We start from the raw sequence: 71,888 nt of genomic DNA on the forward strand, positions 1-71,888 counted from the left end.
AATTAGTTTTTCCAACTTTAACCCATTCATTCACCGAAAATGATTAATTAACTAAAAACACTTTTTGTTTAACAGAATATCCATGCACAAAATTAAGAAAGTGAATTCCTAAATCTAAAGATGTGAAAACACTTTTCAAAATTGATCATCTTAATTTTTTAATTTTTAGTTTTTTAATATTTTATAGTTTATATTTATTTTAATTTATTTTTTTCTTTTTTCTTTTTAAAATTTTTTCTTTTCCTTACACCGGTCAGCTAGCAAGATCGAGTTCATCGGTGGCCGTCACCGGCCGACTATAGTGGAGGAAGGACAGAAAAAAATAAAATAAAGAAATAAAAGAAATATAAAATTATCAAATATTCATTTTTTTTAGATGAATTGATGAGATTGAAATGATTTTCAAATGAGATCCAATCACCAGAAAACATTTCTATTAGTTTTAAATTATGTTTTATATTTTATATTTTTCGTTTCTTTCTTCCTTCTTCCTCCATTCCAACGTACTCAATCATGACCGGCCGATGGGAAAAATAGACGAGGTCGGGCTTGCTGGGATCTAGTGAGCCGGTGTAGGTAAAAATAAAAAAGAAAAAGAAAAAGAATAAAAAATAGAATAAATAAAAAATAAAATTCCTTACCAAAAAAAAAATAAATAAATAAAATCAGAATAAAAAAAATTTACCTTACCAAAAAAAATCAGAATAAAATAGAAATATAAATAAAAAATAGAAAATATGAAATATTAAAAAAATAGAAATTGAAAAATTCGAGATGAGCAATTCCAGAATGTGTTTTCAGCTCTTTAGATTTAGGAATTCACTTTCTTAATTTTATGCATAAATTTTCCGTTAATCGGAAAGTGTTTTCCGTTGACTAAGTCATTTTCGACGAACCAAACAGGTGAAAGTTCGGAAAACACTTTCATTCAAATAAACGGCCCCAAGATCTTAATCTAGACTCTAGAATATTTGAATCAACATGTATTTTTCATTTGAAGAACGCTTCTATGACGGTTTGACAGTACTGTCGGTTATTTCTGATCATAAATCTATACACCATCACCGCATGTTTTGCATAAAGTACTCATTAATTAGAATATCGTAAGGCCAAAAATAATGACAATACTATTAGATTGTCATGTCAGTGGCTACCTTTCCATTTCCACCTGCCACTCCTCTATTCCCCCACAAGTGTCATTACCACCCTTCCTCTCTCTCACACACGCACACACATGAATGTTGCATGTTCTGATTTTCAATGTTTCATAACAACCTGACGAGCTAATTTACTGTTAAAGCAACGCTGGATGTAATCATCAGTACCCGCACAGACATCACAGATGAAGCACTCGTCTGTTGCTTACCTCCCAAGTGAACCATCACTTGAAACTCTTCTTCCTTGTTCACACCAAGTTTCCTCATAAATAAACACATTTCTAGCCCAACTCATGATCAAATAAAAAGCCAACACAAGTTTGCTTTAACATGCGACTAAATCTCCCACAACCATGAGAAGCAGAGCAACCTTCTTTTGGCTCTCCGCTTTCGCCATTGCTCTCTTCTCGTTCCTCTATGCTCCCACCCCGCGTTCATCTGTCCTGGCTCCCGACCTCCATCCTATTGCTATCGCCAGTCGAATTGGATTTGAATTTCATGTGGAAGCGATTCTCTCTGTCGTCACCTCCCTGATTATGCCAAGACACCATAATCATCATCTCACAACGCCGGTCAAGTGCGATGGGAGTTTATGGAAGTCCAAGATCATAAACGGTTATCGAGTAGGACTTGTATTCACGGTCGACTTGAAGGGCTGCGCGAATTTCAGCAGCGTGCAGAGGGCAGTGGACGCTGTTCCTGACTTTAGTCCCTCCAGGACACTCATTTTACTGGATTCCGGTATTTACAGGTCACTGTCTATCAGAACTCCTCGGTTTATTGTCTATTAACTCATGGTTTAGCACAACACGATTAGCCGGCCATCCTTCTGTCAATGAACATGCACTCAGACTTTCCTAATTTAATAGTTACAGGACGATCCGCGACAGTCTTGTAACATAATCACTTTTAGGGACTTTAGGTAGTTAAAAAATAATAATAATAATAGTACTGAGGAGCTTCTATGAAGGCAGGTTAAACCTATAAGACCGTGCCCGATCATGTATAGATATGTCTCTGGTTGCAGGGAAAAGGTGGTGGTGAATGCTAGCAAGACAAACATAATATTTGAAGGTCAGGGTTATCTCAACACAGCCATTGCCTGGAACGACACAGCCAATTCTACTGGTGGCACAATCTACAGTTCTTCAGTGACCGTATTCGCTCCCAACTTCACAGCTTACAACATCAGTTTTCAGGTAGTTCCCACTCGACATATCACTGGACCTGATAATGCTAATGATCTTATTCCACTTTGAAGAGCTAATATACCACTGACATACCTGTTCATCCTTTAACTCGATCGCTTTCTCAATTTCGTTTGTTTCTTGCATGGGAATTGGTTTCTTGAAATTGAAGAATACAGCTCCATCGCCGTCGCCGGGTGATTTAGGAGGGCAGGCCGTTGCACTAAGAATAGCGGGGGATGAGGCTGCGTTTTTTGGGTGCGGATTTTATGGAGCTCAAGACACGCTTCATGACGACTCGGGAAGACATTATTTTGGGGATTGTTTCATCGAGGGATCCATCGACTTCATCTTCGGGAATGCTAGATCTCTTTACGAGGTAGAACAAGAAGAAGCTTACATGAACAATTGCATCGTGCGTGTTAACCAACGAAAGCTTTTCATATTATGAATAATAATAATATAGGTTGAGGAATTATTTCTCCCAATCACATTCAGTACAGTTAATTCCTGTCCCCAAAATGAACATTCTCTTGCATTGTTAACCGCAGATTAGCCAATTTTCCTATGATGTACCAATACTCGAATCTATGGCAGGGATGCACCATTAACTCGATTGCAAAGGACGTGTCGGGGGGGATTAGTGGAGCCATCACAGCTAACGGGAGGGACTCAGCAAGTGAGCATACCGGGTTTTCATTCGTGAATTGTAGGATCGGAGGGAGCGGCAGAGTGTGGCTGGGCCGGGCGTGGGGTGCGTATGCGACCGTCGTGTTCTCAAAGACTTACATGTCGGACATTGTTGACCCCGAGGGATGGAACGACTGGAGAGACCCCTCTAGAGATGAGTCCGTGGTTTGATCCTCCCTTTTTCTTCGAATCTGCGCAACACTATTTTCACCTTATTTTTAGTTCTCTGCCCTGATCTAGAATAAACCTGCCTTAGTACAATTTACTAGTGCGATTTCAGTTGTGCTACGAGTTCACAATTCATAAGGAAAGAGGGGGTTAAAACTAGTGCATCAGAGAACTTCCACTTCTTTGTGCAATAATTTTGAGTAACAAACTGTCGTTGCAGGACGGTGTTCTTTGGGGAATATGACTGCTGGGGACCTGGAGCGAACTATACAATGAGAGTCGAATACGGGAAGCAGTTAAAACCATCAGAAGCTGGCCTCTTCCTCGACATTTCCTACATTGATGGCCATGATTGGCTTCCTGAGCATCCCAGCTTTCTTGCGCGAGCGGTTATGTAGCAAGTTATGCTCGATCAGAGTATTTGGATCTCTTAGGTAATGAGCTAAGACAGCCAAATCAGGGAACGAAACAGGAGAAGTTCTCGTCCAATCATTATGCAGAAGCATATCTGCTGAACAGGTGTCTTAATTTGTTTTTTCAGATGCTGAAATAGCCTCCTAATTTCTCTTTTCCATTCACACGTTTGAGGTAACTCATTATAATGGAGAGGCATTTCGAATGAAATTCCCAATTGAGCTCCTGAAGGAACGAACACGCCTCCTTGAGATGAGAAATGCCATCCCTTTCATTCTACACGAAACACGAACAGAAAATTTCAGTCAAACAATTAAGCGGAAAATTGCGTATTGTAAGTCCTTAATCAAGTTGTTCTCCATGTACGTACAAATTGGCCTAACAACAAAGACGTAGATATGACGTCAAAACTATCCTGTCTTCCCACGTTGAAGCTAGACACGAACAGAACTGTCCTATATGCTGGCAGATACAATTATGGTGAAAGTTGCCATTTATGATACACGTCATTCATGTCAATCGAGTTGGAAAATCATCCTTGGACCGATTAACCTCACATTCTAAGGGCATTGTTGGTACAAACAGATACAAACTACCAACCTAAATAGCCTAAACCAACAGGAATTATGGAGCTGACACAGAAAAGGAAAAGTATAGTTCAATTACATGCTTTACAGTAGCTGCTCTACTAAATTACAAGGAGGGGCAACTGCACAGGCTTCATTCCTCAACCATCTATTGGCTTCTAAAACTGTCCAAAATGCTTCACTCAGCAGAGGTTGGGTAATCAGTGATCCCCAGTACTCTTAACTCTTTCAAGTTTGGTGGGCAGCGATTAAGCAACTTTAACTAGTGATGTCCAAATTTGGGAATTGGGGTGCTGTATGCACTAGTAAGTTTTGCCTTCTCGCTTACTTCCTCGGAGACTCTGAACCATGACCCCTCCGGATTGAATCAACCCGATCTAGTCGAACTTCTCTCCATGATGGTGAATTAGCAGATTTTAGTAACAATCCCAGTGCCGAGAAGCATGTTGCTCTAACAACAGCTTCTGAAGACCGACTCATCTTTCCCACCAACATTGAAAACACCTAGAACAAGATAACAACGTTGTTAATGCAGGTTCCTTTCTGCTTGACATTCTAATGGTTGAAATTGAATGATCACCTGAGTATAATATACTGTTAAAATGTGCTGATCATCTGAAAGTGACAGAAGGCTGCAAGCAAAATAAATAGCATTTGCCTGTATAATAGGCCAAGGTGCATCAAAAGCCTGCAGCATCAGCAAGCAAAAAACTTAATTAATTGTGCTTCCCCGAGATTGGGAAGCATGTCATACATACTTGAGTGCACCTGAATGTATTTGTCTACATGTACAACTACTAAGGCACCTGCGCTAGGGATGAATCCAGAAATATGAAGGTGGGGGCACCAAGAATTCATGCTAGTTCAATCATGTTAATTTTGTTCCTTGAATATATTTATGCTACATTAACCTAGATTATTATATGGCATTAAAAAAATTGGAACTTATTTCACCAAAATAATAAATCTAAGGTAAATATTATTGTCGTACTAGAAAACCATTAAGGAATGTAGAACCAATGTGCACATAGTGCGCCACACGTATTTTATAGGTAGATTCAAGTAGTTTTCATATTTATTTAAGTTAATATATAGCTTTTGAATTTGAAAAGCTAGTGGTGGTTTCTTATTCTCGATGGTTTTACAATTTCACCCAATCAAAAGTTACCGCTAGGCATCTTACTTGAATTTTGATGTAAATAAAAGTGGAGACCAAAAGGGATAAACCCTTCTATAGGAGAATATAGAGGCAGATGTAAATGAGTTGCCTTAGGCTGTACCATAATAAATATACTCACAGTTAAAAAGAGAATATGATTGAGAAATAGAGAAAAACAAAGAAGATCCCAAAATTACAAGTAAGAAAGTAGTTTAAGGGGGGTGGGGCAACTGCGCAAATCTTCTCTAAAAAGTCTACAACTTCCTGACCGGGCTTCTCTCACAGTAGAAGGCCCATGGACATCTGCCCCAAAGATCCATCCATGCTTGCACATGGAACGTGCATCTATGCATGCAAAATTGTATCACATACAGCATAAAATACATAATTGGGAGTGCATCAAAGGGTATGTGGTAGTGAATTATGGGATAAGAAAGTCTGCACCAAAGGGACAGGCAGTCATATGCTAGTATTAAGATCGGTCAAGTGGAGACAATGGCAGAGTCTTCTTAAGGTACTTCTAACACCAACAGGTATATATACCAATACAAACCTGTATTGTTGAAGCCATATATGTATCGACTCTGGAGGAAAGATGTTGAGTGAATTGTTTTGCAAGGTTTCTCACAAAGTCCTCGTAGTCACTTCTGAAAGAAGACAAGTTGGTCAGAAACCTTTTCTCCTATGCTGGGTCACATTCAGTAAAATTGCACAAAGATGAGCATCTTTATTCTAGTGATTACCGGTGGTCAGAATTAGAGTTTTGCACATTGAATGGCACAGAAAATCCCTCTGTTTCAAATATTGGGGCAAGTCGCTTCAGAGTACTCTGTAAATTAAGCAACATAAGGTTAAAAACTTTCTCTGAGATAGCTCCATTGAAACTATAGAAGATAAGAAAACTACCCGACAAGCCTGTCTGATGCCATGATTGTCATCATACAAATGCAAAACCAAGCGGGGAAGCACAGCATGTACCTAGTACACCAGATGAGAATTACCATTAAAATCATTGTTAGCTCATGTCAAGTCCTATTTGACTGCCTGCTGTATATACTGCCTGTCATGCACCAATTTCAGTCTTAATCTCACGTCAGGTTACTAACTCTTGAAAAAAAAACAGCATGGTCAGATCATTAATCAAGTCCTTAAATCTAGACACAGATAGTAAAACATCCAGCAAAGAAAAGCTTCAATAGTTGCTTGAGCATTTTACTACATGAAAAGCCACTTGGCAGAAGAAAACTGCCACAGATTGCTTCTCCTCAAGTTATAGAATGAGAACCCAAGTCCAAGTAGTAATTAATACGAGGGGTAAAGCTAATGTGTGGTTCAACCACAAGAGTCAATCGCATGCGAGTTTTATCAATTTAAGTTCTTTCTATTGTCACTCTACATATTCTATTTTACCAATGAATATGCAATTGATAAATGGTAGAATTTACGAACTCATATTCAAAAAGTTGCAGTTATTATTAAAACCATCATGGATAGCCATAAAAAGTAGTTCATGTGCTTATGATTGAGCAAGTGTAACATTAACTTATGTATACAACGATTTTAGGAAGTTGAAAGTATAATACAGTATCAATATACTAAACTACTTAAAGGATTCAACGTTAAGGTAACAGTTATTGTCATACAAATATTTTCACGTCTAACAATTGAACAATTTGGAATCATACTTTATATGGGGAAATCAGAAGAGCATTAGAGTAGAAAGAAGGATGGATTAATAAAAGAAAGTTCAGATTTACCCTTAGAGTGTGCTTGTTTCTATGGAACATCTTCATTAAATGGTTTTCCGAACTTTCTTGTGTTTGGTTCGCTAAAGGTGAATAATCAACAAAAAGAATTTACAGTCAAGGAAAACAACTGTAGTAAAAATTGAGGAAAATGATTGATAAAAAGAAGAATTCGTTTTCTCAAGCTCCTTTTCCACACTCTCCCACAGAATGGAGAACCATTCTAACGTGAGTATTATGAGAAAGTATGGAGAGTAGTTGCGTTTTCTGCTGGTAATTTTTTAGGTTGCTTTATTTTTATAATAAAAAAAAAAAAGCTTAAGATTTATACTTTGTTCATTAGTAATATCTTACATAAAGATTTTTGTATCTTGGTATCTTATATTAGGAACCAAATATAATTATAGTGGAGAGAATTTTACAATAAGATCTAAATATCAAAAAGATTTTTCCGTACATCACCAAACAACTGAAAACCTGCCATTCGTTGGAAATGATTTTCAGGGAAAACATTTTCCTCCAGCAAGAATTTTTTTGTGAAACAAACACTTTCTATAATATTAGTTTGTGATGATTTAATTTATCTCTTGTAGCCATTGTGAAGAGAATAAGTGTTATGTGGTATTAGTCTTATGTCCCACTCTGCAAGTCTACTAATCCTTTGCAGCATTGTATAGTGATGTACAGCTGGCTGGCGACTCATGTTGGGAACAATGCATTACTTACATCTCTCTCTCTCTCTCTCTCTACATGGTATCGGAGTAAGTTTCCTAAAAAAAACCTGCACTGAATGTCTTGTCCTTTTCTTCTGATCTTTTCAGTTTTGCTTTCTCTTTCTTTCCTTCTTTTATAGAGTAATAAAAAGCTGATCATCCGAGTGGCTGTTTCAAAGAGGATTTTGAGACCCAATCAAATTGGGAGATTCCACTCAAGAAAAGGGTCCACAGAACCCAAGCAGTCCCCCAGTAAAAAGGAGATTTCCAGCAAACCCTAGTGGCTGGCCAAGCCAGGGTGACTACCTCGAAAGCATCCAGTTAAAGTTGCAAATTCCTTTATCTTATAATAATATCTGAATAATTTATTCAATGATATGACTATGAAGAGAGTAAATGTGCTACTCCCCTCGTTCACCATGGGATCTTTAGGTGAAATAATTGCCTATCCAGCTAATTGTCTTCTATTCTGTTGAATGGCACAGATTACTCGAGATGGCAACAGTTACATCACAGGTATGGAGACAAAGGCTTACCTCACAGAAGATCCTCCAGAAGCAGTTTAACAAGTACGGATACAGGCTGATGCTAGGTTGTATGGTCAAATCATAGGTTCCTTAGAACCTCCAATAATGCCATTGCGAGACAAATGAAGGCTGTTAGAGCATTGTGGTCATAGCAAGAGGAATTGTACTCAGGACAACACGACTTGTCGTACTTACATGACAAGCTATATATGGGCCAGAGCGAAAAGATTGCACTGTCAAATTATTATGCAGATTTTAAGAAGGTGTATGAGGCGGGACTATGTTGATGCCAATTTGTACCAACTTAAAGACAACGAAAAACCAAAGGGAAAATTGCCAGTAATGTCATTTCCATCTGGACTAGGAATGAATTCTCCATGGTAAGGTCACAGTTCTTATCTGATGCTCGCATTGGCTCCCTTGCAGAAGCACATCAACGAGTTGTTCGGGGTTCAATTGACTCATTAGAGGGGCGGACAGAGTGACACCTCAGCTTTGTGAGTCAGATCACTTGAAGTGTTAGAGGACAGGATGATGGAGGCAGACATGGTGGATGTGGAGTTCGAGAAAAGAGGGAGGGGAAAAGTTACTTGCTTTCACTGTGGTCAGACGGGACATACCCAGCGCACTTGCTGGAAATTACATGGCAAGCCACCAATCAGGTTCATCACTATTGTTTCTAATAGTGATGTATCTGGACGAACTCAACTATCCTCAGAATCATCAGGAAAGGCGATCAAGCTGACTGATTTCTCCTTTTTGGGCCATCCGTCTCGCTCCAGTTTGAAGATGTACTAGCTTAGAGTCCATGTCCGTCTTAGATTGTCAGTCACGTCCATGTGCCAAGCATCATCATTTCTCTTAGGTTTTAGCTAGAGTTAGTAAAAGAGCTTCAGCTCCTTTTGCCTTTTTTCATATGTCTGGGGTCCTTGTCGTAGGGTCAGAATTGGGATATTGATATCCTGTTTCATTAAGGATGATTATTCTCACATGACTTGGCAGAGATCCGAGTTGTTCTCCACCTTTCGTGCCTTTTTTGCTGAAATTAAGACTTGATTCGACACTTCTATATTCCGACATAACAATGCGAAAGAATATTCTTCTACTCCATTCTATACTTAAATGGCCAAAATAGAGTTATTCATCGGTCAAAATGCCCTGACACTCCACAACAAAGTGGAGCTGCTGAGCGTAAAGTCGCCACTTGCTTGAAGTGACTAGGGCACTACTATTTCACACAAATTTGCCTAGAAATTTCTAGGAAGATGCTGTTTGGTTAATCGGCTGCCCTCGTCTTTCCTTCATGAAGATATTCCTTATAACAATCTATTTCCAGATCAACAGTTGTTTACTTAATCTCCATGCCCATTCGGTTTCCCTCATCTTGTTCGGGATATTCGTCTTAACTGTCTTTGTTGGGTACCCAAACTTCCAAAAGGGGTACCGGTGTTTCCATCCAGACTTGAATCAGTACCTAGTGTCTTCTGATGTCACCTTTTTCTGAGTCATCACCCTTATATAATGGTTGAGGAGATTCAGTAAATATGTTTGATGATGAAGAATTTCTATTATGCTATCTCTCTACTCCCCATGGTGTCTCACTCATCTTCACCAGCACCTCAATCTCCAGCTCATCATCGACCCTTCATCAAATTTACTCACGAAGGCCTCAAACTATAGCAGACGGTCAGGCAAATAGTACCTAGAAAGCACGCACATTCTTCGAGGGCCTCCGTGTCATGTCACTCCGACACTTTTTGACATGCGACCGACATGTGATCATCTCTAGACACGCCGGAGACATGTCAGCGACACGTGAATCCAGCATCCCAACACGCCATTTCGACATGCGGGTGGTCAATTTTAAGCATTTTCAATAAATTAAGAGTCAAAATGTAAGTTTATCAAAAATACATATATTTCGGTCATATACTTAGCCACCCCAAAATTAATCTACCCAGCTAGCAAAAATAAAAAGCCAATCGTGAATCCCTAACGGAAGAAAAAGAAGAAACTCACGGCCAATATTTTTATATATACATGATAACTAATCATGTATATACAAAACTATATATTTAATATATTACGTGTCCCAACAAGTTGGAATTCTCTATTTTTGATAAGTAAGCGTGTCGGTGTGTCGTGTCGTGTCGTGTCGTGTCTCGTGCTAAGTGTCCGCGTCGGTGCTACTTAGAATAGGACTCTAGTGCCTTCCCCTACAGAGCCATTTTATTATTGGAAGATCACGTGGAAATAGAAACCGAGACTCCTAATGGCAAACCTTCCTATTGCTATTCTCCAAGGTAAAACGTAGTCCATAACAACATCAGTTCCTTCAGCTATATGCTCTCTTGATTCTTATACTATTCCTAAGACCATTAGTGAGGCAGTGGGTCACCCTGGTTGGAGACAAGCAATGGAATAAGAAATGCAGGCTCTCGAACTTAATCAGACATTGGTCATTGTTTCTTTACCTCCAGGTAAACATGCCACTGGATGCAAGTAGGTGCTTTCAGTAGCCAAGGGACACGCACAGATTTATGGTGTTGACTACTGAATAATATTTCACCAGTTGCTAACTTTGCATCTATCAGGTTGCTTGCTTCTCTTGCAGCCACTCATCAGTGGACATTGATTGGACGTGAAGAATGCTTTTTTGCATGGTGCTTTACAAGAAGAGGTGTCTATGAAGCAACCACCTGGGTCTATCCCTCAAGGCGAGTTTGGCCTTGTGTGCAAATTGAAAAAAACAAATATGGCTTAACACAGTCTCTGAGAGTGTGGTCTGCCAAGATCAGTGAAGTACTACTAAATTTGGTCTCACTTGTCACATTCTGTCTTCTTCAGGAATTCTAGGATGGGGAGTCCTTTTCTTCTTGTGTATGTGGATGATATTGTGATAACAGGCAGTGACTCTATGGGAATAGAGGCTTTGAAGCATTTTCTTCTAGAGTACTTTCAGACCAAAGATCTAGGAAAGCTGAAGTTTTAGCTTGGAACTGAGGCAGCAAGGTCCAAGCATGGTAAAATTCTGTCTCAACAAAAGTATGTACTGGACTTATCAGCTGAGGCAGGTGTGTTAGGGGCTAAACAGGCACATACTCCTATGGAACCTAGTGAAATTTGTAGCTGAAGATGGAGAGCTTTTCGAGCACCAAGACAGATATAGACGGGCAGTTGGGAAGGTCAACTATCCTCTAGTCACCAGACCAGACATTGCCTATCCAGTTACTGTAGTAAGTCAGTTCATGTCATCTCCTCGGGTTTCCTCATTGGAATGAAGTTGTCCAAATATTGAAATATTTAAAGAAGGTACCTGGTAGAGTTAACTGGGACCATGATGATAGACATACCACGGTGACGGGTTTCTCTGATGCAGATTGGGCAGTATGTCCTCTTGACAGAAACTCTACTACTGGTTATTGTGACTCAGTTGGAGGCAATCTGGTTACATGGAAGTCAAAGAACAGCCTATGTTGTCAAGATGTGGATCATCAGATTCATAAGGGGTTGGGAATCGAGGTGATTCAGCCGATGAAGTTGTGCAGTGATAATCAGGCTGCTATCCATATTACGTCAGATCAAGTGTTTCATATCAATTGATCGAGGTTGACTATCATTTTAGAACAACTGAATAACTTGCTAATGGGCTAACCCTTACATGGATTAGGAACAACCTGGGCATGCATGATGTCCAAGCTCCAACATCAGGGGGGATGTAAAGAGAATAAGTGTTATGAAATACGTCCCTCATTGCAAGTCTACTAATCCTATGTAGCATTGTACAGTAATATATAGATGGCTGGTGACTCATGTTGGGGGTAGACCACATTGCTTCTCTCTCTCTCTCTCTCTCTCTCTCGCGCTCGCATGCGATCGAGGTCGACTATCATTTTGGAACAACTGAACAACTTGCTAACGGGCTAACCCACACATGGATTAGGAACAAGCTGGGCATGCATGATGTCTGTGCTCCAACTTTCAGGGGGGATGTTAAGAGAGTAAGTGTTATGTAATACGTCCCTCATTGCAAGTCTACTAATCATTTGTAGCATTGTACAGTAATACATGGATGACTAGTGACTCATGTTAGGGGACACCGCATTGCCTCCCTCCCTCCCTCTACAGCCATGACCCTAGGTTGATATAATCATATAACAAAAGAATCTTCATAAAGTAATGAAGTATGTCGAATAGAAAAGTTTTGGGTGGAAGAAAATACTTACGCCAAATAATCTATATATGCAGACAAACCTGACATTTAATTTTTTTAGATAGAATAAAAGAAACATATTTAGCTTCTGTGCATCGCACGTCTTGTACTAGATATGAAAGTAACAATAACTAATAGAATGACAGTTTTGTAGATAAAAGCCTAATGTAGGTATTAATTGTCCATGCCTTGAAGTTGCTTAAAGCCTTAAAGTTGCTATACGGACAATGAGGCATACAAATTGAGGATAAGTACGCTTAGTAATCTATATGCAAATTACGAAGTATGACACATGTTACTAAGAATCAATCAATTCCAGCTACCAACATTATTTCACTTTAGGTACCAAACATTGATATTCTTCATAAACTTAACTGTGAGACTGCATATACCACAATTATTTAAAAGAATATACGAAGCACCTACAAAGCTTGAGATTTTAACCTGTTCGACAAATGCCTCACGTTGTGGTCCAACTGCATAGTTGCTTAGAGCTCCAAATGCAGCAAAAGCATCAGCTCTCATCTTCACATCAATGGAAATCTGTTGCACACAACAGCAATATCAATCAATGTTGTCAGCGACCAAATTTCCATTCAGAGACATGCGGCATTCGCAAGATCAGAAGCCTTTTGACTGATAAGGAAAAGCAGGCAACTCCTTTGTGAGTGCTATTTCCAATGGGGCCTTGCATTTATGGAACCAACCATAGAAAGGAAAAACCATAAAACAATTTTCACTTCTCACTCTCAGCAGAAACAAAATCGGATCCTTGATTGCAAAAAAGAGAGGGCATTTTAGATATCGATGCAGCCGACAAGACTGGAAAAATTACTTCCATTGGGATTTTACTAAATTTCTTTTGTCCTTCTTAGTAGAATATTATGTTTTGCTTTTACAGAGGTTTTTCATTTTAATTATGTTTTCCATTAAGAGTTTGTTTTTTGACAAATATGATCTTTAGAAGAGAGTCATAGTCGGCCACAAAAAATTAGGCTTTACAAAGAAGGGGACAAGTGACAAGCATGTGGAGAGCGGTTTATGGAGATTGGACAAATTGGAGTGGCAAATATGGCAAGGTTCACTACAGACTTGGTCCCATCTGCAGATTCATGGACCACAAAAAGGGAACATCAGATGCATCACATAAATACAATCAGTCAGATTCAATTTCTCCACGTTTTCCAGTAGTTTCAACTTTCATCCCTCATGGGTGTACTTTCAGTTCCTAGTTTCTTTGTTTATTTGAGGCAATGTAATCCCAATTTCCTTCTTGTAATTCCATTCCCACTTCAATTATTCATTTCCAGCAGTCTATTTGTTTTTCTCTGCACTCAGGAGTAGATTAACATAACCATATTGTAGTGTGTGCGGGTGTGGAGTGGGAGCAATATCAGTTGATCTCCTGGTCTGAATCACCAGAGCACCTCTACACGTAATCCGTGCAAGAACATTGTGTAATACTATAGATATTGTTAAAATAACGGGAGAAGTACACTACAAGTGCCATAAATTGTGTACGGCGCTCACTTTAGTGTCAAAAGTTTCAAAACCATCACTTAAGTGCCAAATCAGAGAAATTCTGGCCAAATTAATTACGTGGCCTTTATACTAAAATTTTTCTCGAACGTGGCATACTTTTTATAAAAATCTGGCCACGTAGACTTTTAAGCTAAAAAATTAAATAGAAGAAAAATAGGCTGAAAAATAAAAAAAAGGGTGTGTGCTTGTTTAGGCAAGGTCTGGCACAGCCCTTGCCACCGCCGCTTCACCACTGCCGGTAAGGGTGGGGGATGGCCGAAGACACCACGACCACAAGCGAGGCCTCGCCCAGCCACGGCGAGGCTTGACCTCGCTCAGCGACGCCGGAAAGGTATATGATTGCAGATCCAATCCAAGCAGGCTAGAGAGCTCGAAGTGTCGGAAATGGCTCCACTTGTGCGCTTCAGCTGTAGAAGGGTCACTCTTCTTCTCCTCTGTTTTGCTGTTGTTTCCGTGGGTTCCTTCGTTTTCCTCTGTCCTAGCACTAGCTCTGAGTCTCAGGTTTGGAGCAAGCAGTTTTTTTCTGGGCGCTGTGACAAGAAGATTGAAGGAGGTTCAAGAAGTAGAGGCTGATGATGACCAGATCATCATACCCAAAAAGAAACCCAAGCCAACCATGCTGGCTGCCTCAGAGAAGTCCAAGAACCAAACCAAGCTCACTCAATCCGCTCTCTCCGCCAAAAACCGGACCAAGCTGATGAAACCCAAATCGAACCTTTCCTTCATGAACCAAGCCTCTCAAACCCACAAATTCTACCAAAAAAGCATCGCCCGCATCCACCATTGTCGATAAATCCGAGCTCAAGCAGTTCAGCTCCACCTTGAAGCTCAAGAAGCTGAGCACGACCTTGTAAGCCTCCAATTCTACCAAAGGGGTCTTGTCTTCGCCCAAGAAAAGCTCAAATCTGGGGAAACTAGCTCCACCCAAGTCTTCTAGCGAGGCATGCTGGCCTTTGCCAGGGATGGTGGGGCAGCAGTGGTGAGGGCTGTGCAAGCCCTCGCCGCTTGAACAAGCCCAACCTTTTTTTTTTTAGTTTTCAGCTTATTTCTCTTCTATTTAATTTATTTTTTAAAATTTTTTTAGTTAATTTTTAAATTTAAGTCTAGGTGTACTTCTAGTGAGCCACGTCAGCTCGGATATTATTAAAAAAAGGCCACATAGGATTTTCCAGCAAGCAAATTGGAGTTGGCACATAAATGATCGTTTTTTAAAAAATTTGGCACTTAAGTAATTGTTTTGAAACTTTTGGCACTAAAGTGAGTATCGCACACAATTTATAGCACTTGTAGTGTACTTATCCCTTAAAATAACAGATAGTGCCTAATTTATAAAGGCTCATACTCATTGTCATTACAAAGATGATTAATGGAGATCTTATTGTATTAATTTATAGGACCTCAAGAAAGTTACAGACCTCCAACAGAAAAGTGTGGTTAGAGAGTACATAATAAACGGGCATACATGATATTTGCACGAAGAGACTACATAAAGATGTTAAAATAATAAACTCTAAAAAAAAATAGAAGAAGAAGAACGGAGGACACATTTTCCACTTGTGTAAGTCAAAATATACTCTCCATGAAATGCCTAAAAAAGACTTCACTTTACTATATTTTTTTTCTCCTCTCATATATTATAGGAAAAGATTACTTGGATTAGGACTCATATGAACAGATGCATTAAGGCTTCTTCAAGAACAAGAACTATTAGAAGTTTCTGAGCAAGAATAAACAATAGCACCTGTAGATTACGAAGCCGCATAGAAAGATTAAGCAAAATGGGCTCCACAGCTTCTTTTTGGGCTGAGTCCAGAATCTGAGGATAAAAACAGAAATCAGGAGGGAAATATTTCACTGTACAATATCCTTATTTGAATTCAGGAAAGAGGAGGGGGGGGGGTGGGCGCGCAAGGGAGGGAGAGAGAGAGTTGCACAACCAACCGTTAGTAAACATGAGACTGCAGTTAATTGCACTGATTCATCCGTGTCATCAAGTAAAGCCAAAATTACACCAAGAACCTGAGCTGTGTACTGAACGATGTGGACAGAAGGAATCTGCAAAATCCTGGACAAGTAAAACTTCTATATAAAAGAAACAGAGGGTAGTGAACAAGCTTCTTCTCAGATTCTTAGACTCGCATGCACATGAATCATTTTAACAGGAAATAGTCCATTGGTCAAGAGGGAACACCTGCACTAGCCCTCTAAGGCAAAGGCGTCTAACAGTCGGAGACTCATCTGAGACATGCCTGCACATTGCTTCAACCATTTGCTCCAAAACTGAATCAAACCCGCCACTGCATATTGAAAAAGGACTTAAATGAAACAATGAGACTGATCCATAGGTAAGTGAATGCCAAGACAAAGAGAAAGCCTTGTTAGATCAGTTTGTAACAAATTAACGGGTCTCCGAAATATGGCAGGGATTGGGAGACCACAGATCATGTTGGTTCTAGATAAAACTAAATTTGATGTGCCTCTCCTTGAATCAGCCAACCAGTACCTAGAGTTGAAAAAAATTCCTTACGGATGACAAGCTAATCAGCCAATTAGCACTTCAATTGTTACTTAACATACATGAATGATCCACTGAGGTTCATGCACTTAACTTCTTGGGTCGTGAGTCCAAAATTACTATAGAAGCAAGAATTGGAGAATACACAAGTTTAGTTTTGGGGTCATTTATTTGGTGTATCTATCGTAATCAGTGACAGCCCTCGAAAGATTTACGCAAATAAACATACTTTTATTCTACGTCTTTGAGCTATATATCCTTGTCAAGTCCTTGTAATTGAAAATTAAACTCACACTCATGCAGAGGGCTTGGATCCAATTTTACTAACTGTTTCCAGGCTAACCATGCCAAATCTTTAGGCAATGTTAATGAACTTTTCTTCCATAAGGAATCTTCTCACCAAGCAGAAGTAGTCTTTGACCCGGAAATGAGAAATGTATGATGAGATGCAAGAAAAATACGTTCACTTCTAAAGATGGAATAAGCCATTTCTAGACTATGTACATTTCCTCTATCCAGCATTATATGGCTGGCGGAGATCATCCAATGACCAAGAATGCAGGATCTTCTAGACAACTATGAGACTACAAACATTTCCTCTATTCCAGCATTATATGGGTGGTAAGGATAGCCCTAACGTGCTAGATTTCTTATTTGCTATTGCAATGACAAAAACTCTGTTAGTCAGATCAACTGTCCAGAAGGAATTGAACGTGTTCCCCCCTAAGTCAGCATTTAAAAAGTTGATTGAGATGGAGTGATCCACTGTATGCACCTGAACCTCTCTGTACCACAGTAACTGTTAAAGGATCCAACCCATGAGCTTGAACTATTATGTAGAGAAGGATAAACGTATAGAAGGCTAGGTAAATCCGAAAACAAGCAGAGGGGAACCAAGTTTAGTATGTACTATATTCATGGTGCCATCATCTCTCAACATAAGATAGCATGATAAAGTGGAAATAAACTGTACTTTGAACATGTTAAATCAATTGGATAGTACAGGACATGTACTATGGATCTCTCTACTAGTGTGTCTGTGATCCCGTAATATTCGAGCTTTGCCCATGCCTCACATTCATACTCACCAAATCACATCATCCGCATGTTTGAGTCCATTGTGATATAGATGAGACAATAAAGACCATAGAAAGAGGATGCAACATATACCTGTAACGAATAAACTCTGACAATGCAGCTGCGGCAGCTTCTCTTTGGTATCTATGATTCCGATTCAATGAGCTGCTCAAAATTACACATATACTTTGTACCTGTGAAGTTCAGAAACAATCTTAAATGTCACTTTGAGCGTGGAAACAATGGGACTAAAGAATTAACTTCATTAACTAATGCCTGGCAACAGAAACTTTAGCATCTATTAAGCAATTCAACCCACAGGTGATGGTAACAACATACTTTACCAAATTGGAGGAGGGAAGCTACTAAGCAAGGAATTGATAGAGGATTTTGAAGAAATATTGACAAAGTATACAGAGATTAGCAAATCATACGGATAACACTGATTTCGGAGGTACATCAGATTGTAAACTACGGATCCGTTTGATAACATTTCTGTTCCCAGGAACAATTTCTGTTCAGAAATAGTTTTTTCTATTCCTATTCCCTAGACAAGTTTCTAAGAGGAAGAATGTGTATGGTAACTGCACAAAATTCTTATTCCTGAAATAAAAACAGAATAGATATGTGATTGGTACGACCCTAAAAATTTCTATTCTGAATATTGTTCATTTAATTATAAAAATGTCAGTGGAGACTTAACAATTCATGTTCGGATAAAACTGGACTTTTGTAAGGACTTAACTGATCAATATACTTTAAGATGGCCTCAAAATCCAACGTAATAGATAGTAGGATGCCGAAAATACCCTACCCAGCCCGAAATTTTCAGGGTTTTCGGGTCAGATCGGGCCGGGTTCTGATTTTGGGTAGTTTGATTGTTCGGGTTGAGTCGGGCCAGGTTTTGGTTTTTTTTTTCTTTCCACTTCTTCTTCTTCCCTTCCCACCTGCATTCCCAAGAATTCTAAAAAAGCACTATAACTACTCAAAAGATGATATTTAAAGACTCAATCCAAAAGTTGATAATATATAACTCGCCCTCCTTGTCGACTCCCACCACACCCACCTCCGATAAACGAAAAATAGGACTTACTGACACTTAGGTGTTAACATAATTCATATATGGAGATACAAAGGATTTGAATACATATAAAAAATGTTCTTCCGTTGTTGTCAATTAGTTCATTTTGCGCACGAATTTTTCAGTGCATCTTCTTTAAAATGTATCCAAGGGTACTGAAAGAAAAATCTAAACGTAGAAATTAAAAAGAAATCAAATCGATTATTTCGATTTTATCTTGATGTTATTTTGATGACCAGTATACTAAGGAAGTCAAAAGTATGGATTGCCTTCTGCAATAGAAGTAAAGTAAATAAGCACCCCACAAAATCGGCCTGACCCAACCCAACCCAACAACTTATGTATATGCAGGTCAGGTCGGGTTACGCTAAGCTTGTTTCTCTTTTTTGTAGATCTATTCCAAGAAATAGAAAATTAACTGACATACACAAACAGATTTCTGTTCTTTTTCTGTTTTGGGGAACAAAAAAACAGAAAACAGATGAATAGAAATGTTACCAAATGCACCCTACACATACATTGACTGACTGCTAAATGGATCACTTGGAAAGAAAGCAGATAAAGTAGCTCACCCTGGAACTCAGCATGTTCAGTGAAGCACGTTTAGAAAGGTCTGAACTGAAAACTGAATACCCAAATAGACAATGTAGCATAAAATGTGTGTTTTTCAGCCCCAAAGAAAATTACCCGCGTATAATTTTGTTTGCTATTCTTAGTCTTTAGGCTGAAGCTACTTTAACAACATCCAATATAATTCCTAAGTTGTGGACTGTGGACTACAACCAGCTGACAATGCAAATCCACAGAAAACCAGCATCAAACGGGGAAACTGTCACTAATAATAGATTTCTCAAAGCTTCTTGTTGGAATCAACAAACTAAATCGTTTGGGAGATGTCTCCCCTAAAATAACAAAACAAATTCATTGATCAAATTTGCAGAATTTTTCTCTCTAGTTCATCATCTTTGAAGCTATACATTATTCATATCTTCATGAGATTTCATTTCAATTCCAAGTTTCCAACATTGATCATATTCCTTCTAGACCCGCAGAAAATTACATCTTTCCTCAATTTCACTGGTGGATCTAGAAATCCAATTTCAATAAACCCATGGCAGAAGGCACCTTCTTTATCTTCATTCAGTTTATCAAAGACCACAACCAGCAATGAGAAGATTGAATGATTATTTGTCAGACCAGATATTCTGAATAATTATTTTTCACATTCCACATCACAATTCTCAAGCTGGTCTCAGTGCTCCAGATGACAAATAGTAGCCTGTTATCATTCATGCCCACTCGGTAAAACTAGATTGTTCATAATTCAATGATTGGCATGATGTAGTTTTAGTCTACAAATTGTTAGAAAAGATGATTAAAGTACCAGTAGTCCCTTTAGATCCAATAAGGAGGAAAGATTTGCATCTTATATTGAGACGGTACAAAGAAGTAAGCAGATAATAAGTGAGGCTCACCTCTTTTGGTCTCTTTATGGATATGCTGCCTGCTAGATCTCCAATAAGATTAACCCACTTCTCATCTTCATTTTGCTCCCCATCCCTAGCCAAAATCTAGAGGAAAGAAGAATATGTTTTCTCCCTACATCTCATATTAAATGAGAACTTCAACACAACTGCAAAAAGCGAATTTAAGTTATACCTTGCCCATTTCAAGGTCTCCAACACATTCACAGAATGCATGGAATGCAGCAAGAAGAGCCCTGCAAAAAGATGGAAGATGTCCAATAGTTCATCAAATTTAAAAACTCTACAAATGCATTAAAGCACTCGTCACTCAAACCATTTAGTAAGAATACTATGTCTTTTATGGCTATTACCCTGTGTTATTTAATCCACTTACTGTAGTGGTTCAAGCTGACCAGCCCCAGCTAGGCCATGAGAACTTCCCAATTGGATAATAAGTTCTGTGAGGATGTGAGAATAGCTCTGTTCAACGGCTTTTCTTCCAACTTTACCACCACCCCTGTCAGTGGTCATGAAATATCAGAACTCTGCATACTTAATCGTGAAGCAAAAACCTGATGGTAGTAATAGGAACCTGAAAAATGCCGTAAGCGCAACAATAGCGGCTCGCAGAAACTCGTTGTCTAACTGACCTCCCAAGCCATGGCTGGGTACCTCCACTTTGGATGAATCATCCTTATTGCCAGGGTTCAGGTTGATAATAGATATGATGTGGTCAAGAAAACTATAAGCAAGTACGGTGTGCTGCGAAAATGCCTAAAATAAAAGAGGAAAAAGAAAACATGGCATTACAATTCAGAGGAAAAGCAAATAGCGCCACGATACAAAAGTCTAAAGCATGGAAATAATCATGCAAATGCATGTCCCTTCAAAAATAAAGAAATGAATGTTCCTTCAAGTACAGAGAAAGTAGAATTCATTCAAAAGATGAAAAGGTTTCCACAGCATTTGCTAAAGCTTTTCAATATTAAATCCCACCTTCACCTATTAGATAATGCTTTTAGATTGGACATTCTATAGTGAATGCAAAAGAGGAGGTCCTGAGTTCACATCTTCAGGCCCCTGTTTGCCTCCTCATTTATATAGATATTCTAGAGCCAAAATCCAGCCTGTGTGTGAAAGGGGGCATCTGGGTTTTTAAATATTATACCACAACCAACTTAAGCTTTTAGGTGGGACATTTATAACAACATCTAGTCATTACTTTGCACTCTTTGTCAAAAGATGAAACCTAGTATCCATCTCTTAATATTAACATGAGTACATTGAACTGAAATTCGGCCCTTGGACTCGCCCTCCGAGGATTGACTTGGTAAGAGAAGCATGGTATATCCACCATATGAGATGCATTCCACAACCCAGTGGCTATTACATTAAACAAAAACCATAAGAGATGCATTCAATATGGATAAGGTGATGATTCCTATTACAATGAAATGTAGCTCACATAAAAAGCATCCTGCATCGGCCAACCACCACGTAACCTTGATATATCCTTTGTGACTATGTCCCTCCCTGCAGCAGCCAATACTTCATTGAAAACGGCCTTCGAACTAGTATTTTCAGCAAGAGAACAGATCTTTGGACAGTTAAGGGTCCAATGTTGAGGACACCAAGTGACAAAGGGTAGCACATACAATACTAAAATTAACAATATAACTATGTCTCATCTCCATCTAATTATCCTGCCTATAAATTATCCTGCCTATAAATAGCAAAAGATACGGCACTGAGTGTTTCCAGGCGTAACTGCTTCTCAGCTACGTGATTTGCAGCAGACAGCAACGATTGGGTTGTCCTGCATATGTGAATCACAAATTACAATTGTCTAGATCTACATTCATTAAAAGAAAATACTATCTCATCTTCCTTCTCCTAGTGGTTACCTTGAAACATCACTTTCATTCAGCTCAGCCCCCCTCTTGGAGACAAATTCAATGACTGCCTGAATAGCCCCTTCAGCTGCTTGCTTTATCTTATCACAAATAGCTGCTGTGCAACCATAAAGAGTAGACAGCAGCTACAATAATCATCAATAATAGTCTTTAGTCCAATAATGATTGAGTATACTTCAGTAAGTATCATGAATAATCATGTAAGATTAAAATTTTACCTCATCCTTCGTCAGTAACCCACAAACAGAGGAAACTATTCTATTAAATACTTCAGAGGGATCAATAGAAGCATCCTGTAGACAAATAAAACCAATATGAAAACTTAAAACAACTGATTCACACTGTCTGATCGTTGCCCCTAACCACCAAATCTTTCCCCGAAGACAACCTCAAGTGGAGAAATATGGAATGTGAAGAAAATGAACAGAGGAGATCTGAATGGACTTACGCTTCGCAATATAGCTATGACATCCTCAAGGGATGACAAGGCAGTATAAGATGATTCCACATCCATGACACTGGCATTCACAGGCCGTGGAAGAGAGAGGGAGATACTGAAAAGCTGATCAAGAATCTGGGAGTGGAGACAAGACATTGACAGTATCACATGCAGTGAAAAGTAAAGAAGAATTCTTGATAGGACATGATTACCCATTCATAATTGTTCGTACTAACTAATTACTAACCTCAGCTGAAATCTTCCTGACTTCAGATTCTGTGTCTGCACAACGTGGCAGATAAGCTATAATCCTATCTCCCAGTGATAACCCTTCACGACTCGGCAACACATATGCCGCTGGTGACAAGAACTAACAGATTAAGGTCAGCGAAAGATAAGCCAATTCAAGAAGCTTTAGCAACTAATATTATTACTTGGTAAGCTGGAGAAATTTCCGAGCAGGCTGCGGTCAATTTGTTTGCTATGAGTACAAGTTCCATGGCAGCCCAGTGAACAATATCCAGTGGCACAAAGAACGCGAAACTTGGTAAGCATCTTATATGCTGCGAGACAGCCTCTTTTTCTTTGATAATCCACTGGTGAAGAAACGTATTTGTCAATCTGTCTCAATATATGCAACAGCTGCTCAGCCCTACTTCTCCCATCTTCCCCACTAAATGAAGCATGGAGTGTTTATCAGAAGAGCAAGACAAATTTACTTGCATAAGAGTAGTGATTGAAGACAAAACCAACATTAAACTTCAAAAAACCAGTAAATTTGAAAAAGGAAGTGTCATTGTCATCATCGGTTTACCTTACAGAGGATTAAATGCCACTGTCCAGAGCTTGGTTAATTGTGTTAGACGTATAGGCACATAAACTAGCTAAAAATAGATGGCCATCGAGTTGAAGAAACAGAAAAGGGAAAACATGGAAGACATACAAAAGACAGGTCAATATTCAGTTTTAAGAACTTCTATATCAGCACACATTTTGCTGGAATATATTGTAAAGCCCAGTCCCCACAACTAGTGGGTCAACAATTCCTTCTTTGTCCAATGGACTTCTTATCCATGGTCTACCTGAGCAGCTCTCATCTAAAATATACAAAGGCAGATTTGAAGTTTGTCTGCACATCCTAGCATGTGTGATGCCCAGCGCTTTGTTTCATGAGGGTGAGGCAGTATCCAATCATCAAGGTTTGTTACCATCTGCTACCAAGCTTTTGTTCCTCACACTATCATACATCTCAAGTTTGAGCCCGTTAACAAAACTCGACCCGAGATTAATTGTAAAGAAGCCCGGCCAATTAAAGGAAAGTCTGCAAATTGGATCCTTGCGGACATCTGATTGTATGCTATGGAAATCAAGATTTCCTGTCCAGTGATAAGAGTCCAGGTTGCAGCAGGATTCCTGTTTTGTCATGATATCAAGTTGGTGTGGCCAAGAAATACACGGAAGTGAACTTCCTTTGACCGATCCAATTTGGATTTCTTCAAGTAGTGAGTAAAAATATATGTATCTCATGGCCTATTTCCTTGGTTAAGTCGGTTTGATATTGCCATACTGGAGTCAGGCATATATTTGGCTTCAGGTCTGTATATATCGGAATATTGTTCAGAAATGTTCTTTTATGCCTTTGGGATTGTCGAGTACAACTAGTTATTTTGCTCGTAATCCAAGGCGGGAGCTTCTTCATCAAATTACACCATGTGAAATTAGAGAGTGTCAAAGCAAATAAATCTTGTGGTAAGATTTGTATAATTCTTTTGTGAAATTGAGAGATTATTTTGTGAAGAATTATGAGGGATAAACACTGTTGAAGTTATTGGGTATAATTGGGGACCGGGAAACGCTAAAGAGTGTTCAAATGACTCCAGTGTAGTTATAATCCCCATAGCATCGCTTGATCTATAGTGGAATTTTGTGCCGTTCTCCTCGAGGACGTAAGTCACACCGACTAAACTACGTAAATCTGAGAATGTCCGATTTATTTCATTGTTCAGTTTACTTTATTGTTCGATCACTTTTTTGCATCACTGTTCGCTCTCCATAGCCAATCTCCATTGTTCATTCTCCAGGGTAAATAGCCCAAGTGACTTTGTTATTATCTGTTATTGTTGTTCCCATCACCTCCATCAGTCTTCATTGAGCTATGTTCTCCATCTCATCTATTAAGCTCCTTCACCTGTCATCCTCCCGCAGTCATAGCATTTGACCACGACTATTAAATGTGGTGCCGACTAGTATTATGTTTGGATTATTCCTATCTCTTCCGCACTTCATCACTTAAATGTGGTGTCAGTGTGGTAACATCTTGTCTCCGTGTAAGGTCCAGGCTATCCAGCTTACACTCTCATCATCTTCATTCCAGCTTAATGTGGCCACATCCAGTATCCTGTAATATCCGACTTAACGGTTACACCACACTTTTCCTTGAAGATTCAAGAGCTTTTATCACTGATGTTTGATGACAGTTGCATATCTTTATCATCCATATTCAGTTGAGGGGGAGTGTTAAAGAATATCTAGCATCATTATATATATTTTGATGGCCAAACAGTGTAGGTAAGTAGACAGTAATGGTTCGTAGGCAAGGGTTGCCTGTGTTGAATTAGGTAGATAGGGATCAGCGTATTAGGTTCACCTCTGTCTCCTTGCTCTATAAAAGGAGCCACCTAGCGATATTTTTGAGAGTGAAAGCAGTTTATGACATAGCCCTTTTCATTTCCCTCTCACTGTCCCTTCCTTTTTGTCCAATGTCAGCACACGCTGGTCAGCATTCATCTCTTCATCTTCATATCGCATAAAGTAAGAATACATGCTTAAGAAGCTTTCCAACCAAAGAAAGCAACCTGATGAGGATCAATTGCTTTCCATATGCATTCTAAGGATAAGCTATCCTACCACATGATCCAACTTCCCTATCATCCCGTAAAAAGATTTATAGAAACCATTTTAAAACAACTTATCATCAGAGAAATCACACATGCCTCTCTACTCGCAATAAGAACAAGTCTCAAAAACCGATCTTTTAGCGCCATATGGCCCCGAGAAAATTCTTTTTTTCTTACTGACATTACTAGAAGTGCCAACACAGAAAACACCCAGCCCTCTCTAATCCACCTCCATACCCTAGAACTATGTGTTGTTTTTTGTATTTCTGTTTCTCATAAATGTTCTTCTAATTCAGCGTAGAAGATAATGTTTTTAGAGGGTTGCATGTTCCACTGGGAAGAAGCAACTCAAACATGGATGAAGGCTTTTTTAAACATGGTATCACCATGTCACACAAAATCCATACCATCACCAGCATTGTGTCCTGGCCATATTTGACCATGTCTTGAGCAGCACAGAATGCTAAGCTCAACTCCCAATCACCCTCATGTATTAGTTTCCCAAACTACAATAAACTCTCTGTATATTTTCTTCCACTATATTTCACTTACTCCCATCAAGAAATTTTTAGCAAAGATATAATCACAGGCATGAGATAAGACATCTTTTATTCTTATGAAACACATAGACAATCGGGTGTGAAGAGCAACCTAGTACACGACACTAAACAAAAGGGGAAGTGTCTAGATACCCATTTACTTTTGGTCCATTCATATCTACATTCCCCAATCCTTTTGTATGGTTAGACATCCCCTTGTATTGTTTGACAATGCACAATGCACCCATCCATCCATTAATTGTTGATCTCTACCATCAACAAACCAATTATACTTTTGAAGAATATAAGACTACTTCAAAGAAAGCTGGAAGCTGACCTCCTCAACTAACCTTAGTAAACGAACAACCCATATACACCACTAAAATGACGAACACCTATCCTTAGTAAACGAACAACCCATATACACCACTAAAATGACGAACACCTATCCATAGATGGACAGAGGGTCTTGTCCATCTTGGAACGGTACAACAGGACCCAATTGTATTTTGAAAAAAAGAAATCAGGGAGTCAAGTTACTTTACAGGTAGAGATTGGCTATATCACCCAAAAAGAAAATGACAAGCAGTTGCTCTTTCTGGAGATTAGGTAATGCAGCAAACCTTAGATATTACGTACCTTGTGAGAAGAATTGCACATAAAAGGTCAATCAAGTTGTCTATCAGAGGATTTACAACATCAATAGGATCATTTGGTAGGGCGAAGAATCCCAATGTGGCCTGTCCAAATTTTTGAAAGGAAAGAAACAATAATAAGAGAAATGCAAGGTTAATCACTAGAGTATATGAGAGCACAGGTTTCAACCTTCAGCACATAGTTTCTTGTCTCAATTGTTAGCTTTGGCTCCACAGAAACTAAAGTAGTACAAGCACTCAAGGCAAGGGCCTGTACAATATCCAAAGAAAAGAAGTCAAAACTGTGGCAGAAAATAGATCATAACATTTATTTGACACAAAAATAAACAATTAAGGTACGTGGTAATACTAATTTGATACGAAGATAAAAAAACCAATGTTACCTGAGTACGTAGAAGTTCAAGATTGGAATCATTCCAACCATCATTACCATCCCTTCCCATCAATGTTAATACATAATCTAGCAATTGATCCCTTCTTTTCAGTGGGAATGGTGCACCACTTTCCGCAGCATTTATTACAGCGCGACCTGCATCAGAAACACACCATCAAAGCCACTGCATCACAAAACTAACAAGATAAACCAATGGTCATTTTAATTTAATGACAACAGAGACAACTCAATCCCTTCGGCTCACTGTCATCTAATTGTCAGAGCACAAAGTCAGGGAAGTATGGGTATATTGCTATCACAAGCCCTATAATTTGTTAAAGATGCACGAATATCCCTACCACAGTCTGCATAAACACCATCTTCTTGTCGTTTGGGCAATCATCTGAGTCAGCAACAATGCTCTCCACAGTATGATGAGTATCTCGGACACCCCTTTAGTATAATAAATGTGGAAGCTTCAAGAAACCACATGACTGGCCATGAAATTACTATTGATTTTGAAGATTCAACATGCCATGTCCCAAATCCTTCATTCATGAGTTCTCAATTGAAGAACTTGGGCACTCGCAAAATTTTCGCCATTAGAATAGCAGATTAGGGGTCTCCATTGGTTGTTCTAGTAAGTCTATTAACTTGTCAAGCATCCATTCCGAAGCAACTTGAGATTTGATATTAAGTTCACCTTCTAATTTTCTAACATCTTGATAGTCACCCACTTTTAGTCTATTCGTGTGTACTGTTCATAGACCCAATATTTTATAAATATTTCATTGAAACTTTCTTCCAGGCATGTCGCACAATGAAATCTGAAAATTAAATGATAAGGCTAAAACTAAGAACACACCTAACAAATCAATAGCAGTGATAACGGCCTGCTTTGCAGTAGGGTGCCTCACATGAAGAAGTCGTGAAAGCATATTGGTACCCTGCAGTAGTAAAATTGTACGACAAAACAATAAGCCATAAAGATCATGAACAAGGTTGTTCAAATCGTATTTTCTGTAGCTAAAGTCATACTTAAGCAGAAAAAAGCTAACATAAAATTTGCATATAATAATCAATAACCACAGTTTAAACTTCATAGGGCAAAAGAAAAGGGAAATCTATAGGTTGGTAACTCTGGTTGAGCAACTTCGCTATACGTTGATGCAGTTTGCGGTAAGTTCACTGACCTGTCCTTTCGATCAGTGCATGAGCTATTTTTTTCTTAACAGTTGATGCACTCAATAATTTTCCTACCAACTATCCCATGAAAGCTACTTAATGTATTTTCCACATTGCGCACACACATTGTCCTCCAATTCAGTCGTATAGATATTCATTGTACTTCTAGTATACTTCAGTTGACATCATACAATGATCCTCATAAAAAGAAGGTCAAGAAAGAGTGGCCATACAACAAGTGCATCAATCCTTGCTTCGATAACTGTTGATGGCGCATATCTTGCAGCATATCCATACATCAAAGCTAAAGCAGCGTGTATGTCATCAGACTCGATCCCTTTAAAACTATCTGAAAAGAAAGAAAGGAACCTGCAATAGTTGAAGTTGCACCCTTTATAGGAGATCAAAGAGAGTGAACAAATTCATCTAGACAAACAATAATAACACGCACGGAAACAATAAAAATAAAGGGAATGGCGGCACCTAGTTCAGCAATTAGCCCTAAAATAGGCTATTCAGTTTACCCCCCCCCCGTCCCGTCCCCAAACAATAAAAATAGGTAAAGAAAGAAGACAAAAAATTTCAATGTCATTTTCCCAAAACTGAGGGTGTGGAGAACCCGGGAACCTATGGAAATTGAGGGTACTATAGATCACAAGGTAGCGTTCAAGTTCAAAAAGATGGGAATCAGAGAATACATGGTAGGTTTCAGGGCATGGAATTATACCCACTGTGTACCCTGTAACATGTACAAAGGTACCTGAATGATTCAATTTCCAAGAAAGATCCGTATTTTCAAGGTACCAACTTTTACAATAATAAGTGTACTTAGTGCTTTGATACTTAAATAGTTCATGATTAAGTATGATTAATGAATATCCTTAGAGAACCTGCTAGCATGGCCCCACTAAGAGAACAACTAGTAGATTTTCATACTGAAGTTAGACCATGTTGATTGTTCACCAGCAGACGTGAAACAATCAAAAAGGCTGTTCAGAAAAAGAGAAGTAAAAGGAAAAACATCCTTCTCTTTAAGATGATTTCCACCTCTCCACATAAAACCGAAGTAAATACATTATACCCACCTCTGAACAAAACTTTGACCAACATTATCCAGAATATCCTTCAACTTATCTAGTACGGTATCAAGGTGAGATGCCGCAACCTGAAGCAGGGAGAAACAATAACTCAAGAAAGCAACTAAAACATAAATTAATAACGAAGTCCTAACTTTAGAGTACCAGTCCCATGGCTTTTGCTAAACCAAGCCTGTTAGTCGGATTTGAAATATTAGCTTGTTCATACATCCAGGCGATCTTGTCATGAACATAAGCTCTGTCACCAACTTTCTGAAGAAGCACACCAAGACACCTGTCAAATATATGGTGAAAACTATTAAACCATTTAACATAAGCATACACATGGTAATATTCCATAAACAAGTACCAGACAGATGCTTAATTAAAAATCATAGGCTGGTCTAGCTGCCAAAAATGTACAAATATACAAAGGAAACCAGCAAAGCGCTCAATATGGATGAGCCCAAGTGAAAATGTAAAATTAGATATCCAAAGAAAAAGTCCACTAATTTTCCAGCAAATATTAGCATTTTCAAAAATTAAAGCTCAAGGTACTAGAATTAGATGGAGAAGTTTAATTTTTAACCACTCCCAACGCTCCCCATGACATATACAATGGGCTTTGACCTTAGACTTGCTAAAATATCCAGCGTTTCTTGATTGCAGAGTTTGACTAGACATTCTATACATGTTGTCTCCCACTATCTAATAGCTTAAACTTTTGGGGTGCACTTTCTTCATAGTAATCGAATCCAAGTCTATTCTTCATGACCATTCAATGTTTTGTTTTGTATCAGGTTCTTGTCTATTTTTATCCCCATTCATATATTCACATACCATTCTTAGACCCACTTGCACGTGAGGGGAGGTTAAAGTGTCTCACATCACTTGTCTACAAGGCCTTACTATACCTTATGCACATATAGTACATGTTTAATAACCCAATTAAACGTTGAAAATTGACAATACAGCACTTCATAAGATTAAGCATTTTTTATAACCTTAATTAGCATTAACTAATAGGGTAAGCAAGGGAGGGTTAATTCATTAAACCGCAAAAAAAAAAAAGAATTATTTGTAATTACATTCTTGTCAAACACATTTCTAAAACCTACCAATAAGGACAATTTTTCTATGTATGGCAAGAAACTAGTAATATCCAGCTAACAATTTTAATTCTCATCAAACAACTTTATATGCATATATGGGGTATTTGAGAATATCAACACTTAAAATTTATTACTCAATTCTCTTACTAACTTTTCAGTTTCATCAAACGAGCTCGTACTCTCCCTCCACAATTGCTTAAACTTCAGGGTTGGACTTTCCATCATGACTAAAGTGCGGAAATTGAATATATTGGCTAAGAAAATAAGGGGCCAAGACCTCTACTCTAATACCACGAAGAATTTGTGGAACCACTACCCATTACTCTCAAAGTTTAAGCTTTTAGATGAAAGTGTTGGTTAATATGCAGACTCTAAAAACTAACAACAGAGATGAAACTTCATGTGGCTATAAACAAAATAACTAGAGTCATATGTCGCTCAATCAAATGTGATGTCAAATACAACTCATCCAAGTCCATGTTTTAATGCCCACTCAAACGAGGTTCGCGCACCATTTTTCCTCATGAAGAAAGAGAGTTAAAATGCAAATACAGGATGAATGGCCATTCACGCATCTCCTCCCATTTTAAATTTATCAACTTTGATTGCCTATTGTCATTTACCTAACCAATGCATTTTATGGTCAACAAGACAGACAAGCAACTCAACTCTCTCTATTATTTTCCCTTCTATCATTTAGCTCTGGTTAGGGCTTCTACAATCAGCCGCCCAAATGCACTTCACTTTTCCTTAGGGAAATTTTATGGTCCAGTCCAGCAATTTACAGGCCGGTCCTGTATAGGCTCCCTTTGTTTGATCACATGAGGTGAGTACGGTGTGTCTGACCGGAGACCCCGGTATATATATGGACCATCGAACAAAATGACAAAAAAAAATAAACTGTTGGATGATTATAAAAAGATAATAAATGGCGAAGATTTAAGAAATATTACTGACTGTAAGATTGTCCGATTTACTATCAATTAAGGCAAACTACGACATATGAGGACAATTGCTCGCTGATAGGTTTTTTAAATTTACAAACTACGAAGGAATGTCAAGATCATGGAGGCAATTGACTAAGAATAGAAAAAGATTTACAATAAATTCAAGTGGATTGTGTTTTTTATGGAAATTCATGATCACTAGAATATTCAATATTCAACCTTGCGAGACTTTAAGGTAAACTAATACAAGTGAAGGATGGTTACTAACTTGGTCACAAGGACTTTTAGGACAATTACAACTATCAAGGACACTACCATCACTCACGACAATTTAAGGTATTATGTTATACTATTGGGTAATTAGTAAGTGTTACCATTAATATATTCCGAACACTCTAGACAAATTATCGTCCATAAAGGAATTTTACTGGTTAAAGTGCAGACAAGTTATGACCATTATAGATAAGTTCTAACCCATACCTCCAAGTAAAAGCGACTCATAATAGTTTTACAATGAATTACAATAAATTAGGAAACTTCCAGCAAAACACCAATTCAAATGGGATCCTAGAAGCAACCGTTTTATATGGTTTATTACCCTCTAAAACATGTTACTTCCTGGATGTAGATTAACCAAGTCTCCACATGTCAAGAACCCCTACAAGTTAGAAAATAAATTCTTAGGAGGAAATGAAATATACCTTTTTGTTGGTGTCAGAACATTTAATCATGGGTGAAGCAAAAACTAAGACAAGCTTAGGGGTGAATTATTGATCTGTCACATAAGTTGTGCACGTCAATGGTGGTACAAAGGCCAACAACTAAGAGTATGCTTGAAAAGGTAAGGAAGAAGTTGACTTTAATGTTTCACCAATCATAGTTCTAAGTAGAGTACCCAAATCACAATTTCAAATGCACAAATTCACTCTAACTCATGGAGGACAAAAGGATGAATGAAATGTAGAAGTGCATCTAGTGTTTTCTAGGGCAATGCCACATTCAGGATATATTTCATAGGAGAGGATAAATGTTATGGATATCAAGAGAGAGGAGAAAGATATTACTCAATGATTACATCTTTACTCAAAAGGCTTAGTGAAAACATTGCATTAGAGCTCCATTTATAGCTTATTCAGTGACAGCACAAGACCCTAACTTAAGCTAATACTTACCTAACAGCTAATCCCTAACATCACTAATTGTACTTCACCGCCGTCCCTCGAGTAGAAGCATGCCAAGCTTGCAAGTAACATGATAATAAGAGGAAAAACTTCTTTCCACCGTTTATAGCTGAATCATCGTGTAAGCCGGACCTTACACATCATAAAGGATGTGGGTACATCAAATTAGATTTAGGACAACGACGATTATGTTAGTTGGGCCTTACACAACAAACTGGACTCTGCATCAATGCCTATGCTTCCGACATGTCTGGGCAGTACCTCCACTCAAATGATCTACCTACCTTACCTAATTGACGTCAACACAGGATTTGACAGAGAAGCAATGAAGAAACACAAGAGATTGAAAAGTTGACACCCTCTTCCTCACACAACCATGGTAAGAATACGTGAGTACCCAGCACCATACATTGCAGCAAATAAAACTACATCTCCCCTAAGAGCTCAAGCCTCGCTGCTTCCAATGTGAGTATGCCGGACATCAGCACTCATAGCTTCCTAGAAACTTGAATAACGACTTTGCTCGCAGCTAATGCTTGCAGTTGAAGGTAGGACTCAGATCAGATAACATCCACATTAGGCATTGCAAGTTTGGAGGACCAAATCTGGTGATTTTGTTGAAGAAAAGTTGTTGCTAAAGAAAGAAATAGAATCGGAGCACTTACAGAAACCTTATAGGATAGATAAGATACGCCAATTATTCGTAGTTATGAAACCGCATAATTTGAGCAATGAGAAAGAAGCACCTTGCTCATTAGATTTTAGAAGTCATCCCATAAGGTTCTTAATACTATCTTCAAGGTATTTGAAAGGATTTAGTTAGAACCTCCACTGATAATAAAATGGGGTGACAGAAACCTTACCCTCACTCATATTTGTGAGTTACAAAAGGACCAACATGAAAACACAGCAACATACTTCAGGGACCAATAACTAATTTCCAAACACATCCACATAAAGTTCGTAAGAATATCTTTCAAAGAATTTAACTGGATCCATTAAGAAATTCAATTTATGGAAAGAAGTGTTGAATAAGACAAGTTGTCATGAAACCAGATATTTACCGGTGAAGTAATGCAGAATGTTCGTCATCAGATACGTACAATTCGTATTGTCTGGTGAAACTATTTCCAAGAGAAATCACCCAATCAATGTCTTGGATCACATCCAAGGATTCAGTAAGGAACTGCCAACCAAAAACAACAATAGATATTGTTGGCTCATAGTACTATGACTATGAGAAACATTGTTTGTGTATAATATTGCTATGGCTTCATCATTTCCATTATCAAATATAATACAGCCAATATTGTTTGCACAATAGAAGTGTCTACCACATTAAAAAGCAAGGATTCAACAACAGGACAAGACCATGATAGATGTAGATACTAGACAGACAATCATCCCAAACTATTCCATGAACAGAAACACCAATAAAAGCATGACAAGAAAGAAGACCTTTAAGCTGGCAGACAAACTGAGCATTTTTAAAATCAATAACTTTAATGAACACGGTATCCCTCATATGGTTCATCCCACTTACATTAACTTGTCAGAAACTTATGATTAAAAATCCTTTAATTTTATTCTGGTTCTTCTCTTAAATTTTTATAGTGCCTAATTGAGTGTCTTAGGATATCAGGCGCATTAATTGTTAACATGCGCTTATTACAATGGTCACACAATTCAAATCATCTGTCACTCAATAATCACAAGTACCATGATGGTATTAAACATCACGAACACCATTTCAAGAACAAAATCCTCTTTCAATAGTTCACTTTTTTATTTGAAACTATTGAACACCACCTTCCAAGGTAAAAAAGCCACTAAAGAGAAAAAAAAAAGAAACATACATTGATAATCATGTCATCCCACGTTTCTTGATATGAAGGATCTAGCTTCAGGTCCTCTGTGTCGCTAACATATGCCTTCATTTTTGGAATCTAGAGCTTCCAAGAAGAAAACAAATCAAACTTTATGAGTAACCATTTTTTATAAAGTCTCTTGTAAATTACAGCCCCACCCAATTGACAAGGAAAAATTCAAATAATGGCTATTTTCTAAGGGCAATCACTAGAAGCTAACGAACAAACTGTCCATAAAAGACGAATTACGCATGTGCCCAACAGAAAATCAGATAGGATCCATCAATCTCATAAATCAATATATACACAAACATCACTGAATGCACTGCTCAAGCCAGTGTCTGGTTGACTATTGTCAATTTGCTGATTTGTCCCATAAAAAATTTACATGGTATGCTCAACCGCCAAGATTTTAGAACATGAACAAGAATACTAAAGTGATGCAGGAGAATGAAGAGTATACTTTACTATTCACACATTACACCATGGTTTGGAAGATTCTTTAAGAGGTGAAGAAATAAGAGGACAAGGAAATGATTTCCCTCCTGTTGTTTGGAAGTGTAGGAAGTTTAAGTGAAGAACATACATAAAGAATATGATTTTGCTAAGGCTTCTCAAAAGGGAGATGAACAAACCTCTCCAGCAGAAGAATACGCAGAAATTTTCTTCACAGAGAAGGGTTTGGTACACTTGACAGGAATTGATGAAAGAGCAAATTTAAATTGAAGTTCTTTGAAGTCATTACTTAAGTTTTAAGTGTCCTTAAAGTATTGGTTTATTGTCCTGACTAGGTCCAATAAATAAAAGATTAAATGCCTATTTAGTTTTCTTTAAGGGTGAACAGATTAGAGTTGTCATAGTTGAGCAAAGTTTCTTTCAAGAGAGTAGTTCGTTCTTTTTTGTGGGCTTGAAGTCTAGAAGACAATTTTTTAGATTGTGATTCCTTTGGAGTTGTTCTTGTTTTGCTTCTTCAAATCTTTTCTTGGAACCAAACACTTTGTTCAGGTTGTTTCACCTACATAATTAAAATGCAAACGGTAATATGTATTTTCATCGCTGCACTTACCTCATCCTGCCAGAACAAGTTGACATTTCTTGGAAAGAGAGGTGCCAGGTAATATAAAACCTGCAACATAAAAAAGTCGTGTGCGAAAATGACTGAACACTTGTATAACAGATTAATTATTTTCTTGCATGCTTAATTGTTCAAAAAGAGAAAAGACATCCACCCACTATCATATTACCATATTATCCTCGTCCAAAACAAGAACTAAGAAGTAGAGTAATTCACCTAGCCAAACCACTATACATCTTATAGGAAAATCCTTTCTGCCATTCAAACTCTTATTTCCCGTATGAAGCTAATGAAGACTCCAGACCTAACATAGACAAACTCAAGCTTCTGATAGACAGCATAAAAAACAGAGCCATACTTACTGTTAAAATATGAGTTGCCAGTTGCCGTCGTTCTAAAGGATCATGAAGAAGAACCACCAAGCGGGCAAAAAGCTCCTAATTGTTTCAACACGCACATGATGATAATTCTCATCAGACATTAGACAATGCAAGAAGAATTAAAATTCATTATTAACTCTGGCACTGCACCCACCTCAGCAGAAGGAATATCAGGACGAGCTTTGCAATCACTTAGCATGGTATTGGTATTATTGTAAGTTTGATGTCTGCATAGTTCTGAGATGCATCTGCAGACCTGTCATTAAAGAAAATAAACCCCTACAATCACCTAAGAGAAGACAACCCTAACTACATGCATCCATCCACTTAAATATGGACGTTTTTCAACCCAGTAGACAAATGTTGAACAAGTTGGTCAGAAGGCAGCTAGACTTAAAGTAACAATGGATTCAGAGTAAGAGTATCGCTGCTATCAACACAATGACTCATGAAACGGAATATTTAGGAAAAATACTAACCGTGGCCACTGCACTTGTATACGTACTTGGAATTATCGTCTTCAAAAGAAAAGGCCACAGAATATGCTGCCAGAAACATAGACATCAGTAAAGTCGACCAGAAATAGACCACAAAATAACATGCCTAGGAATGAACTGGCCTACCTCCATTTCAGGAATTGTTATAGTCAGCAAAAGAAGACCTTTTTCGCAAATTGCCCTTAATTCAGCTGGATTAACTACACCAATCCTCACCTGGAAGCCAACAGCATGGTATTTAATGGTTGCACATGTATATCACCATACAAGCAATGATGATTGTAACTACATCAAGTAGTTAGGCCCAGGTCCAGACTTCTCATCAGAGATTTATAGGAAAACAAGTCTGGCTTTCAGCCAATCAAAACCATGTGAAAGCTCAAACCCAAGGCTGTTTTCCAAGATTTTCGTGTGATTTTAATTAATTTTCTTTTTTAATCCCCCAACCTCTTAAGGACCAATCACTTTGGTCATTAATCATGAGACTTCCAACTTTGCTCTAACTTAACACAATGCCTAAAATACAAGATGCAGAACACTCTTTGCAAATCGTTTGACTGCTTCGTAATTCCTCTACATCTCAACTAACTTGAATAAGGGCGAGAGTAAGAAAATGCTTCTTTTGTGTATGAACAATTTAGTGATTCAAAAGTTGTCATTTCAATTAACAGATCCAATCCTGGCTGCCACAACTTTCTGTCAGAGAGGTACTCTGTCACCCATGGAAACCAGAGCAAAAAATTGGTTGACTGATGTGAAAGATAATAATAGCACCGCTTGACAAAACTTCTTCCTTCACAGACGTCATAAGAAACTTCACCCAAGTGCCTATCAAGCTCCAAATGCAGCTCTGAAGGGTCTCTAAGTTTTTTCAGATCTTCCCAAGCCCCAGGAGAATAGAAGTTTGTTCAGATCTTCCCAAGCCCCAGGAGAATGGAAGTCAATAGACTCACATTAGCTTTCCAACTAGCTCGCACGATATTAACATCTCTCTTATATTTCTGCCAAGCGTAAAGGTATTCATATTACAAATCTTACTAAAACTGCTCGTTTTTTATCAGAAGCTTGTGATTTAGTTTTTGATGCAGCAAGTAGAAAAGTACCATAGAACAAGTCGAGAGTGCAAGTCACAACAGTTTCAAACTATGGTTCGTATCAGTTTTACATTATTTTCTCCAGTCTCCAGTTATCCATCCATGTGATTAGGTCCAGAAGTAGTATTCCATGTGTAAGTTTAGGCTTAAACGCAGAGAAATATGCTAGATATGCTCTGTAGGCCTGTTTCCTAATAAATAGGATTCACACAAGCGGCAGAGCTAAGTTAAGATATTCTATTGATGATATTCATGTGGCCTATTTATGAGGGGTTAAACTTTTTTTCAGAAAAAAATGGCCATTCAACAGCATCCATGTTATGCAAATAAAGGGCTATAGACACCTTAATATCAAAGGGAGATAATCCATCAACTTATTTGCATAGGAAAACTCAAATGCCAATCACAAGGAGCAAGGAAGCCATCCATCTGAAAGCGTTCTTTATTTTGTTAACAACTAAGATTATATTCATAGGCAGGCAGAACTAGCAGGAAATTAATCATTTAAGAGTCAGAAAAGAACCTCCAATCTCCTATTCTGGATCTCCTTTAAGCTTTCAAGATCAGTTCTCTGATAGTCCGACAAAGCACAATGGCGGACTAGGTACTCCACAAACAATTCCCCAGATGGACCAACCAAGTAACAGTGTGAAGCCATGACTACAATCAACTGCAATCAAACAAATTACCATGTAAGATGACTAAATGGAGGTGTTACACTGCTCCATACAAAAGAAACAGGGACCATAAAACTAGCTGCAATACCTCTGAAAGTGCCTTTCGCACACTCAAACTTTGCTCATCTAGTAAAGACTTCATAACTTCTACTAGTGAAGGCCTTTTGCTGTGCCACGCTTCAGACAACCTTCAATTTAAAACAGAAAGAAGTTCAACCCAGCTAAAAAGAAAAAAGCAAAGATGAAACCAAAAAAGCTCTGGGATAAAAAGTAGAAACCTCGGCACAAGATGCTTCAGAACACAAATTGCACCAAAAGTCAAAGGTTCTTCTTTCAGCCTGCATTTCTAATAAAAAACAATACAATCTCAGCTGCATCTAAGACTATTTGTAAGTAAAAGCTAGATTACAAGCTAATAATAGACACGTATCCGTTTTGCCAAACTTCTAAACCTAGTAATCACATCCAAACTCTATGCAATAACAAAATAACCACTGACATAACACAAATGGAGATCCAATAAGTGGTTTGTCATTCAAAGTAACTCACATTCATGAGGAACCCAAACAAGTCTTCAGGATATACAGAACCAACTGTCAAAAAGCAACGTTGGACTTCATTGTATGTCTGCATGAAAATAAAATACATGAAAGGTAGATAATAAGAAGGATTTTCTGGACTACCACAAATTATTACAGAGCACATCAACTTATTCACTGAAATGACCCATCGTCAGTCTAGTTAAAGAAAAAAAGAAGTGGTCCTTGCTCAATGGCCATGAATCATCACAGTGTATCTTCAAATAATAGTTGCTTTTTCTGAATATGTCGTGTCTTGCCACCACCAAATGCTGAGGCTTCTCTTCATTAGTTTGCTTTCTAGTTTTACGTACATCTTCCTCATATGAAGAGCACTTCCTCAAGACCAGAGACGCCATTCTAGTTTCTTTTTAAGTGTATCTCCCTTAATCAATGGGGTATGGGAGGTGACAGTGCTATTCCAGTCAACGGTTAATGCCCAGGCATATGTGGTCTCTACCAATTGGGCCAGCTTTTGTTATCTCTTTTCAGCTTTCTTCGGATGGGTCAATAGCCACGAGAGTCATGAATTTGCAAAAGATTGCATAGAAAAAACTCTTAGCTGACATGCAATCGCACCTTCAGTCCCACTGAGAAATCCGCACACTCTTTGCCTTCATTATTTAAACAAACCACCGTAAGAAGGGTAGAAAGTATGACTGTAAGATCCTGCATGAAAATGAACCTCATCAATTTCTCCAGCAATACATAAGATCTAATCTAGTCTGAACTATTCTTCGCTTAATTACAGCTTAGTTAATAATTCCATTAAACAAATAAGCATAAGATACTCAATAAAATAAGCAGTAACAGCTTAGTTACAATTCCATTAATAAGAAAGCGTCAGCTCAAATTAAACATTTCAAGCAAAGGAAGAGCTTCATAAGTAAAATAGTTACTTTTATCTTTAATGGTGTTCCACTTTAAATCTGGCTCAAAGGATGACCACATATGCTTTTATGCACGAGACATGCCAGACATAATCATGTATTCCAATTTGTACCCACGTAACATAGAGAAGCACTTTTTGCTTCTTCATGGGTGTTTTTGGTAAACAGAGGATAAAGTGAGGTCTGATTATTGGAAACAGATATTTCCTTGGAGAGAGAGCCTATTAACTCCCAGTATACCACACTAAAATCAATCTAATCCCTCTTCAAGCAGCCTACTCCAGCTAACCCCAGACACCCACCACAACCATTACCTTCCTGTGTTGAGAGTATTTCCATGGAATATCTGACTTGGTATTCTATAATTGAAAACACTGTCACTAGCAATAGGTCACTACCAGAGTTGACAACAATAAGGTCAGATCTGTGTTCACATGCTCCACAGACTCGATGAAGGATGATGAAAATACATAACCTGAGCTATGAAGTTTAAATTGATGGACACACTCCTTTTCTAAGTTCAGCCGAGAAGGTTAAGACAGGTAAAAAGAGAACAAAATTTGATAACGCATACTTACCTCAAAGTCGAGCAAGGGAGGACCACTTTCAGACATCAAAGAGGAAAATAAGACGTTGTAAAGACTGCATGTAGCCAGGTATGCAATTTCTTGATCTCTCTTATACCTATCATGAGTAAGTATGAAAAGGGCTGAGAATGCAGACTCCATCATGAGACAACCCCTGCATGTGTAAACTTCTAGAATGTATATTTTCAAACTCATTTAATTAGTTGAACAGGAAGAAAAAATAATACTTTCTTTGATTGTAAAGATTATGCACAGACAAGAAAAGGATAAGCATGCCACACATCAACAAGAAATAAATATGAATCATCTTCTTTAAGCAATACAGTATAATCATCTTACAAATCTAATACTGTAGGAACCAGCTTTGGTAAAGCCCCTTTTAATTGTGTGCGAGTGATAAGGCCAACCATTTGTCCCAATGCTTCCACGGAAGTTGTTCGCACCTATCTTAGAAGGAACAGATCCAATGAGAATCTCAGTCCAAACAAGAAAATAGGCAATTCAATCAGTCAACAATTTTCACAACAATGCATAGACTAACTAAATTTTTAAATGTTATTCTTGAGACTTTCTCCACATTCAGGCCAGATTTAACTTCTGAACACCATTAAAAGAGTAAAGAAACTGCTTGACAAAAACAAAGCATTGTCCCCACCAAATTGGGTGATTTACACGCATCCTCTTACAGCACTACACTAATACCAAACCTTCAGTCAAAAAAGTATTCCACCATTACCCTAGCACTAGCTCTTTTGACCTGCATCCCATCCAAAGAAAGGAACAAACAAATTTTTCACGAGAGCTTTCGAAAACCATCGTTTAAGACGTCAAAACATCCATTGTTATTTAGAATTACACCACTTCTTCCATGGAAAAGATAATTACCAATTAGATCTGCTCATGAGTATCCACGGATCTGTCAAAGCATTCTAATCTTCGGGGAGACTCATTTTATGCACATCCTTGTACTAGGTTGTCAACTATCTCATAAAGAATCTGCCACCTTAATGTTCTCCCAAGGAATTTGTCCTTGATCTTAAGAGGCGTTCTGAAGCCATATGAGAATTAGATGCCCTTCCACACTCTATCAATCCCGCTCTTACTAAGTGGATGAAATCTCCATCAATTTTTGCATCTTATGCAAGATAGATCTAACAGTTCACGACTGTTGCGCTTTGGAGCCTTTTAAAATCTCCATTTTTCACTGTCACTTTCTTTTATGCCATGTATTTGCGGGTTGGGACTCTAAAATCTTCATATTAACCCAGGCCAACCAAAGCCCTAGATTCCAAATTTTACCAACATAAAAATGAGCTTCAACAGTAAACTTACTGAGACTTCATTTTCAAGAGCTATCAACAATTAGGTCAAGCCTTCCATCTTTAGATAAGAAGTCTAGTTTTGGAAAGGCATTTGATTAGTTCACAACAAAGAAAAGATTAACACTTGTCACTTGCTATTAGCACTCCAATTTTACAGCTTATTTGAAGGGGAAGAAAGTTGAGGCATTTGAGAGTCAGTCTATTTCTTGGTATAAAGAATAGATGATAGCAGGTACTTAGACTTGGGCTACTGAAATATCACTTTCTATTTGGATGTTTTGTTACAGTTTCTCTCTGTAATTTTGTATAGGGTGGGAACATCCTTCAAATCTTCATAACTGAACACCATTTAGCTTCCAGAAATAACAATACATTGACCATTCCCCTCATTACAAATTATCTATTTTGAGTCTGTGAGGATCAACTCTTGCAAGCGGATCACACACTCTTCGCACTTACCAAGAAAAATAAAAATTGTGCTATGCTATAGCAAAGTCATGATTAACCTTCCTTAATTTTTTTTCTCAAACTGACCACTCCACTGCACATGAGAGGGGATGTTAAAGTATCCCACGTGGCTTCCTATGGGGTTTCCAAGGGTCTTTTATTCACATTGTCACCTTCCACTTGACGACTTTAAGTTTTTCTGTTGGACTTTCTAACACCAACAATGACCTAACTCTTTGCACATATGTCCAAGAAGATGCAGGAATCCTCGATCACTAGCTTAGGGCAGTGACCCATTTTCACATAATTCAGGCCACAAAAACATACACCTTGTAAGTGTATTGATAGGTGATCAAATAGAACAAAAATTGGAAAGGAGAAGTTGCCAAACATAACAAGGGCAACAAGTTAAACTTTTAAATTAGGGACAGTAGTGTAAATAACAAAACTGGTTGGTGAAGAATTTTAACATAAGATGACCAAGTATCCAGTTGGTTTTTTTTAAATAAGAAAAATGAAATTATTTTCCTGATCATAAAGCCATATTCAAGGTTATCAGCAAAGCCAAACGGCAACAAAGCAGAATTTCCACTTTTAAAAATGATAAAACACGGTAAACCTTCAAATCCCGGGAAGCTGCCCACACCCTCAATAAAAGCTCAAAGGCAGAATTCAAGAATGACCTACAAGAATGGCATTGCAAAGCATTACTTTCTGCAAATCCAAGAAATATAACATATGCACAAAGCAACTTACATGACATCAGCGTCAAGGGGTGAGTGAGAAGGAAACTCCGTAACATACAGCCGAGTAGCTTGGCACCAACACTTAAATGCTACAGAATAACAAAATGGTCATTTATAGTACATGGAAGAATCCTATAAGAACACATATTTTGGAAAAAATTATCCATGTAAACCTCACAAAGAACATCATTTCAAGGAAAAAAACACCTTTAAACATGGGAGATCTAACCTATCCTGTTCTACAGCCCAAAAATGGAAGGATGATGCTCGAAGTATAAAAGGAAAAGAAAAAAAATAACTTTTATCAGTGAAAATTTCTTCCATACACTTCTCATTTCACTTATCATTCGCCCATTCCACATGCTTGCCACACTCAAAGCCTATTAAGGACATGCTTTTAGTTGTCAGTTCTAACTTTTTGGCATTGTTGTGACTTTTCGGTATTTTCATCTATGTTGTTTCTCGGCTATATGTTAATTATCATATTAGTGCTTGAAGCTACAGCTAACAAAACTCGCTACGAGTATGACTCCTACCACAAAAATAAGAACAATTAACAGAGATATAACACAAGGAGTACATTGTACACGACAACTCAAACAAAGTCTAAAGCGACAATCATTTCTTAGGCTTCTAGCTTAAACATCTGTGTCTACTGATGGCTTTTACTTGGCTTGTTCTTTCAAGCAATCCACATTAGACCTGCCCGAGAGAGAGAGAGAGAGAGAGAGAGAGAGAGAGATCCACCAAAACTATGCACTTTTAGCACTACTTCTAACCACCTTAGCCCTTACATACCACCGTCGGGATAAATGAAAATTGTCAATCTTTTAAAAAGAAGGGGATATCATGGGTAAGTCTTAGGCAAAGGCAGTTACATAATTGATAGTTATATACTTTTCACTGTCAATGGACATTCTTCTGTCAGATTAATGCTGAAGCAGGTTTCAGAAGGACACATATCAGAAGAAGAGGAGAAAAAGATTGGAACGTTTCATGAATAAAAGAGAGTTCAAATAATTCTAATCCATTTTATGATTAATATCATAAAAACATAAGAGCCTTTTGCTGGTCGAGTCATCTCTTTAGATGGCCATCATCTCTTCCTCTTATCATCAGGTACCTATGGAGAAGGAATGTTTCCAGATATTGGAGAGAGCAGAGTATGTAAATGACTCGTTATACGTTACAGATACTGTCTCATATAAATAGATTGAAAGCTCTTCGGTCCCGTTGAGGCCCTCTTTCCCAGTCACAAGAAAGGTTGGAGTTTTCTAGCAGGGCTACCTTGAATGAGGCTACTCAAGAGACATCTATACCAGATCAATCAGTCCAAATATGTTTTCGGTTAAGCTTATTCTTGTCTTTGAGTGTATTGTTTTATACATTATAATTGCAATGAGGCTCCCAATTTATCTCATCTCTCTCTCCTTTCTTTCTACAACAGGAAAATGTACTTGGATGTTCAAATATGATTTGAATGACCAAATTCCATCAATTATATGTTTCTTTTTAGATATTGTGAGATAATTATCCGAACAGGTAGGCACAACAGAAGCACCATAATATGGACTGCAGCTCTTCCTTGGGAAATGGCTGCGGAGGTTCGTAAGTTTCAGGATCAACTGGTGGAGTGATAGCTGACCATGAGATATGGGCCATCAACTTAAGTTGGCTGACTAGCTTGAACAATGAGAGTTATGGCGTTGGAGTTTGAAGACGGGAATTCATGCAGTTTATTGAGTTCGGGAAATGGCTCATCCATCTCCTTCTGGCATGACAGGTGGTGCATACAGCAGGCACCTTCCTTTAAGAGAGCTTTTGCCAGATTGGTTCAGAATAGCTTCCCTACAAGAGAACACTATCGGCTCGTCCTTTTTCCTTGCTGATAGGGGTCTTCTCCGGAATACTTTGTTCTGAAGATTAGTTCATAACTGGGAGATTAAACCATTTCATATTATATATCAGTCTGATTAAATGAGGCAAGGAGATGACAGGGAGTGTTGGAGATTATAAAGAATGGAGAGTCCATTATTATGACCTCCTATCGTGCATTATTTTGATCATCTCCAGATGCAATGGACACTTTCCTGGCTGATTTAATTTGGACAGAAAAAGTGCCTTCTTTAGTTGCCTTTTTACTTGGGAGGCTACTTGGGTGAATATCTTGACCATTGACAATATGGAAAAGAGAAACTTCAGCAAGGTGAACAGGAGTTTTTAATTTGGAAACTAAGTGAATCTGTTTATCACCTCCTTTTACTGTGTATTTGGACAAAGCAACTGTGACATTCCCACCTTGGTTTTCATGGGCCTATCCTGGGTTAAAGCTATTGGTGTTAATAAGGAAATACAGGCATGGAAAGGTCTCTTTCGCCAAGACAAAAACGTGAGAAGAATGCTTTCAGCTATTCCTCCAACCAGTTTTTGGATAAAATGGAGGAATCTAAATTTTCGGCCTTCTAAGAACGGAGAGTCTACAATCAATTTTGTAAAAATAGGTGGGTATGGTAATTGAATTGTTTTGGTTCACAAAGAATTTACGAAGTCACAGATTTTCTATGTTACATTTGATACATTGCCTCATGTATCTAGCTCTGTAAAGGGGTGGTACCCTTCCAATTTATGTTATTTACCATTCCCCGAAGAAAAAAATTAGCTAGTGCTGAACTGTGAACAATCTGGAGTCAAGATCAATCGACCAATCTGATATTCATACACCAACAAAATGAAAACAGATGTATTCATTGGTAAAGGACAGATAATATGCAATACCGTTAGCAAATATTGGCCGATGGGGATCTCGAACATTTCCGAGAATCGGAAGAACTCGTGAAAGTACACCTTTAAGCCTTGGGGTGAACTGCAGAGCTTCAATGGTTCAAAAAGTAGGACAGTTACGTTTGCTCAAGTATAAAACCAATTTTAAGATGGCTAAAGAGTATGAAAGAACAGAAAAGTTAGGGCCAACCATCTGCAGAAGCATAATCTGCCAGTATCTGAATCATAGCAGGAAGAGCCGAACTCGGACCCGATAAATGAAGGAAGACTTCTTCCATCATCTAAAAGACAACAACATATATAGTTATAAGCATTAGTAAATCCTATTTTTACAGTATTTGATAAGTGTAAAGTCAACTTACATATAAGAAAATTCAATTTATCATATATGTCAAAATGTCATGTTTTTATTCTATTTCATTGTTTCTTATCTCATCTTGAATTTCATGGTTATTGTCGCTACTATAACTCCCAAAAGTATTTTATTTCATACAAGCCAAATGCGCAAAATAAGACAAGGAACTTTAGTAAATACATTAAAAGAAAAAACCATGCGAAGCACGGGCGACACTAGTTATCATTGAAAGATTACTGTAATCTTTCTACTTTTGAGGAACTACTGGCATGTGTCTCCTGTGCATTGCATGGGCAGACTTCTTTTACTTAGCCAATCAATGTGCTTATTTTCAATAGAAGTTATTGTTATTACGTGCAAAGAAATATTATTTCCAAGAGAGTTCCTAATTCTCGTTTGACACTTCAATTCAATCTAGCTCATACATTAAAAGGAAAGGTAAATTGCCTAGAGAGTCCAACAATGAATTCTACTAGCTTATACAGTCAAATTGTTACAATAGCGGGGGTACTGTGGAGAGATACTAAGCAAATATATTCAAGCACAACTTACAAGGTCAGGCAAGTGTGATCCTATCGAAACAAGCAATCCTGCAGCAGCTCGTTGCCAGTCAACATTTAATTCCTACCATGAGAATATGATCAGCCGTAAGAAGATATGCATGATCTCTACGGTCATTTACATGGAATATTTCAGTAAACAGGGTGGTGTTTTGCAGATCATATTGCTTCACGCATAGGACCACCCAATGCCCAAGCCTTAACACCAGTCAACAGTTAACAGTCATCACCAACTAAGAGAAACATAAACAAAGAGATCCCCCTTGGTTTCTTTGAAAGTGAATAATTTACTATTCCTCTTCATATCAACATGAGGAAGAAAGCAAGAATATGGCTTCTTAAATACATAACATATTTCCAATTACGCAAGGGACTTGAAACTCGTTTATATATCTTCTCTTCCTTATGATGGTCTAGTTCCAACTCTTCTACACTCCTAACTTATGCAAGAGACTGGCCAAACATGAGCCTACATGACCAAATTAATAGTCAAATCAGGCATTGCATACACACCTTGGAGGATATCATCTCAGCGGTAGCAATCTTGGCTAGCATCGACATGAAAGCTGGATCCACATCTTTCGCATTCAGCGCTTGCACTCCCACGGACATGACTTGGAAAGCTCCAGCCATGTTACCAAACCGCTGCAACATTTTGCACAACGTCCGAATTCAGCTCCCCATTCCGAACAACCATTGGCCCCAAGGGGAGGGGGGGGAGCACCAAAAAACAGTAGATTCAGCAAGCAGAAACGATAATTACCCGTCGACCTCCGCGAGAAAGGGTGTAGCAACACTCGAGCACCAGAAGCGGATTCCTGCATTTTCGCGGACTCAGAAAGTTTCTAATGGACATCCTCACAGTCAATACACAAAACCACGCATGTACTCGTTTAGAGAGAGAGAGAGAGAGAGGGAGGGAGAAACATATGTACAGAGCGGCGATGTCCTTGAGAGAGGCCATGGAGGCCTCGCGCACGAGAGGGGACTCATCGGCCAGAGAAGACACCAGAACCTGAACAGCCTCTGCAAATCCCAAACCAGGCCAACACAACAAATAAGAGAAGGAAATTCAGGAGGCGAGAAACGACACCAGACGAAGAGGAGACGAGATTCGGAGAAATCCCGCCCATGCAGCGGAGTTCGCAAGCGTTACCGGACGCCGGAATAGAATAGCCGGAGCTGGAAGCCGCCATTGACGAGAGCCGGAGAAGATCGAACGGAAGAAGAGAACGGAAGGGGGGAGGAAGTTATTGAGCGGAAGGAAAGAGAAAGGTGTTCGCTCAGCTCGGGCGTGCTTCGAGACAGGTTGGAATTCCGCTTGAAGCTCGTCCCGCAGTTTTCCCCCTTTTTATTTCGTGTCGAACAAATTCGACCGAATAAAAAAGAAAAAGATTAGAAAATTACACGTCAGCTCGAGCCACGCCAGAACGGAAAAGGTCGACGTGCTTTTTATTATTGTTTCTTTGTTTTCGTTGTTGCGTGCGTGCTCAAGTCGGTCCAACGCACTTCCCTCCCAAACCGGACCCGGGGGCAGGTGGGAGATTTGGAAGGTGACGAGACCGTTAGGAAGGGACGGGCAGGTGGGCTGGGCTAAGTAATGGGCCGTGGGCCGGATATTGGGCTGCCCAATCATGTCCCAGACCCGGTCTCCTAAAGGGAACTGGAGATTTGTCCCTGGGGGGCCCCTACATCTGTCGGCATAGAAAAAGAAACATTTTTTTCCTACGTTTAATGTTTTTTTTTTCGTTTTAAACGTAGGAATTGAACAGGCTGAGAACATATATAATCAACTTCCCTATCTATATTCTATTCTACAATTGACATATTCATTGTAGCTGCATTCAACAACGGATCATCGTACCACATTGAGGCTCCGTTTGTTTCGTGGAAAATGTGACAATTCTGAAAAATATTTTTCAAAAAGTCATTTTCTTGGAAAATGACTATATTTTTTTATATTTGGATAAAATCTAAAAACTAATCGGAAAATATTTTCTATCATTTGGTAAGAAAAATTAATTTTCCTAATGTACTTCTTTTAATATTTTTTAAAATGATTTTAATAAATTCCTTTTATCTTTTCTCTCTTTCATGTTTTTTATTTTTTTCTTTAATTTTTTTCTTTTTTCAAGAGTTCAAACGCCAACAAAAAAAAGCAAAAGCCAAGTGTCAAACTCCATCGCCTTCCTCATAACTTCTTTTATAGGATAGCCACTGGCTACGGCGACCGGCACCCAAGCCTCGGCATCAGTTGGCGAGCTCAAGGCCGGCAAGACGAGCCTCGGCCTCGCCAGATATGGTGAACTCGTGGCTTGCCTCTCTGCCTCGAGCTTGCCATTGACGAGGCCTCGAGGCTCAACCAAGCCTTGCGGCCGGCGAGGCGAACCAAGGCCTCACAAGGAGATCTGGCGACCTTGTGGTTCGCCGTCAAGGCGATTCCCAAAATCGTAGCTCCGTCCTGGAATCGAGCGTGAAAGAGAGAACCAGCCATGAGAAAACGAGTGTCGATGAGAGAACCAGCCGTGAGGAGAGAGAACGGCAAGGAGAAGAGGGAGAGAGAAAGGGGGGATTTCATAGAGAGAGAGAGAGAGTGTGGGGATTTTCGAGAGAGAAGGAGCAAAGAATTTAGGAAGGGATTTCAACCTCCATGGAGATCGCGTAAAATCATTTTCCTCAGTTTTAGAAGACTTTTTTCGTTGACCGAACATTATTTTTTTGCTTACTATTCATTTTCGTCTCTCAAACATAGGAAAATTGAGAAAAATATTTTTCGGGAAGATATTTTTCATGAAAAGCTTCATTTGTTTTGCAAAAAAAAGTGGCATTTCTAGAAAATGCTTTTTGAAAAGTCGTTCTTAGGAAAATGACGATATTTTTTGATGTTTGATTGAAGTTTAAAAACGAATCGGAAAATATTTCCTGCCGTTTGATAAGGAAAATCAATTTTCACCGTATACGTCTTTTAATAAATTTTTTTTTTCAAAAATCTATTTTTTAATTATTTTATTTTATCCTTTTTTTCTTTATTATTTTTTTCTATTTTGTATTTCTTTTTTTTCTTTTTCTTTTTCTTTTGTTCTTCGGCTGACAAGAGGCCACAGCGACCGGCTGCCGAGACTCGCCGGCCTCGAGCGAGGCAAGCCATGCCTCCATATCATTGAAGAACACATCACCGCCACTACCCGCCGCTACTTTAACATCCATTTTTTCCGCAATCTTATTACTACTCACACTGGTGGTTTTCGGTCATATCCACAAAACAGCTTCCAACTCCTCGTTTTTGGCACGCGCCGGCGAAGCCTCCTTCGCCTCCGCCGCATGTGTCGGAGTTGACGGTCTTGTTGGGTACAGCGAGGAAGTTGAAGGCGGACGCGACCTTGGCGATGGACTTGGCCGCGTCAAGGAACGGTTCCACCAGCACATGCTCGTGGCGGTGGGGCTGGCAGAGTGGATGTCCGCGTCGCAGGTGACGCACAACGCGGCTGCGCTGCCTTGCAGGAGATGGCCGCCAGGGCCTGCTCGCAGACCTCGCACATCCGAACGCACTCGCGGCGCGTAGACAACTTGCTGGACCCATGGTTCCAGGAGTGGCAGCCGAGGCAGAGGAACGCCACGTCAGAGCGAGAGAGCACAATGGCCGCAGCGGACTTGCAGGAGTCGCACAGCTTGGCCGGCACGCTCCAAATTCCTGCGAAACCCATCAGCAAGCAATACAAATCCATCAATAGAGATCTTCGACTCGATGGCAAGCTCGAGGCCGCGAGGGTTAGCCGAGCTCAAGAATGGCAAGGCGACGAGGCGAGCCTCAACCTCGCCAGATTTGGCGAGATCGTGGCTCGCCTTACCACCTCGAGCTCGCTATAGAGGCGAAGATCCCCAGATCGCAGCTCCGTCAAGGATGGAGAAGAGAGAACAAGGAGAGAGAACAGGGACGGAGGAGAGAGAATGGGGATTGAGGAGAGAGAACGGGGATTGAGGAGAGGAAAATTTTCTCTATTTCAAAATGTTACGCGCGAAACAGAAGCCTGACATAGAGGGGAAATGATTTCCATTTAGAAGGATATTTTCGTTGAGCGGAAAATATTTTCCTTAGACCACACATTTTTTACCCCCAAACACTACAAATTGGGGAAAATATTTTTCAAGAAAATATTTTTCATGAAACAAACGGAAGCTAAAACTACTTATGAGAGCCTAAAATTTATTTGGACAAGTGAGAATTAAAAAGTAACTAATTAAACAAATCCGAAATCACACGCTAACCTAACATGGTCTCTCATTTTTTAATCTTAAAATGACTTATTATGACAAGAAAATTTGACGAAATAGAACAAAAAAAATGTAATATGCAATATTTTATATAATGGAACCAATATGAATTAATCTTTAATTAATTCCAAATATATTATGAAATTTTACAAAGTAATTACGTAATTATTTGACTTGAATGACAAAAATTGAGAAGAGAAATTGTTTCCGATAACATAAATTTTGTACGGTTACCAAACGAGTAACATCATCAAAAGAGATCCCTTCCACCCAACCAAAACGATGATCTTACAACAAGAGATCAACGTTATGGATGGCTTTCGCTTCATACGGCTCTTCCTTAGAACTTGAAGCCCCCTCTCTCTAAATAGAAATTCCAAAAAAAAATACATTTCATTTACAAGACAAAAGACATTTCTGTTTTAATAACAAAAATTTTGTGCATTTGTCAAATACATTTTGATTCTCTCAAACTCATCTAGGAAACATAATCGGAAAAAATCAATTCTAATTAGAATCAATTTTTCGGATCAAAATCGTTGCCATATAGGCCCTAAGGATGCGTACACAAAATTTAAAGGTGAATTGAGAGATGAGATTCTAACAAAAAAGAAAAAAAAAATTGAGAGAAGAAAGAGGTTGAGTGCAAAGTAGCATGTGTGGGCATGGGTTGTATCATGAAATGGAATCTAAAGAAGGATAATTATACTATGATCCCTAACTTTGGAAAAATATGCAATGTCATTTCTAAACTTTAAATTTATCCAATATGATCTTTAAACTTTGGCCCCATGTACTGAGTCATCCATAAACTTTTAATTCGTTCGATGTGGTCTATAAATTTTTGGTACATTTTCAAATAATTTGCAGAATAAATTGATTATGTATCAAAAGTTCATGAATCATATGATATTGTACATTGGGTTTATGTTTAGGAACTACATTAAACAAATTAAAAGTTCAAAGATGACATTGCATATTAAACTAAAATTCATAGGCCATTCGTGTCATTTTTTCATTTGGCCGTCATCTTCTTGCTCCCTGAGATGACCACAAAGCTCAATTGATTGCAGAGTTCGTGCTTAAAATTGTGTGGACAATGATTGTGCAAACTCATATCTATGCGAGGGGGGCTTGGCTGTGGCCTGTGGTCGACAAGGATCACCAGCCACCTTTGAGGCCCCAGCGACCCTCACCGGCCCTTTCTGCCAACCCATCCAAACCCTCACCTGAGGGTCGCATTTTTTTCATTTATGCGACCGTTTGCCTTATGATCATCTTCACCCCTATCTTATCTGCAAAATTCATGCTATACCCAAACATTTTCAACCAAACGGGCACCGATTGAATGCCAAATGACCACACTTCGTGTATGCATATAGCTTTCATGTGTGAAACAACTAAAGGGGACGAATTTTTATCCTATCAACAATTGCCAGTTTCAATATGAACATGCACTTCCGATAATTGTAATGATTTCATCGTGATCCAGTATTTACGTGCAACCATGGCATGCGATACCAACCTACATTTAATTTTATTAGGACAGACAATAATTTAAAGTTGGCGTGCAATTACGAGACAATGTATGATTTCATAGCAACGTGCATTTTTTTTGAAAAGAATCAGATATGACAAGCAGAAGTCTGAGGAAAGTTGAGGACCACAACTTGAGGCTGTAGAGAGCAGAAAGCCTGTCCAAGCACTAACATGTGCAGATGAAAAAAGAATCATGTTCCGACCAAACGAAAACAAAAAAACAAAAGAATCATTTTATGGCCAAAATAAAGGATAGACCATGTAGCTCATATCCTCAGGAAACATATCTCCTAATCATCGGGACAGTGGTTAGGTAATGCAGCAAAGCTCTCATACAATTAGCCCTGTGATCTGTTGCTATACACGATCAAGGTAACAATTTACTGAACGAGGAAATTAAATATCAAAAAACCCCATAATTCCAGAAGCAATGCTAATTATTGACTGAATAAGGAGAGCCTACAGGAGCCATAAGGCCTAGGTATCGCATTATTCTATACCGGCGGACCTTTCTCGGTGATCTTGATGGTGAGTATAGGTCATCCTACAACAAGAAAAAAGACGTTTCAGGTAATATTGCATCCAGACATTATTTTATATCAGTTCATTAGCAGAGGACAATGACTACTCACACTAAAGAAGGATCTAGGCTTTCTTTTTCTCTTGCCTCTCCCTTTTTCCGAGGAGTCATCTTCTATGCTTCTAGGATTTGATATGATGCATCCACCTGGTCAAATTAAGAAAATAAGAAAAAGTGGGCTTCAGAATTGCATGTATGCTGTGACTTTCATCAGTTCATGTCCACTAAATCTGTAATAATGCTTTGGCCAAAGTAATTCCAATTTCCATCAATCTGCACTAGTAGTAAACTGTCTATTGTATTGAAATCGGCTCCAAGCATTTAGCATTCCAAGCCCAGTTTAGATGGGTAAGCATATCCGTTATCCAAGTCTCACTAATCTAAAGAATTCATACCATCAATGCGGAAGGGGGAATGCTGTGAAACATTGTGGCCCTGTCACCTCGAAGCTTCTTAACATTTCAGGCAAACACTGATATAAAAATACAGGTCAAAAGTCTGAGTTCCTAGTAATTTTTCTAATGGCTATTCTTTCTTTATTACTTTTGTCCTTGCCTCCTATCAAACATTTGCTCTACATGTAAAGCCTAGCTTGTAAGCGAGGTAGAGTATTCAGAAAAGTGCTTTATATACGTTGACTCTTCCTTGAAAGTTTTAAGCTTCTGAGACAAAAGGTCTTCTCGCAAGTAAAGGCCTCATGTATTTATCCTTGTCTTAACAGGTGTTTAAATGGCCACAGCTTCTTGTTTAGAAGTGTAAGCTCTTCTTAAAAGCATATCCTCCAACAACACCAGAGGCTGGGGGGAATGAAGTAACCACTGATGTGGTAGATGCCATGTGCAGTTGGCTCATGACAAACTAAAAGATCTACAAATGAATAACTGCTCATTTGCCCTGAAACGGCTGAATGTGAAGAGATAATCTGTTCAACTAAACAGAAACATGCTAAATTACTTATCCAGCTTCTTTATAAGAAATTTCAGAATTTGGGCAGTCGATGCCTTAATCACATTCAAGGACATGGATGCAGTTATGCTTCGGTACCAGAGAGACCATCTTAAGCATCTACATCCGGGACACAACCAAAATTGCTTAGTGTAGAAACTGTATAAATTCTCCTAAGGAGCATTGAATATATACAGCCTTTTTGTTCAATCATGGACATCGCTGAGACAATATCACTCGAGTGAGCAATGTACCAGCAGTATGCCAATTTGTAAGAAACATACCAGAGTAAGGATCCACGCGATCTAAGTTATTTGCCTCATCAGGAGAGGATAACGGTTGGAATGGGCTCGGGTGGTCCTCATTTGAGGCTTGCAGCTTCATACCAAAAAAAAAAAAAGGAAATTAGATGCTAAGTTAGTAAATAATGGAATCTTCAAAGAACTATCAATTCTTAAAACTCCCATTGGTTCTGAAATTGGTTATCCCACCATTGTGAGATGAAAATCACAAGAAGAGCATTAAAGGATATGCTCATGGGAGTGGCTACTCATGCAATGCAAACTAGCTTGAGAAACTCGTGTCCATAGTCTACCACCAATTACGCATCACATCAACAATTAACAATCTATAGGCTAGACATTTGAAAGGAAATTTCACTCAATGAGAAATCAGTGAGCATGCTGCACTGTAGAAATGCTTTGCTTTGGTAAATGTTTCAATTAAAAGGGAACAAATCCCGAGCTGGATCTAACAATATATACGTAGCTCTATAAGGAGAGAGATCCTATGATTCTCCTTGTCATTAATACTTATTGAAAGCTAATCCGCAGGGAACTAAAATGTTCCTATCACTACTTAAATGATTTTTTTTTATTTGGTAAGGGTCACTACTTAAATGTTGATTCTCAGCAAAATTTCCAAAAAAAAATAGTAGTGCAAAGCAGCAAAGCTATAGAACTATTCTTTTCTTCTACTAAACATAGGAGCATGACTCGCCCATTTTTGGCATTTCTACAGTTGCAAGCGTTATGATCCAATAAATTAAAATGGAGTTTGTAAGGATGTTAAGGATGGCAAGAATGGTTCTTTTTCTATCCTAATGTGGCACTTTGTAGATAATAAGAGTGATACTTGGAATCATCAAGATGGAGAGACAAATAGGAAAAGGGAGAATGCAGCATATGCATAGTCTACGGTGAATAAGACTTCCTGTAGAGGGAGATAAAACTGCAAGACAGAGTCATGCCCACTGCAATTTGTCAAAGACGATGAGAGTGGATATGAGATTATAATAGTTTTTAGAGGACAGGGATATAATAAAGGAGAAATATCAGTGGATTAATAACGCAGTCAAAGACCAATAAAGCATTAGATAATTGCTGAAAACGATTAACGCAAAGATTACTTACTTCAGCAGGAGACAACACTTCATAGTCTGTACTTTCCAATACAACACTCACTGGAGTCATGCAAACATCACTGCTTTCCGTACCCTGAAATTTGTTCGGTGTGACCAGCATCCTGAAAAAAATGTCTTTCTAAATCACATATTTCCGTGTGCATCTCCAATTCAAAATCAAAATTGATACCCAACAGAAGGACCCCATACATGTCCCAGGAGTAGGATTTTTTGCCATAAGATAACTAAGAAAGAACATAAGGTTTGAATTACTAAAGTGATGCTGGATAAGGATCTAATACATAAACTATTATAAATGTTCTCTCCTTCCTGTGTACTAACATTTATGTTTTTTCTATTGGGTTGTTATATCTTTAATGGAACATCCAAAAATACAGATCCTACACACCATGACTTGCAGCATTTGACTGGAGTGAATGCTAGAGATTGTCTTCCTGTATCCTTTGCTGCATCTGAACTGACTGCAGCAACATTTGACAGTCCATCTTTACAATTAGAGAATCTTGGCGAGCAATCTGAGCATAAAAGTTTTACCTTGACAGTTAAGAGAAATAATTGAATTATTCTACGAAATTGCTTGATAAACTTAAGCAAATAATGTCTTGTACAGTGTTTAAATGCACAGAAAACTCGATGAAAGATTACTCCTAGGCATTGCGTAGATGTTTGTGTAGGTGCAAGGCTTAATAACCACCAAAACTCCATTAAGTAAACAGTTCTCATTGTGAGCCTTAAAGAATGCCATAGAAAGATGCACAATTATCTCTTAGGTTTCCTGTTTTTGCAGAATACACAGTCCGTGCACTGCAAAATTCTTCTCCAATTCTAGATTGTAGGTGACTCATTCCGTGTTCATGAATTAGATTAACTAAAAAGAGTACATTTACCACGGAACCACAATAAATGTAGAATGAAAACCAATTTTCCACTGCCAGAGAAAACTATAGCATGTCAGAAAGGAAACCTAAAGATCAACCCCACTAAAACTGAAAAGATTTAGCTGGATATAAGTCCAATTGAAATCGGAATATCAGTTGCCGAATCCCAATTGAAAAAGCAGCGAGGAACGATAACTGAGTGAACAGAACCACCAAAGCACAGATCAACAATCATGTCCCCCAAGGAAAACACCAAATCCGTTCGCCAAAACTGCGGTTACAATGAAATCAAAACTTGGACCCATCAACCAAATTAAAAAGCACATGCTCGAACAGCCGAATTACACATACCAATCACGCACCAATAGCACGTCGCACGCCCAAAGAGAAGGCAAATTATCCAGAGAGAGAGAGAGAGAGAGAGAGAGAGAGGAAGACCTGAAGTGGACATGGAAGAAGGAGGAGAGGAAGAGGAGGAGGGGGAGAAGAAGAAAGAGAAATCGGAGCGGCGCTTGGGGGGCGGACCTCGCCGCTGCTGGGAGTACTTGGCGATGTTGTCAATCGGCCTCGATTTCTCCTGCTCGGCCTCTCCCGCGTTCGAGATTCTCTTCTTCGCCATCACTGCGAAATCCGCACGAAAACAACTCATTCGACTTTTGCTCTTCGGAGAACGCACGGAGCGAGGGAGACCTAAGGAAAAAAAAAAGTGAAGCAGGAGGATCAAAGCGAACGATGGATTTATAGCGAAGGTCTTTACCTGGTCGAAAGAGACGAGAGGATCGGGGACGGACGATGTGAAGAATACGAAGCTGAGGAGCGGCGGGCCATCATCGCCTTTGATTCTCCCTCTTTCGCTCTTTGCATAGTTGTTGGGCTCTCGTGATTCCAAAATATTTACACTTCCCACACTGCTCGTGCCTACTCTAGCCATGATTACTTTCCCGGTCCGACGGCTTGGAGATCAATAATTTTTCTTTTTCTTTTGCATTTAAAGATTGATTATCACCTGATTTTCTTAATAGAGGAGATTAAAAGTCGAACGGATAGGATAAACTTTTTTTTTTTGTTGTGCAAATGTCCTCACCGATGGCCCGAAATTATTTTTCCTTAGACTTTCGTTCATATTTGCCTTAAAACTAAGAGGTGGCAAGCCAAGGGCCGAAAGCTTTTAGGCCAAGGATGAGCCCTCCACATTACTTAAGTCGACATTCTCGCTTCCGCTTCGTCCACTTCCATTCTTCAAGGTCCGAGTGTCCATCGCTGTGGCCTCCGCTCCTCGATTGTTCAAGCAATTGATTGAGCCTAGTGAATCAAGAGTAAACAACCCTAGCAATTGAATCGGTAAGCGCCCATGTCTCAAGGTGAAGCGACGATGAGCAACCTTCCCATAACTATCTGGATTATATCCACTCGGACCAATTCCTTACTTGCATACGAAGAAAGGGGGCCACACCTCTCCTCGGGAGGATAGGTGGGGAGCTTTCGCCAGATGAATTGATTGATTTTAAAGAGAATTTTCCCTGTTCCTAGACGAGTTGATGCCCGGTGGATATACAATAATCAAGTCTTTTAGTCAAGCGATGGAAAGAAAGAAAATGAGAGAATTGTCAATAGCTTGCCTTGAAGGCTGACTTGCCTTGATTAAAGATAGGTGGGGCAACGAGGGGGGATTTGTGGAAGGCTGACGACATCGATGAGCCGAGATGCCAGGTCAACCTTCCCTCTATTAATCCAAGGATGGTATGGCAAATTGTGCCATCCTAACCAAATTTACCATGGTTACTTTGGCTTGGACATTCTTTCTAGTAAGACATATAGACTACTTCCACTTGATAACTGGTTTTGGTCCGTAATGACCATCGTCTAGAAAGTGACATCAAGCTCGGACTAATTTGTGCTCGAGAGGCCAAACTCCCTTGAAAAATCCTCAAAGATGATAATCATTCGATTTGTAGATTCCTAACTTAAATAACCTAAGGACATTCCCACGATCGGTTGTGTCAACTCTCTTGAATCTCTCGTTCTTCACCCCCGGCATTGGGAGCCTAACTTTTCAGTGTAAGAAAATCTAAAGAGCGAATGTCCATTTTATACGTTGTCAAATAAAATCATGTATAATCAGAACCGAATGCAGAAACGTAAGGAATCTTTACTTATCTACGGCCATTGATGAAGACGATTGACAAATCGGAATTCCCATAGCGATGAACGGTCGGCGATGGATGCTTCTAGCCAATTGCCCTCTCTAAGCGATGGTGTGTGTTTTCTGTAAAAACGTACGTTCTGTATGTACGTTAGAATAAAAACCGACTCCAAAGGGTTTAACTTAGATGACCCTTTTATATTCTCTCATTTGCACCCCTTCGGATAAGGTCGTCCATCAAGATGTTATTGAGACTCTTGGGTATCGTGACTCTTGGATGAGAACAATTATCACTTAAGTTAATGGGATCAACAAACGTTAATGAAATAATTAAATGAAGAATAAAATGTGGGATCACATTATCTATAAAATATTATAACATTCTCCCACTTGATCCCAACATTTCATCAAACAAAATATTGAATGAAATTCACAAAAACTTCATGCTGAAGATAAAGCACATAAATCATGGCGATACATCCTCTTAAAACGAGTAGTATCTTCCATGTATCACAGTGCACTTTATCTCATCTAAATAAGCCCATATGTGATGACATAACTTAATGAATAAACGGTATGTTTATTCTAGGTCTACTTAATGAATAAACCTTATGTTTATTCCAAATAAAAAATGTGTCGCGACCTAGAAAAATAAACAAGTTAATTTCCGGGTTAATGGATTATCGGGTTAATTAATTAACTAACCTAACTCGAACTCTCCAAAGTCCATACCAAATCGCAACTTAAGGTTCAAATAATTAACATGCAATGTGATTTGATTTGGAGTCGCCACTAATCATTTTACGTAGGTTGATTAGAAACCTAAATAAAATAGCGGGAGAAAACTATCTTATTTCTACGAACCGGAGATTTTGGATTCGGGGATTTGGTTACGTTAGATTACTCTAACGCCATTTCGGTACCATTTTCATGAAAAATATTTGATTTGGCAATTTTGATGGATTTTACTTGAAATTCAAAGATGCAGTTTTTTTGGTCTTTTCTTCTTTTTATGAGAATGTAAAATATTGAACTTTATGCGATATACACCATGGATGACTTAGAAAGAAAGAAAATACAGCCCGTCATGAGTATTCACAAAAATAAATTAACATGTAATAATGCTAAACTTTGGAACACGTGACATATCTAAAATAAACAAACAAATGTTCAAACCAAATGATTACATCTTTGTAGATCGAAATGGAGAAGATTACCTTCTATTACACAAAATCTTACTCACGTACACGTTATAGTTTCGTTTAAGATCTCGGAGCTTGAAGATCGTGGCTGTCGTCGAAAAATGGCAAGCAGTGGCGTTGTTGGGTGGTGAGAGGCGAAGTATGTGTCGGGACTCGTCGAAGATGATGTTCGATTGAAGCTCTTTTCTTCACTCTCGAATTTTCTCTTCTGGTTTTTCTCAAGAACTCTCTTTTTCCTCTCTAAGAATTCCTCTCAAAAACTCTCTCAATCCTTTTTCCTTCCAAAAAAACTCCCTTCTCTTCAAGAACTCTTCTTCTTTTATAGGCAAAGTTCTTCACCTTTCATTCTTCATCTTCATTTCCTCATCTTCCATTTTCATCTTCTATTCTTCATCTTCATCTTCATCTTCTCTTCTTCATCTTCATTTCCTCACCTTCCACTTTCATCTTCTCTTCTTCATATTCATCTTCTCTTCACCATCTTCCTTTCATTATCTTCTCTTCTTTATCTTCTCTTCTCCATCTTCCTTTGGTATTTGTAATACAGTCCCTGAAGTTTCAAGTATTTGCAATACGGTCCCCGAAGTTCCAAGTATTTGCAATACAGTCCCCGAAGTTTCAAGTATTTGCAATACAGTCCCCGAGAAAATATTTCTTTCAAGCCCAAATCTTCTCGGTGCATTTTTCCACCCCATGCCTAATCCAGGCCTTTGTTAAATTAAGCTCAAATTATATGCCAATGCTAAATGAATATGTGAGATGATTTTTGTTTAGAACTAAAATTAGTTATAATTTTTATGCAAAAAAATAGATTAGTCAAAATTTAGGCTTCAACAGTTGCCTCTCTTTGAGTGGAGGCTCGCAGGGGTTCCGCTCAAAGACAAAATTGAATTCTGAATTTTGACGGTGCAAATTATGGATGAACTTTTTGGCGAGAGTTTTAATCCCATTTTTTTATGTAATGAAGTGATGCATGATATGCAAGATTGTAAATAACATGTGCTAAAACTTCTCTTCTCTGTTTTTTTTTTGTTAAAGAAACCTGCACATGGATCGCATACGAGAATACTTGTTTTATCAAATACCTCGTATGGTGATGATTCCCTTAATTTCCAAGTTTCTTGCAAACATGAGGACCTTAAGGTATTCGGCCTATCCGTTATCAAAGACTTCTCCCTAATGCGAGACAGCGCAAGATATGTGTGTCCTTCAAGATCACAAGAGCTATGTTATTGTGAGTCGAAAGAAGTGGAATCAAGTTTACAAGAGCTACATCGTTATGAGTTGATTAAATGTTGAAATTACTAGTGCATATGTCTTCACGATTCGACAAAGGGAAATCAAAATCATAAGAGCTACGTCATTATGATTTGGTTTGGATCAAAATCATGGGTGTTTATGTCTTCATGATTTGATAAAGGAGCCGAAAATCATAAGAGCTATGTCATTATGAGCCGACTAAAGGTCGAGATCACCATTGCATACGTCTTCGTGATTCGAGACCGAAATCATAAGAGCTACGTTGTTATGATTTGATAAGATGTCAAGATCGCCGGTGCATAGGTCTACACGACTTGACGGGAGATGCATATTGCCCGAATTGAACAATATTTGATAGGAGCACCACCGAATAGAATCGATAAGTACGAAAGGGGCATATTGCCGAGATTGAATCATAACAACTATCATCGGAAGAGTTGTTAATCCGAAAAGGGGTTCATAAAACTTACCTGGATTCTTCGAACGATTAATCAAGGAACGAAACAGATCGCTCGTATCGTACATGGTAGGCATTTCCCAGGAGAACTTGCTCATTCAATAATCCTTGGATGAATTTCGAGATCTTGGGAGGGAACTCGAACATCGGGAATGTATTACCTATCATAGAATGTCAGAGGTAACAAGCGCAAACATATTCAACAATGAGTTCATGCAAGACTATTCTACCGAGCTCGCAATGATTAGAAATAACATGTGTATAACGCAATCACTCATATTATAGTTCATGCATAACCATTCTATCAAGTTTGCATTACCAATTTTGTCCAGGGATGTTCTCACATTATGAATACCTCGAATGCGAGCTGAATGGGGGGAACTTCGGTTCGAAAGGGCTTTCTCTCACTCTTAAGAAAAGCTATTTATCCTGTCTGCAGGATTCAAGAAAAATCACTCAATCTTATGATCATTGCATTTGACAAGGATCCGAGTAATTTCGCAATTGATACGACCGAGCCGATCGGGAGGTCTTGATTAGGACCGTAATGAGGGCTAGGTCAAAGGTTTACAAAAGAGACTCTAGTTGAGTTAAGGTTTCTGAAAGGAATTTCTTCGTCATCCGCTCCGGGTTTACAAGTCAAGAACCCTACAAAAATGAGAGAAAAATAATTTTGCTCGAACGTCTTCGAGCGATGCTTAAAATCATTGAACTTTACGTTAACTCAAGTGCCATAGTTAGAAAAGACTTTTGAAGGGTTGTACCGTAGGTTATGATTTGGGGATTTGGAAAAGAAAGAATTCGTTTTGGCTCGGAAAATGTATGAGAAGCGGTTTGATGTTGGTGCCCATTGCAATCTTGTCACCGATCTTGGCCTTTTGGGGTGCCACCATTGCTTTGAGAATGGTATGAGCTGAGGACTTACTTTTGGTAGGCACTTTACTTTTCAAATGCCCCAAGAATTTTCTGTATAATCAACATTTGCTCTTTTTTTTTTTTTTCACCTTTATTTTACTATTGCATATTTCAGTATCTTGATGAGTTCATTCGGGGATTTTCTGTTGATCCGACTTTTCAACTCCTACTCAAAGATGGGCCCTTTTTGCTTTGGGACAATAATGGTCACCAATAAGGGCTTTTAGAAATGCATTTGCAGGTTCAAAAGGGTTGTGCAAATGGATATAAATGTGTAGGATAGAGGAACAAATGCTTTTCGTCATCCTAAGGCACTTGAATTAAAGCGTAAGTACAATGCAAAGAATCACCCGAAGATTAATGTTAGTCCAAGCAAGAAAATTTTTAACCATTTTGCTTCGTGATGCTGATGGAATTACCTCTGTTTTGCCCCAATGTGGGGTGGTTCTTAACAGGGTTGTAGAAGTGAAACCTCCGCTCAAATGGGTTAATCAACGGATAACCTATAGTGTTTAGGATAGAGAAATGAACGCCTCCGTCACTTCAGTTATCGTACTTTTCGCGAGAAAACTCTTTACCCCGAGGAATGCGGAATTTTGCCACCGTTCATCTCGCTTGAAAAAATTGGACGTGTTTGGAAAAGGATTGCCTTCCATCATCCTGTCACGCCCCCTTTTGTACATTCGATGTATCTTATGTAGTTCATACTTCTTATTTAGAGTTGGTAAATTAAACATGATGAACAATCATGCATAAACCATGCGATGTATGAGTGTTTTCAAGCATACAAAATACAACAACTTTTTATCTTGGCGAACAGAATTCGCAAGCACGTAAGAAAATTCTCAAGGGCGTGCGGATGAGTCGCAAAACCGTATTGTCTACTTCGAGACATGAGATTGTCAAAGGCTTCAAAAATTTCTCATTTCATTAATTTTTAGGGAGAATGGATACTTCCCTATCTGGAAAGGCAATGACCCTTGTAAAAATCAAAAGGGAAAGCGTCAATGTACGTTCTTATGTTCTAAATGAGTTGAAACGGTACCGCTTTACCCTTGTACGAATTTCTTGTGAACTTTGAATTGAAAAGATCGACTCATCTGGATCGGATTGTATGTCCGAGATGTTATCTCTCCAATTTTGTAATTATATGGGCTGAGCTTCGATTGGCACCGAATCGCGAAGCAAAAAGTTTTTATTAATCTTTGTACATTGATGCCAAATCCCGGGATCGAACCCGGGACGCCTCGAACCACTATCATTCCCCCAACCACTAGGCGTGGTGTTGTTGGCGTCCACGGGTGGTTCGTTTTTTGTTATATTGTTATCAAAACAGTTGGCAATCCCCTGTCGAGAATGAAATAAGCTTAAATCAGAGTTTGAAACGATTGAGAGCCAATTGGGACGATACGGAGTTACCCATCTTTGAGCCCGCTTGGTCTTTTACTCGTATTCTCCCAAGTAAGGCTATTCGGAATCTCTCTTTACGGGCGTTCAGGGGCATCGTCCACAAATTGATTTGCTATAGGCCTAGCTTAATAAGGAACTTACGCATTTGATAAGATAGGAGAAAATTCACCCTTTAACTCTAGACAAATTCTAGATAGCTAGAAAGTAAAAAATATCCTACGCAAGGGAACTATACATGGAATTAAAGGAGTATTCATGCGAGATTGGTTCTACCTCTTTTGCTGGCCATTCCAATGATCAAGCGATTTTGTCTTGGATCATACACCCACGATCGTTGTTTGAGGACCCATAATCACTTGCTTCGGATCACAACTCTGGAGGTCCTTCGGGTTCGAACAGGCTCATCAAGGTAGCAAGCTCGTCATCAAAGTGATCTTCTGATTTTTCGAGCAATTGGTACTCGAATTGGGCATTGTTACTTGCTAACACTAGCGACAGATTTTCCACTTTGTTTTCGTTGTGAGCGGTCTGATTCCTTGAGCTTGAGCCTCCGCCGTTGCTCGGGAACTCGTATGGATGATCAACTGGTACATTGCTAGAATCACTAGTGGAAGGTTGGTATGGCCGGTATTTTTTATTGGGAAGTGGCCGAGTACTTTTTACTCCGTAGGTTTTCCCGGTATTGATCTTCCAATCAACTCTGCTCCGGTCGCCTTGGTTTCAAGCTGCATCGTACTTCTTCGACTTATCTCTAACTCTTTGAAGGTGATTCGTGACACTTTGTATAGTGAGTCCGTCTACATTCATTATTTTGAGTATAGCCGTTGGTCGTCTTGAATTGATTCCTTGTTGTCGAACCGCATCAATGAATATAGAATGAAGCTCGGTGGACCAAAGGGGCCTTTTCTTTTCGACAAAATCGTCGTCGTCGCCTTGACCATAGTTTTTTTGTTCGAGTAATTGCTTCCTTACAGCATGTTGCCAAATGTTTTGGAGCACTCGAACGCAGACCGGCTTCTCTAGGATGTATCGAGCACCATGCAATATGGCCCTCGCTATGAATTGCTGATCATCACTTGCTAATGCTACGATGACCTGTATGTTCAACTCAAAATCAATGATCTTTAAGAGACCGAGACCGTCCATGTCGATCCCTATCATGTTTGTGACGACGATGTCAAAATCATATTTGTATTGCCTCAGCACTTCTAAGGCTTTCGTTGCTTTCGCATAAGCTGAAACCCCGTACATGCACTTTTTCAGCATAGCAACGAGGGCTGAGAGGGAAACGGGGTTGCCATCAATGGCCATGACTCTGAGATCCTCGGGATATGAAGCTTCCCATACTTCTGCCCGGAATGAATGTGTACTCATTTTTCTTTTAAAACCTTCCATATGTAAATCGAAAATGGGTATTTCGACCGGAGACCGGGTTTTAGATGTTTTTGGACTTGCAAAAACAAATTGCCCGAAAATCACAAAAGCGATAATGGCCTTTCGTGACGAGTTCGGGAGGTCATTAGGTGCATGGAGACTTCAAGTTCTTTATAAACTTTTTTTTGATCTGTTAGTCTCGAATATAGGTTCTCGCTTTCCCTACGAAAGAGAACAGCTTTTTCTCTCCTTTCCGGTCTTGGTGCTTTGGATCCATTTCATAATAACTCTTACCTCTCACTCAATCTGTCATCTTTTTTCTTTTTCGATATGGAGGAGCCCTCAAATCTTTTCGCTTTCTCTACGAACGAGGCGGTTATTTCCCTCCTTAAATCTTTTCACTTCCTCCTACGAACGAGACAGTTATTTCCTCCTCAAGTCTTTTCGCTTTTTCCTATGAACGAGGCGACTATTTTTTTCTCAAATCTCTTCGCATTTACCCATGTTAAGGCTTTTAGTGCTTTTCTTTTCGGCGTTCAGTCAAATCTGACAAGGAATTCACGCATTTAAGCATGATGATATTCGTGGATAGTCTTGTTCTTTGTCCCTGGATTCACTTTAGGCGTAAAAAAGAAGAAAGTCTCACATGGGGACTTTGTAACAAAAAGCACATTCATTCGTGTATGTCCCTACTTCTTTTGAGGATTCGTAAGGGCTGGCTAGTAATGCTCAAAAGAGCAATATTTTTGAGAGCCCATAATAAAAAACTCAAGCTTCATGTGGGCTACTGATTCGGAGTTCCATCGGCGTTGAATTGGTGGATTGTGACATCAGGGAAACTCCAATTGTAGTGATGCATGTCTCTTCCTTCGAAGGGCATCGGTTACGCCTCTGCAAGACCGACTTTTCGGGATGTATCCCCAACGAAATCCGATTGTACGAGAACTTGCTCTGGGGGATAAACCGATAAATGAGCATTTTCAATGCTTAGATGTGGCTCATCGAGGAACATGTCACCAAAGGTGATGGGGCTGCTACAGACATGGCAAACAGCGGTGTTAAGAACATCCTTATACCTCTTGTTTTACGCTCGAAGCTTTTCATTTTCTTCTTGCAAAAACGCAAGTTCATGACTTTCATTTTGAACTTTCAATCGGGCCCGCTTGTTTTGAAACCAAAACTTGACCTTCAAGGGCTCCATTCCTAGCTTCCGGCTCAATTCATTTTTTCATTTCTTGTTCACGTAAGGGCACTCCTTGAAGGCAACTTGGAGCTCTTTGATTTGATGTTTTCTTTTCGGGGTTGATATGCTGCTGCTGCTGCTATTGTTGTTGCTATCGAGATCTTGAATTTCACCGCCAAGGGAGTTGGGTTTTACGGCTTCGCCGCTGGATTTGGCCTCGAAATCCAGCAGTTCGCTCTCGGGGATGTCTAGGTTGGTTGCCCCCGGTAAGTGCTGGTAGCTTCTAAACATGTTGGATTGAAATACCTCTTACTGCCTTTTGTTAACTCTACTCTCCCTTGTTTGCTTACTCTCTCCAAATTCTTTTGAGTAAACATGTATGTTCCAGAGCCTCCCTTTTAACGTGGATGAAAACCACCAAGTCGGTGCTTCTCCCAAGATTTCGTGTTTCCCGCTCTGTCTTCTTCATTTCCTTCCGACATGGTGGGACCCCCAAATCTTTTCTGCAGGAGTAGACTTATCTCTCCCTTAATTTTTTCAATTATGGCGGGACCTTTAAGTCGTTTCGCAACTTTTTCGAATTCGTGAGCCTCGAGATGGTAGATCCGTGATTCACGGATGAAACGTCTGTAGTTTTACCCAAATAATTAACTCGGCCCCCACAATAATTATTGCTATGACTTTTCCTGCCCTTTAAATTAGGATTTAACGCCGAGACGATCATCGCTTTCATATCTTCATCTCCAACCTTCTAAGCACTCTTCCGCATCTATTCTTTTTCAATTGCTTTGGCAACAATGGCCTCCCTCCCGGCACACGTCTTCTCGGCTGAAGTTTTGGCCAAATGGGAGAAAGTTTATAATCTCTTAGGCCAGGGCTACTCTTATATAGCCAACCATCCGGAGATCGAAGCTGAAATCCGTCTTATGTTTACGGATATGGACACTGTTTCTATTGAAGGCACCAAGTTAGAAGAGGAATACAGGATCTTTCCTACTCTCTTCACTAACTTCCTGGAGGCTTACCATCTTGCTCATCAAGATGTTACCTTGGCTCATCTTGTGAGAGCTCGCTATCGGGATCGGTCGGACAGCTTGGTGTTGGCCGATCTTGTAGCCGACAATCATAAGAAGGCCCTTGAATATGGTAATGAACAAGTCTCGCCGGCGATTCGTGAGAGGGGGAACTTGGTGGAACGTTTGGCCTTGTTCCGGACCATCTTCGAGCGCGATCCGCTCAATATCGTTTTGAAATTCCAATGCACATGGCTGGAAGAAAGGCTGGACGATCTGACCCTGGATATAGCCCTCGGGAGAATGTTGATCCATGACCTGGAATTTGCTGTAGAGTATCATAAGGACGGGGTAGCCAAGCTTAAAGAGAAATGTGAGCTCCTCTTCTTTAAGCTGGCGGATCTCGATTCTCGGAGCGATCGGTGTAGGCGGAGCATCAACCGTATGGAGAGTCGGTTAAACTCCTTTGTGATGCTCATTAGGGCTCGGTTTGGCTTTACGTTCCCACCCCGATGATCTGTTTGTAAGGTTTTCCGCTAAATGAAATGGATGCAAGTTTTTGCTCATTTGCGTTTTGCTTTCGCATTATTCCATCTTCCATATGCTGACATATTTCATCTTGGTCGTCATATTTTTTTGCAAGATAACCCATTTACTTTGTGGATATGTAAATCTCACGCTCCCGATGGTCAATTCAATTGGGCCGGAGAGACCCCCCATTTGAAACAATCTCTCAACAAAGATTAGTAGTGAGGAAACAAACGAATGCCCGAATGTGAACAACTCATGAATCTGTCTTAATATTATAACTCGATTATGTAAACATGAGAGTAAATCAAGCATAATATTTTTTTACAAGATCAGAATTGATTGGATTGGTAAAGACATGACCATCCATCTCGGCTAGAATCAAAACACCACCAGGGAGCACCTTCTTTACTAAATATGGACCACCATAGTTTGGAGCAAACTTTCCTTCCGGGAGTGGGACTATTAGCAACAATTTTCGCAAGACCAGGTCATTGATTTGAAAATATCGAGGCCGAACTTTTTTGTTGAATGATTTAGCAACCTCTCGCTGATATCACCGGCCATGACATACAGCCTTAAGTCTCTTTTCGTCGATCAAATTCAATTAGGCCGCCCTCTGTTGGATCCATTCGGCTTCGATCGGCTTAGCTTGAGACAGAATACGTAAGAAAGGAATTTCCACTTCAACTGTTAGAACAGCCTCCATTCCATATACAAGAGAATACGGGGTTGCCCCGGTAGATGTCCGGATCGAGGTCCGATACGCCATAAGTGCAAATGGCAACCTCTCATGCCAATCGCGATAATTTTCAGCAGTCTTCGCTAAGATTTTCTTAATGTTCTTATTGGCGGCTTCTCTTGCTCCATTCATTTGAGGACGATATGGGGAAGAGTTCAGATGCTTGATCTTGAATTCCTTGAACAATTCGTCCATTAGCTTGTTGTTCAAGTTCAAGCCATTGTCGGTGATTATGGCTTCGGGTGAACCGTATCGAGCAATGATATCCCGACGGATAAATTTCACGATATTTCGTCTTGTGACCGCTAAATAGGATGCGGCTTCAATCCATTTAGAAAAATAGTCAATTGCTATCAATATGAATCGATGCCCATTGGATGCTTTAGGGTTGATAGGGCCGATAACATCAATGCCCCACATAGAAAACGGTCATGGTTCGGATAAGCGATGCAACTCGTTCGGAGGGACATTAATCTTATCACCATGAATTTGACATTTGTGACAACTCCGAACATGCTGAATACAATCTCTTTCGAGCGTGAGCCAATAATAACCCAACCTTATAATCTTCTTAGCTAACATGTGGCCGTTCATGTGTGGACTACAGATCCCTTCATGACTTCCATCATCAGACGAACCGCTCCGGTTGAATCAACGCATCTTAGTAGGACAGAATCGAATGATCGCTTGTATAAATTTTCTCTATTTAAGAAGAACTTCGAGGCCATCTTCCTTATGTACTTTTGGTCAGATACGGTATTTTTTTTCGGGGAACTTCTACTTCCGAATATAAGTTTTGATATCATGGTACCACGGTTTACCATCGGGTTCATCGATCACGGCCATACAATATGCTGGCTTTTTTAATACCTTGATCTTCAGTGGGTCAACCTCAAGTCCATTGGCGACTTGGAACATTGAAGACAAGGTAGCCAATGCATCATCGAATCGATTATGAGTCCTAGATAGATACTCAAATGAGATATCCTCAAATTCCTCCACCAGTTCATCCAGATACTCATGGTAGGGCAGCAATTTAGCATCTCTCGTCTTCCACTTTCCAACGATCTGAAGGATAATCGGAGCGAAATCTTCGAACACCTTGAGTCGGGCTATCCCCATTTCAATCGCAGCCTGCAGACCGAGGACGCGTGCCTCATATTCCGCTATGTTATTTGTGCAAGGGAATATCAATTTTGCGGCCACAGGATAATGTCGACCACCTGGAGATATCAGAACCGCGTCCATGCCTAATCCCAATAAATTGACAGCTCCATCAAAATACATAGTCCAGATGTAATCCTCCACCGACATGATCCGATCCTCGGAATGATAGACATCATCATCTCGCCCCGGATTTTCAGCTAGGACATCTGTTATAGCCCGTCCCTTGATTGACTTTTGGGACAAATATTGAACATCAAACTCGAAGATGAAGATTTGCCATTTGGCAAGTCTACCAATCAAGGTGGGTTGATTAATCAAGTATTTGATAGGATTACACTCTGTCACCAAAAGCACCTGGTAATGCAAGGTATATTGCCGAAGCTCGTGTAGTACCCAAACTAACGCCGCACATGTTTTCTTTGCTTCGGTGTACTTCATTTCCGAAGCGGTGAATTTCTTACTCGGATAATAAATGGCTCGTTCTTTTCCATCCTCCCGCCTCTCTTGGGCTAATATAGCACCCAAGGACTCACTAAGGATTGTGAGGTAGAGGATTAAAGGTTGCCCTAACGATGGAGGAACAAGCACGGGTGGATTCATGAGATCTTCGCTCGGTTTCCCAAAAGCTTCTTCACATTCTCTATCCCATTGGACTAGCGCATTCTTCTTTAACAGCTTGAGGAATGGCTTAGCGGTTTCTGACAACCGAGAAATGAATCGAGCAATATAGTTTAGCCTACCCATCAAACTTCGAACTTCTTTAACCGTCGTCAGCGGCTTAAGCACACAAATAGCCTTGATTTTAGAAGGGTCGACTTCAATACCCTTGCCGCTTACCACGAATCTGAGCGGCTTGCCCGAGCTGGTCCAAAAGACACATTTGGCGGGGTTGAGGCGTAACTTGTTCTTTCGGAGTCTGTCGAACAATTTCTTCAGCGTTTTGACATGATCTTCTCCGTGCCTTGTTTTTGCTATCATGTCATCGACGTAAACCTCAATTTCATTATGCATCATGTCGTGGAAAATGGCAACCATGGCTCGTTGGTAAGTAGCTCTAGCGTTTCTGAGACCGAACGGCATTACTCGGTAATGGAACATTCCCCATGGTGTGGTGAAAGTGGTTTTCAACTTGTCATTGACATTCATTAGGATTTGATTGTACTCGGAGAAACCATCCATGAATGAAAACAATTCAAACCTTGCGATCATGTTAACAAGTATGTCGATATGCGGGAGGGGAAAATCATCTTTAGGGTCGGCCTTATTCAAATCTCGATAATCGACAGAGACCCGAATGCGCACATCCTTCTTCATGACTGGGACTATATTGGCAACCCAATCATAATATTCTATAGTCTCAAGAAATCCGACGTCAAGCGACTTCATGACCTCATCTTTGATCTTTTGGACCAATTCTAGTCCGGCCCTCCTTGACCTTTGCACCACCGGCTTAGCCGAAGAATCGATCGGCAAACAATGTTCGACAATGGAAAGGTCAAGACCGGGCATATCTACATAGGACCAGGTGAAAATGTCCTAGTAATCCTTCGGGAGCTTAATCAAGCGCTCGGACATCTCTTTGGAAAGGTTTGCCCCAATCTTAACTTCTTTAGGGTTTTCCGCATCGCCTAGGCCGACCGAGATAGTTTGTTCACCGGTCAAGGGCTTGATCTCCTCATGTCGTTCGAAATCCCGACGAATTTCCTTATAATCTAATTTGGACTCATCTAGGTCGTACACTTCTAAATCCACTAGGTTTCCCTCCTCATGTATCCCCCCGAAACATAAAGTAACAAAATAAAAAAAAAAACAAACGGGGTTTAATTGCGGTGTGATTTTTTTTGAAGAACTTTATTTATTTATTATTATTATTATTTTTTTATTTTTCAAAACCGTGGGACATGAATTCCGGAAGAAGCCCAACCCTCAGTGCTTACCATAGATGACAAATTATTTAATCGTTGGTTATCGTCATCGGATTGGTTTGGGATACTTCAACAAGATTCGAAAAATAGTACAATTTTATTGATATGAAATCACATCTTCTAGTAAAGAAAATCCAAGAGTGCAACGCAGAATAGAAACCCAAATGCGACCCAAAACCTAAAGGACACAAAAAATGTCGTACGTAGGGGATTGCATAAACATAAAAATGTTACTCCGAATCTAAACCCTCCAGTGGATCATCACATATGGCATTGACGAATGATTTGGAAGGTTTAGGTGCCGGGCAAGGTTCCTCCTCATGCGCTCCGTCTTCGGATATAGCAGCAATGGTTACATCGTCAAAACAAACGGCGATATCGAAGACCCCTTATCCTCTTCAGACCTTATTGGCTCAATTGGAATACCTTGATCTTTCGGTGTGTCGGGGAACACAATCCCCAAGTCATCTTCGAGTTGGGTCAAATTATCGTAGCCTTCGACCACTCCGGCTAATC

At 39.2% G+C, this 71,888-nt stretch overlaps 3 protein-coding genes across 9 annotated transcripts; 1 reads left to right on the forward strand and 2 right to left on the reverse strand.

The window, feature by feature from the left end:
- Nucleotides 1-1,425: 1,425 nt before the first annotated feature.
- Nucleotides 1,426-3,808, forward strand: LOC115748671 (probable pectinesterase 15). The gene is made up of 5 exons (XM_030685238.2): nucleotides 1,426-1,908; nucleotides 2,185-2,356; nucleotides 2,517-2,723; nucleotides 2,942-3,192; nucleotides 3,423-3,808. The coding sequence occupies exons 1-5, from the start codon at nucleotides 1,511-1,513 to the stop codon at nucleotides 3,598-3,600; spliced, it is 1,206 nt and encodes a 401-aa protein (XP_030541098.1). The 5' UTR covers nucleotides 1,426-1,510; the 3' UTR covers nucleotides 3,601-3,808.
- Nucleotides 3,809-3,919: 111 nt separating this feature from the next.
- LOC115748670 (protein SHOOT GRAVITROPISM 6) lies at nucleotides 3,920-47,832 on the reverse strand. 6 transcript variants are annotated; one of them, XM_030685234.2, is made up of 51 exons: nucleotides 47,573-47,831; nucleotides 47,352-47,442; nucleotides 47,180-47,234; nucleotides 46,930-47,061; nucleotides 46,409-46,480; nucleotides 45,692-45,782; nucleotides 45,496-45,591; nucleotides 42,731-42,809; nucleotides 42,594-42,657; nucleotides 40,545-40,648; nucleotides 40,197-40,302; nucleotides 39,308-39,397; nucleotides 38,700-38,777; nucleotides 38,429-38,496; nucleotides 38,239-38,338; nucleotides 37,997-38,143; nucleotides 36,506-36,595; nucleotides 36,362-36,427; nucleotides 36,037-36,138; nucleotides 35,865-35,939; nucleotides 35,494-35,553; nucleotides 34,416-34,505; nucleotides 33,624-33,745; nucleotides 29,485-29,614; nucleotides 29,329-29,408; nucleotides 28,477-28,612; nucleotides 27,924-28,005; nucleotides 27,069-27,214; nucleotides 26,855-26,935; nucleotides 26,669-26,769; nucleotides 23,028-23,266; nucleotides 22,841-22,950; nucleotides 22,603-22,728; nucleotides 22,373-22,447; nucleotides 22,146-22,279; nucleotides 21,985-22,057; nucleotides 21,707-21,838; nucleotides 20,834-21,015; nucleotides 20,636-20,758; nucleotides 20,435-20,495; nucleotides 20,251-20,346; nucleotides 17,788-17,888; nucleotides 16,294-16,399; nucleotides 16,044-16,157; nucleotides 15,844-15,918; nucleotides 13,005-13,103; nucleotides 6,269-6,340; nucleotides 6,106-6,191; nucleotides 5,916-6,006; nucleotides 4,784-4,891; nucleotides 3,920-4,707 (listed from the first exon to the last, which is right to left on the reverse strand). In XM_030685234.2, exons 1-51 carry the CDS (start codon nucleotides 47,610-47,612, stop codon nucleotides 4,528-4,530), a joined length of 5,157 nt encoding a protein of 1,718 aa, XP_030541094.1. In that variant the 5' UTR covers nucleotides 47,613-47,831; the 3' UTR covers nucleotides 3,920-4,527. The 6 variants fall into 6 exon arrangements, 5 of the variants coding, with proteins under 5 accessions (XP_030541094.1, XP_030541093.1, XP_048137647.1 ...); XM_030685233.2 differs by having other exon boundaries at nucleotides 5,916-6,009; nucleotides 47,573-47,830; XM_048281690.1 differs by lacking the exon at nucleotides 34,416-34,505 and having other exon boundaries at nucleotides 5,916-6,009; nucleotides 47,573-47,830.
- A 4,669-nt stretch (nucleotides 47,833-52,501) lies between these two features.
- Nucleotides 52,502-56,976, reverse strand: LOC115748679. 2 transcript variants are annotated; one of them, XM_030685253.2, is made up of 7 exons: nucleotides 56,811-56,976; nucleotides 56,492-56,674; nucleotides 55,564-55,636; nucleotides 55,165-55,276; nucleotides 54,037-54,130; nucleotides 52,860-52,954; nucleotides 52,502-52,771 (listed from the first exon to the last, which is right to left on the reverse strand). In XM_030685253.2, the coding sequence occupies exons 2-7, from the start codon at nucleotides 56,670-56,672 to the stop codon at nucleotides 52,661-52,663; spliced, it is 666 nt and encodes a 221-aa protein (XP_030541113.2). In that variant the 5' UTR covers nucleotides 56,673-56,674; nucleotides 56,811-56,976; the 3' UTR covers nucleotides 52,502-52,660. The 2 variants fall into 2 exon arrangements, with proteins under 2 accessions (XP_030541113.2, XP_030541111.1); XM_030685251.2 differs by having other exon boundaries at nucleotides 55,564-55,690.
- Between the last annotated feature and the right edge of the window lie 14,912 nt (nucleotides 56,977-71,888).

This window comes from Rhodamnia argentea, chromosome 7 (assembly GCF_020921035.1).
Source record: "Rhodamnia argentea isolate NSW1041297 chromosome 7, ASM2092103v1, whole genome shotgun sequence".
NCBI classification, from domain to species: Eukaryota; Viridiplantae; Streptophyta; class Magnoliopsida; order Myrtales; family Myrtaceae; genus Rhodamnia; species Rhodamnia argentea.

Coding starts and splice junctions, on each gene's coding strand:
- LOC115748671 (XM_030685238.2), top strand. CDS start 1,511: ATGAGAAGCAGAGCAACCTTCTTTTGGCTCTCCGCTTTCGCCATTGCT. Junction 2,724..2,941: donor ATGCTAGATCTCTTTACGAG/GTAGAACAAGAA, acceptor AATCTATGGCAG/GGATGCACCATTAACTCGAT. Junction 3,193..3,422: donor AGAGACCCCTCTAGAGATGA/GTCCGTGGTTTG, acceptor CTGTCGTTGCAG/GACGGTGTTCTTTGGGGAAT.
- LOC115748670 (XM_030685233.2), bottom strand. CDS start 47,612: ATGGCGGCTTCCAGCTCCGGCTATTCTATTCCGGCGTCCG. Junction 47,443..47,572: donor CTATTCTATTCCGGCGTCCG/GTAACGCTTGCG, acceptor TGGGATTTGCAG/AGGCTGTTCAGGTTCTGGTG. Junction 16,400..17,787: donor TCAGAGTTTATTCGTTACAG/GTATATGTTGCA, acceptor TTCAATATGCAG/TGGCGGGTTTGATTCAGTTT.
- LOC115748679 (XM_030685251.2), bottom strand. CDS start 56,672: ATGGCGAAGAAGAGAATCTCGAACGCGGGAGAGGCCGAGCAGGAGAAA. Junction 55,691..56,491: donor TTCTTCCATGTCCACTTCAG/GTCTTCCTCTCT, acceptor TTTTATGCTCAG/ATTGCTCGCCAAGATTCTCT. Junction 52,955..54,036: donor TCGCGTGGATCCTTACTCTG/GTATGTTTCTTA, acceptor TAATTTGACCAG/GTGGATGCATCATATCAAAT.